Source organism: Lactuca serriola, chromosome 1 (assembly GCF_051521515.1).
Source record: "Lactuca serriola cultivar US96UC23 chromosome 1, Lser_US96UC23_V15, whole genome shotgun sequence".
NCBI classification, from domain to species: Eukaryota; Viridiplantae; Streptophyta; class Magnoliopsida; order Asterales; family Asteraceae; genus Lactuca; species Lactuca serriola.
This window is the reverse complement of record NC_136408.1, coordinates 181394579-181466667: the sequence shown is the minus strand read 5'-3', so window position 1 is coordinate 181466667 and position 72089 is coordinate 181394579. Positions and strand designations below refer to the sequence as shown.

Here is a 72089-nt window from a genome sequence, read left to right as displayed (position 1 = left end):
CCTCTTCTCTTTCACCACCTTGAAATGGCACTTTGAAGCTTAGACACTCACACCCAAGCTAAAAACGAAGGGAATACTCTCTTAGGGTTCCTTTCTGTAAGATGGTGGCTGAGGGACAAGACCATCTCATTCCTTTTATAGCCCTCAAGTCATATTAGGGTTTTGCATCTAGGCCGGTTACGCCCGGCGTAACCTTAGGTATGCCAAGCGTACCCGGATGAATCCGCATACAACATAAGTGCGCGAGTACTTGCAATGTACTCCTTAGTACGCCCAGCGTACTCACAAGCTTAGCTTTTACACCCAGGGACCTAACATGACAACTTGGAAAATAAGAAGGGTTAAATGGTTGAACCTGAATTTCGGGATGTTACAATTCTCCCCCACTAGAACCAGACTTCGCCCTTGAAGTCTTATACCGAAAACAACTTTGGATGCTGCTCCCACATCTCTGACTCTGACTCCCAAGTCAGCTCGGACCCCTTCCGATGCTGCCACTGAACCTGCACCAACGGTACCTCCTTTTTCCTCAGAACCTTGAGCTTCCGATCCCGAATCGCAATTGGTCTCTCGGCATAATTCAAGCCCGCATCCACCTGAATATCCTCCAGTGGCACTACCGTCGACTCGTTGGCTATACACTTCCTCAACTGAGACACGTGGAAGGTATCGTGAATCTGGATCAACTTTGTAGCTAGCTCCAATCGATATGCTACTCCGCCTACCCTCGCAATCACTCTAAACGGCCCAATATACTGGGGCCCCAACTTGCCTCTCCTCCTGAATCGAATCACTCCTTTCCAAGGAGACACCTTCAGGAGTACAAAATCCCCAATTTGAAACTCAAGCTCGGATCGTCGCCTATTTGCATAACTTTTATGGCGACTCTGAGTGGTCAACAACCTCTGTCTGACCTGTTGTATCTGCTCTATTGTCCGAAGTACTATCTCCGTACTACCCATCACACATTGCCCTACTTCACCCCAATAAATGGGGGTCCGACACCTCCTCCCATATAATAGCTCAAAGGGTGACATACCAATGCTCGAGCGATGGCTATTGTTATAGGAAAATTCAGCCAAGGGCAAATATGTGTCCCAACTCCCTCCAAAGTCCAATACGCATGCCCGAAGCATGTCCTTGAGCGTCTGAATCGTCCGCTCACTCTGTCCGACCGTCTGTGGGTGGTATGCGGTACTGAAATGCAGCCTCATACCCAACTCCTCGTGAAACTTCTTCCAAAATCTGGAAGTAAATCGCACATCTCAGTCTGAAACAATCGAGATCGGAACTCCATGCCACGATACCACCTCCCTCACATACAACTCTACCAGCCTCTCAGCAGAAGAGCTCTCACTAATAGCAATAAAGTGAGCGCTCTTCGTCAACCTGTCCACAATCACCCAAATCGTATCGACACCTCTTGCAGTCCTTGGCAATTTGGTGATAAAATCCATGGTAACCTGCTCCCACTTCCACTCGGGAATCTCCAATGGCTGTAACTTACCATGTGGACGCTGGTGCTCGGCCTTAACCTTGCGACAGGTCAAGCACCTCTCCACGAACCATGCGACATCTCTCTTCATATAAGGCCACCAATATTCCCTTTTTAGGTCCAAAAACATCTTAGTGGCCCCAGGATGGATCGAGAACCTCGACCTATGGGCCCCCTCCATCAAGATGGTATGCGCTCCACCCACAAATGGTACCCAAATTCGGCCCTGAAACGTCATAATTCCTCGACTATTGGTAACAAACTCCAATACCTGCTCGATCACCGCTCCCTTTTGCGGTTCTCCGGTCTTACGGCCTCCGTCTGAGCTCCTCGAATGGTATCCAACACCAAATTCATCACTGTTAACCTCATACAAACGTCTCGTATCGGGGTGCTCTCCACCCTACAGCTCAAAGCATCGGCTACAACATTTGCCTTGCCCGGATGGAACAGGATCTCACAATCATAATCCTTTACCACATCCAACCATCTCCTCTGGTGCATATTCAGGTTGGGCTGATCCGTCAAGTACTTCAGACTCTTGTGGTCCGTGTATATGGTACACCGAACCCCATACAGATAGTGACGCCAGATCTTGAGGGCGAACACCACAGCCCCCAGCTCCAGGTCGTGGGTGGGATACCTTGACTCACGAGGCTTCAGCTGCCTCGATGCATATGCTATCACATGCCTCCTCTGCATAAGCACTGCTCCCAATCCGGATATCGATGCATCACAGTACACTAAAAAATCCTCCATCCCTTCCGGGAGTGCGAGCACCGGGGCTTCGCACAACTTCCGGCGAAGTGTCTCAAATGAGTTCTGTTGCTCCGGACCCTGGGAAAAAGCGACACCCTTCCGGGTCATCTTGGTAAGTGGCACGACGATCTTGGAGAAATCCTTAATAAATCTCCGATAATAGCCGGCCAATCCCAGAAAGCTCCTGATCTCGGTGGGCGATCTCGGCACCTCCCACCTCATGACCGCCTCAATCTTGGCCAGATCGACCAATATCCCATTCTAGTTGACGAGATGTCCCAAGAATTGGACCTCTCATAACCAGAACTCACACTTGGAGAATTTGTCATAAAGCCTCTCCGCTCTCAAAACTCCAAGGATCTCCCTTAAATGCTCCTCATGCTGCTCTCTAGACCTCGAATACACCAAAATATCATCTATGAATACAATCACCGGCCGATCCACCATCGGTTTGCACACCCTGTTCATGAGATCCATGAACACAGCTGGTGCATTGGTGAGCCCAAAAGGCATCACCACGAACTTGTAATGCCCATAACGAGTTCTGAACGCTGTCATCTGGATATCTTCACCCCTAACCCTCATCTGATGATAACCCGACCTCAAGTCTATCTTGGAGAACCAAGACGCCCCCTGCAACTGATCGAACATATCATCGATCCTCGGCAACGGATAACAGTTCTTGACCGTCAACTTGTTCAACTCCCGGTAATCAATGCACATCCGGTGTGAACCATCCTTTTTCTTGACAAAAAGGATCGGTGCTCCCCAAGGCGAGCTACTCGGTTGAATAAACCCCTTCCCTAGCAGCTCCTGAAGTTGCAAGGATAACTCCTGCATCTATGGCAGCGCAAGGCGATAAGGCACCTTGGCGATAGGTGCTGCTCCGGGAACCAAATCGATATGAAGCTCCACTTTCCTCTCGGGAGGCACACCCGGAAATTCCTCGGGAAAAACATCTGGGAACTCGCACACTATCGGAACCTCATCAATCAAACCTAGCCTCCCAACAACCATTCGTGTGTCCATCACATAGGCTACAAATCTACTGCAGCCCTGCTGCAAACTCTATCTCACCTTGGCAGCCAAGCAAAACGCTGACCCACATTGGGTTCCCTCGCCATACACCATAAGTACTCCCCTACTAGGGTCTCATCATCACCAACTGACACTCGCAGTCTATAACAACTCCAAATCGGCTCAACCAATCCATGCCCACTATAACACACACATCCCCCATCGCAATCGGGACAAGATCTATCGGGAACTCCACACCAAAGATCTCAAGGATACACCCTTGAATCACATCATTAGCATACACTACTCGCTCATCAGCTATGGAACTTGCAAAGGTCGACTCAACACCTCTCGTCGGATACTAATGTGCTGACTAAATTCCAAGGAAACAAATGACCGACTCGCACCCGAGTCAAATAACACCAAAGCAGGTACTGAACTCACAAGAAAAGTAGCTACGCATATCATCATATAAGCATAATATCTCAACAAAAAGATAAATACAGAATACATACCAGCCACAACATCGGGCGTTGCGCGGACCACCTCTGCAGCCAACTGGAAAGCTCTCCCACGAGCCTTCGGAGCCTCGACCTTCACTGATCGAACCTCGGTAACCCTAGCAGCAGGTGCAGATCCCTGTGCTGACCCCTGATGCAACTGTGGACACTCGGCTTTTCGATGGCCAGTCTGGTTGCAATGAAAGCAAACCATAAATCCCTTGGGGCAATCCTTGGCGATATGCCCCTCCTTGCTACATTTGTAGCAAGCACCCGATCGACAGGCCCCCTCGTGACCCTTGCCACACTTCCCGCAAGTGCGGCCCTTCTGGCCTCCAGTCCTCGAATCAGCGGACTTGGTCTGCTTGGCTGCCGGCTGAGACTGAGCCGGCCGCCGATCCATCCTCTGAGACTCGGCCTCCTCCCTGGCCCGAGTCTCCAACTCAATCTCCCTCTTCCGGGCATTTTCCTGGAGCTCAGCAAATGTCCGGTACATCGATTTCGACACGAACTCCCGAATGTCTCTCCTCATCATGCCCAAATACCGGCTCATCCATGCCTGATTAGAAGACACCTGCTCAGGGCAGAACATCGCCCTCTCATGAAACTTCCGGGTGACCACAGTAACCGAATCATTACCCTACTTGAGGGTCAAGAACTCCTTAACCAACCGTTCCCTCTCCACCGAGGGAACATACTTGTCTCTGAACATGGTGGTGAACCTCTCCTAGGTCACCGCTGAAATCTCTGCAAGAGTGAAGCTCGTTGTCACGAACTTCCACCAATCCTTCGCTCCCAAGCGAAGCTGGTTCAAAGCGAACCGTACCCTCATATGCTCCAGACATGAACACGTATAGAAGCATCCCTCAATATCAGCAATACATCTCATTGCAGCGATTGGATCCTATGTTCCATCAAACTCAGGTGGCTTCGTGTTGCTGAACTCCCAGAACAACAACGAGTCACCTCCCTGAGGCCTGGCAGCAGCCACAACTGCTGTAGCTGCAGCGGCTGCAGCCTCAGTCACCACGGCGTACCGCTCATCGAAAGTCTCAATCAGTGTGGTCTTGATAGACCCAAACATCTCCGGAATCTCGGCCCTGATCGCCGCAGCCACCTCATCGTGGATCATCTGACGAAGCTCCTCGTCACTCACACCGCTCGCCTCAGGTCTGTGGCATATCCCAACCATGATGTCTCTGAAATATAACATAATAATATCAAAGACTCATTCGAGTATGATCGTTCTCGATATCTCGACCCTACTTGTTCCTTAGTACCCAATGATTATTACTTAGAGTGTGTACTGCTTCGGTGTCTTCGGTAGTACGGGCCCTTATACTACCACCAACACCGCATCAGTATTCACCCTAAGTCTTCTGTCACACCCCGCTAAAGCGGAAACACGAGGCGTGGCAGTATAAAGGGTTTCATAGCAAAAGTTAAAAGACAACACCATCCATATTATTAAAATCATTACAAATTTACAATGGGTTTGAGCAACTTTTAAAAGAAATTACAATGAAAATTGGAATACAACACATGTGAATGCTCCTAACAGTGAAGTGTCCCTAAGTGCCACTTACTCGATGATTCCTGAAAAAGCATGTAAAATGAGCATCAACTATAAGAATAGTTTGTGAGTACTCACAAGTTTAAAAAAATAATATTGGTTCATGAATTGAAATCAAAGTTTTGATAGAAGTTTCCAATAATAAACGTATATTGTTAAAAGAAGTAAATAAGTTTGTAAAAACGAAGTTCTTTGTCATCATGAGAGATAAAGTATGTTGCCCGAATAAGATGCAACATACATATTCTCATGGAAGATAAAGTTCGTTACTCAAACGAGTAAACAAGTTTCATTGCTAAAATGAGCAATCAATTTTTTTGCTACAACGAGGAAACAATTTCATTGCTAAAACATGTATATAAGTTTTCAATAATGAAAGTTCGTTGTTATAATGAGAAACAAAGTTCATTGCTATAATTAATAAACAAGTTTATTGCTATAATGAGTAACGAGTTTCGTTGCTAAAATAAGTATTCAAGTTTCATTGCTAAAATAAGTATACAAGTGTCATTGCTAACATGGGAATACAAGTTTCGTATGTGCATAAAGAATAGTATATGCATCAAGTTTCCATTCATGAGTTCACAACCCAAGCCTAATGACCGAATTGTGTCCTATTGACTACTATGTGTATCGCAAACATAGTGTATAAAATGGTAAAATGCACTCAAGCGAATCGTGCAAGTGAGGAGTTGTCTACCTCCTGATAGTGCTATCCATAATAACCATATGCTCAAAAGAGTTAATGAGTTGTGTCTAGAGATTCCAGGGACTTATCCGCGATACAGTCCTCATGAATTAAAGTAACATACACATACATACGAAATACAACAACCAAGTTTCATACAAGTTAAAATGAAAGGAAATCGTGTTCTACCTTAATGAACACCACTAGATGATGGATATTTTGAGTTTGAGGTGTGTTCTTGGACTTATTCTCTGGAAAATTTCGTGGGTATAGAGAAATGAAGAGAGAAATGCAATGGTGGTGATGAAGAGTGTGAGAGAGAATGAAAAGGTGAAGAGTGTGGAGAAGAGAGAAAGGATTATGTGTTTTGGGAAGAGGAGGAGGGTCTTGGGAGAGGGGAGGCCGAGATTTTGGGGGAGAGAGGCTCCCTCTCTCTTATTTCTTTTATAAAAATTTAAATCTTTTATAAAAATATCAAACTTTTTATAAAATATACACTAACATCAAGTTTTTATTCATAAAACCTTTATTTTGCTTTATAAATTAAGGATAACGTTAATGAGTTAAATTTTATTTTCCTTGAATATATTATACTAATTTAATTATTATAAGATAATATTACAAGGTTCATAATTATTTTTATAAAATTTTTAAGGTTAAAGTTTGTAAATATGAGATTTTAGGGCATTTAGGGTTTTTGAGAGTTTGTAAATCTTTGGATATCAAAATTACTTGAGTTTTGAAACTTCAAACTATTTTAGAGTTTCATAACTCTTATTCAAATTATAAATATCGTTTGGAATTTATTTTTTTATCGATTTATTGGCATTCTATGTAGTGATTTTGAGATTCAAGTGAAATTGAGGAATCGAGTATACTAGTCCTTGTTTTCAACTTTCACTTAAGTTTCTATGAGACTTTGACCTAATTTCTACTTCTATGCCATGTGCATGATGTGTGTATATGATTCGTGAAAAGGTGTTCGAGTCAAAGAGTGACCCGAATATGGATAGTCTCTACAGTTAAGTAGTTATAAAATTCACATATCAATGTGAAATCTATACACACTATCCATTGATTCTAATTGTTTCCAAGTTTCTAGTAGGTTATAACTTAGCTTCTAGTTACTAAGTCTATTATGTGTAGTGCCTATATGTTTAACTAAGTTTATTCAAATCTAGAACTAACTCGAATTTTGACGGTTGTCACAGTTTCCCCCGGTTGAAAGAATTTCGTCCCGAAATTCAATTCGTGACACATTCTAGTAGAACTCAGCCGAATCCAATTGTATAATTGGAGAGGTGGTGACTCGAAGAGCTCTTTGATTATTTTGGGTTTATTTCCTCAAAGGAAGAGCCCAATTCTTTAGCTATAATCAAGTTAGTGTTTCCTTAATTCGAGTTCTTTCGTCTAGATTATGAAAAATTTGGGTCATGGAATCGCGATCCAACCATAGCGATCTATTCGAAAAAGATCATCTAGTTAGATATTATCTGAATTAAGAGAGCAGTAGATGTTTTGCAAAAGCACCAACTACACTGAGTGTTAAATCCGCATTGATGCTTAAGTCGCATTCTAAATTAGCACTAAGTGTAAATTCGCTACCTAATAAAGAAGAGATTAGGAACAATTTGGTCACTTTCGGGTTGGCTACTATATATGGAAAATATATATAATCTAAAATAAGAAGGTGTAGCACGAATGAAAAAGAAGTGATCAAGAGTAAGTTCCTAAAGATACGCACTAAGGGTAAGCAACGAGGTTTTGGTACATCTCAAATGTAAAGACTATTTAAGTGTCATCGACAAAATAAATCACGAAATGATTGATGATCTCCGAGGCTATAATTACTACTACAGTTACTCTTACAATAATAAAACATTATCCGAAGAATAATATATTTAAAGAGTCATTTTTGCAAATGGAGGCGATGAATGTTTATGATAAATTAAATCACATTGTGTAGATAGCATTTTAAGTGTTTAGAAGTGATAAAAATCTCACTGTTATCAAAATGTGTGTTTAGAAATGATAATTAATCTCACTATCATCAAAATGTGTAGTAATTCCAAGATAACAAAAATACATGTGTGACGATCCAACGAAGTGGTAAAATAATATAAAGATTAATTAGGGTTACAGGTTTAAGTCATCAATAAGGGAATTTATACATAAATATTTTGATTACTCTTTTGAAAAAAAAAATTGTCTGATTGTTTAAGTCAGGACAAATTCAAGCATATGAGTTAGAACATATATGGAAACAAGGTTGACAGTTTAGGAAATCACTGAAAATTACAAAGTAGAATGCTATTTTAAGAAAGGTGTAAAAATATCGATCATTAAAAATAGTGCATTCTTAATTTAGTGTTTCTAGAAAATCAATCATTTAGAGAATAGATAATCGTAAAATTCAAAACTTTTGTTGTATTTAAAGAAAAGAAGAGACATAAGAAAACATCTCCCTCACGTATAATTTTCCAGATATAGAAAAATGATAAGAACGCGGGCATTCACCTTGTGTATTAATTATAAGGAAAAATACAATGAAACTTGCATTTTAAATCAAGTTTTCGAATTTAGAATGAAAGCACAAATGTAAGTAAGGATAACTTGTTTATAGTAGATTTCAAAATAAAAACAAGATGTATATGATAAAAGGCGTAATTGAATATATCAAAATTGACTAAATCAAAGGTATGCCTCATGACTATACACGTATTAATCACTCAAAATGAACGAGTAGACTTCTAGTCTTTATATATACGAATATGATACTAGGAGAAGCAAAATAGACAGAAACAAAGTTAGACAATGTATTATGTTAATATTACGGCGTGCGAGATCCAAAATCAGAAGGAGAGTGAGAAATCAAGTTCGGAGGAAAGTAAAAGGAAGGTAGCGGCAATGATTGTTATTGTTAAAATTATAAGAACAATACCTATAGGTAGATTTAAAACCAGGTTGAGATATATTTCAAACTTTAATATTTGATGTATATTGATGACTAAATAAACATATGGGAGTTTTAAAGCGTTTGCTAAGGATTGCTAAAAATTCACGAGTTATCTATTAAGTTCAACTCCATTTGTGAAAAAGAAGAAACACTAAAACTTGTAATTCAAAATCTGAGAATTTTGACCTTTTTTATTGGGGTCCAATAATGCTTAAAACGGATAAAGTAAAAACTTAACATATTTAGACGAATAACTATGCATTGTCAAAAGTACGTCGCTGCAAGTTTAAAAGTGAACACTAAGTTTTGCAATGTTGTAAGTTTTATTAACACAAATTATAAAACTAATTTGAAATAAAATAAACAAAAAAGGTGTGTTTTGAAATGTAGGCATCAATGATGTCTTTTAAACACATTTGGATTGGAAAGTTGTAAAAATACCATGTTAGGTTACTAGAAAACACATTTAAGTTAAGTACAATGCCTAAATGAGAAAGTAGTCAAAAGACTTAAAACAAAAGTTGTTTGAAGATCCGATGAAGCTTTTACACATACTATGAATTTTGATGTCATATGTTTAAGTTTTATAGCATAGGGTTTAAACACTTTTATAAAAGAAAATGTTTCTAAGTTTTTTGAAAACGTGCCAAAATGGTAAGCAAGGTTTAAAATGGTCTATATGCCCTTAAAAGCACATCTATCCATTGAAATGGATTTGAAATGAAATTGAAATAGCAAGGTTAAAACCAATATTGGTTAAATTGAGTTTTGAAGAGGAGTGTTAAGTTAAAGCAAGTTGTCAAAAGATTTGTTTTTTAGCAAGAATATGGCTTACATTGTTAGGAAATGTCTACTAAGTTGAATGAAGTGGTTATAAAATATTTTATCGATGATAAATAAAACCGATGAAGCGAAATAACTTTTCGATGGAAGATAAATAAGCAACGAATAAGTATGTTAGTGTAGTTAATCGTACTAAAATACTAAGGCGAGTACAAGACGAATACCGATGTCTTTTCCCCAAGATAAAGGACAAGAAAAATTGTTAGTAAAACATTTTATGGTTTCAATGCAATTTATGACCTTTTATAGAGGTCAAAGGGATATCCTATGTTAAGTTTTAAGCTCAAGGTGGAAACAACGTAGGGCTAAATCGTAGCGTAGTAATAAGGTCTCACGTATGCGTTAAACCTCCGTGTCTCCTCGTGAGTCGAATTGGGAATGCTCTCCAATGATATCCAAGTGGCTACTTAGAAACGACTCATCTACCTCCTTACGCGATGCTCCAATTATCATTCGTGTCGATATCGAAACGCTTTTTACTAGTTGTAACTCTAATACGAAGACGATGAAGAGGTATTAAGGAATAATTGGTATAGGTTTCGACTTAAGATTATTACTAGTGTATATCTAGCTACTAACCTTACATCTAAAGTCAATAGCTACAAAGGAATACTCATTCTCTGTACTAAGTGCATTGCTCCTAGAGTGGCTAGTGATATAACTTAAGTGGTTAACCTAGCACTTGATAAGGGACAAGAATATTTCTAAATAAGACATTGTGGTAAAAGTGCACTTAGTTTCTAAGTGTACCTAGATGAATGCCTATAATATGCAATGCCCGTACGCACACCAAAAAACTTTGTTTTTCAAAAGTTTAAGTTGAAAATTGTTTTGAACATAATTCTAGTATAACCGTTTCCATCCTCACATTAACTTTCCTTAATTAAGCATAGTTGTCCAGGCTATACTTAATTAGAGTCCAATAATGCGAACTCAAATTAGTTATACTAGTAGTATGTTCAGTACTTTAAAAACGTTTAGAAAATTTTTGGCTATAGTTGTGGTTTTCCAAAGGAAAACCGGTATTCTCTATATCCTTCGGCTCTGATACCATTTTCTGTCACACCCCGCTAAAGCGGAAATACGAGGTGTGGCAGTATAAATGGTTTCATAGCAAAAATTAAAAGACAACACCAACCATATTATTAAAATCATTACAAATTCATAATGGGTTTGAACAACTTTTAAAAGAAATTACAATGAAAATTGGAATACAACACATGCGAATGCTCCTAACAGTGAAGTGTCCCTAAGTGCCACTTACTCGATGATTCCTGAAAAAGCATGTAAAACGAGCGTCAACTATAAAAATAGTTGGTGAGTACTCACAAGTTTAACAAAATAATATGGGGTCATGAATTGAAATCAAAGCTTTGATAGAAGTTTCCAATAATAAAAAGTATATTGTTAAAGGAAGTAAATAAGTTTGTAAAAACGAAGTTCTTTGTCATCATGAGAGATAAAGTATGTTGCCCGAATAAGATGCAACATACATATTCTCATGGAAGATAAAGTTCGTTACTCAAACGAGTAAATAAGTTTCATTGCTTAAATGAGCAATCAATTTCATTGCTACAATGAGGAAACAATTTCATTGCTAAAACATGTATATAAGTTTTCAGTAATGAAAGTTCGTTGTTGTAATGAGAAACAAAGTTCATTGCTATAATTAATAAACAAGTTTATTGCTATCATGAGTAACGAGTTTCATTGCTAAAATAAATATTCAAGTTTGATTGCTAAAATAAGTATACAAGTGTCGTTGCTAACATGGGAATACAAGTATCGTATGTGCATAAAGAATAGTATGTGCATCAAGTTTCCATTCATCAGTTCACAACCCAAGCGTAATGACCGGATCGTGCCCTATTGACTACTATGTGTATCGCAAACATAGTGTATAAAATGGTAAAATGCACTCAAGCGAATCGTGCGAGTGAGGAGTTGTCTACCTCCTGATAGCGCTATCCATAATAACCATAGGCTCAAAAGAGTTAATGAGTTGTGTCTAGAGATTCCAGGGACTTAACCGCGATACAGTCCTCATGAATTAAAGTAACATACACATACATACGAAATGCAACAACCAAGTTTCATACAAGTTAAAATAAATACAACGAACATAAAAATAGTTTAGGACATGCTTTTCCACCCCAAAACATTTAAAAACCGAAAATAGGGGAGTGCGTGAACACTTACAATATGCAAAATATAGCAACCAAGTTTATACGAGTTAAATAAATACAACGGATATAAATAGTTTAGGACATGCTTTTCCACCCCAAAACATTTAAAAATCAAAAATAGGAGATTGGTGAATACTCACCATATGCATTGAGATGATGCAAATGGTGCCTTGACTACGCTCCACTCGTACCACTATCGATTCCTACAATAATGGTATTCGCTATTGAGTCTCTAATCGAAATCTAACACTAGTATACTTACTACTATAATAGAATTATGCCAATAGTGTGTCAAAACTTAATATTGATAAGTTACAAACATTTTTCTGTGAAACTTTAATTTCAATGAATCAATTGTTATATAGCAATTTAAGTGGAAATTTCTCAGTATTGAAATGTTAATATTTAACATTTTAAGAGGTGTTCCAATGATTCAATATTCAAAACTAAAGCAATTAAGCTCTAAAATTTCCCAAACTTTGGATTTCAGTTTTAATTGGAGTCAAAGACCACAAGATAAATTTTCTTGAATTTTTGATTTGTCTAACTATTTTTCACCATATTAGTTTCTTGAATAACCAGAAAATCATGAAAAATACGAAACAGTTAATAAAAATTTCCAAACTTCTGATTTTGGTTCTAAATGTGTTAAAAGACTTCTAGATAAAATTTCATGGATTATGGATATGCATAACCATTTTTCATATATTTACTTCTCTAACTATATATAAACTCATGAAAAATATAAATCAGTTAAGAAAATGCCCCAAAATTTTTATAGTATTGTCATTACACATAATTAAGCTGGAAAAAATACACAAATCGGTTTCTAAACTGTTTAACCTAATTTTATGATTTTTATGCATTTATTCTAATAAAAATGGGGATAAATAGAAAAAAGTTTCCAAAATTACCCAAACTTTTTATAATATTGTTGCTACACATTCTTATCCTGGAAAAAATATAAAAATAGATTTTCAAACGATTTAACCCAATTTTATGATTTTTGAGCATTTATTCTAATAAAAATTGAAATAAATAGAAAACAGTTTCCAAAATTGCCCAAAATTTTTGTAACATTGTTATTAGTCATTATTAAGCTATTAAAAATATGAAAATGAATTTCTAAACTGTTTATTCCAATTTTATGATTTTTGTGTATTTATTCTAATAAAAATTGAGTTTAAGTGTATTTAACCATGGGAAAATAGAAGACAAATAGTATACAGAAGCGAAAAATTAATAACATTTTTATGTAGCATCATAATATACTACATGGTGTTCTGGTAAATTTTCATAATTTTTGGATGAGTAAAACTATTTTTTTTGTTTTTAGTCCATTATAAATACAAAAATCGGAGAAAAATAGGAATACATTATGAACAATTCTGCAAATATTTTACTGAGTCCTAAACAGACATTATAAGCTGAGAAAATTGTTATGTTTCCCTTTGACCTTCTCTAAAGTGGTTTTATGATTTATTGAAGCCAAACAAAAAGAAAATTCAAAAACATGTTAAACGGTAACAAAAATCGATTAAACTTAATTTCAAGTCATAATCCTGGCAAAGGGGTCATCCACGAATTTACCTAGGATTTATAGACCTCATAAAGTATCTTATATGATTTATTGCCCTATTTTGTTGCAATAATTATAATAATTCGAGAAAAATGAATTATTTTCTGGAAATTTATAGAGCATCTTATTTTGTTGATGGGAATCTGGGAAAAATCGGATTTTGTCAGAAAAGGAGTTTTAGATATTTATTTGGAAATAAATCCTTCATGAACATATTTGAAAGCTTTTAACAACATACTTTGATGATCTAGCATCTAAGCTTGAAGATCATCACATGCATGTTGGTTTAAAGATCATTCATGTGTTTGAAATGTCCAAAAATCGTTTTTGAAAGAAAACTTAGAGTGCATGTGGTGATTTTCCACCAAAACTTGTAGCAAAATGCATTTTCATGATCTTGACTTAGGTTTAGGTCATTGGATTTCACCATTTACAACATGCATGTTGTTTTTGGGTGAAATCCTACCACCATCATCATCAAAACTGAAGTGAATGAACATGCACACATATTTTCTAAGAGAAAGGCGTATAAAAAGAAGGAAATGCAAGAAAAACCATGAAAACATGGAGGAAAATGAAAGGAAATCGTGTTCTACCTTAATGAACACCACTAGATGATGGAGATTTTGAGTTTGAGGTGTGTTCTTGGACTTATTCTCTGGAAAATTTCATGGGTATAGAGAAATGAAGAGAGAAATGGAGTGGTGGTGATGAAGAGTGTGAGAGAGAGTGAAAAGGTGAAGAGTGTGGAGAAGAGAGAAATGATTATGTGTTTTCGGAAGAGGAGGAGGGTCTTGGGAGAGGGGAGGCCAATATTTTGGGTGAGAGAGGCTCCCTCTCTCTTGTTTCTTTTATAAAAATTTAAATCTTTTATAAAAATATCAAACTTTTTATAAAATATACACTAAAATCAAGTTTTTATTCATAACACCTTTGTTTTGCTTTATAAATTAAGGACAATGTTAATGAGTTAAATTTTATTTGCCTTGAATATATTATACTAATTTAATTATTATAAGACAATATTACAAGGTTTATAATTATTTTTATAGAATTTTTAAGGTTAAAGTTTGTAAATATGAGTTTTTAGGGCATTTAGGGTTTTTGAGAGTTTGTAAATCTTTGGATATCAAAATTACTTGAATTTTGAGACTTCAAACTATTTTAGAGTTTCATAACTCTTATTCAAATTAGAAATATCGTTTGTAATTTATTTTTTTATCGATTTATTGGCATTCTATGTAGTGGTTTTGAGATTCAAGTGAAATTGAGGAATCGAGTATACTAGTCCTAGTTTTCAACTTTCACTTAAGTTTCTATGAGACTTTGACTTAATTTCTACTTCTATGTCATGTGTATGATGTGTGTATATGATTTGTGAAAAGGTGTTTGAGTCAAAGAGTGACCCACATATGGATAGTCTCTACAGTTAAGTAGTTATAGAATTCACATATCAATGTGAAATCTATACACACTATCCATTGATTCTAATTGTTTCCAAGTTTCTAGTAGGTTATAACTTAGCTTCTAGTTACTAAGTCTAGTATGTGTAGTGCCTATATATGTAACTAGGTTTATTCAAATCTAGAACTAACTCGAATTTTGACGGTTGTCACATCCTCCTCCTTGGATCCTAGTTCACAAGTACTCTATATCTCACTGGCATCGGCTACCCTTCGGTAGACCTCTTATCAGCCCCTCACTGTTATCTACTCGCGCTCAAGCATCACATAGCAGCACATTCCTTCCTAGGCTAAGGCATCACAAAATCAGGCTACTCTAGTCCTAATATGAATACCTAGCCAGCTCTAGCATTCATAATATAACATATCATATCTCATAACACATAAGGTAGGGGCATTTTGGGGGTTCACTGTTCGGGCGTTGGCCGACCGTACACACTGCTCCGCTCTAGTTGTCTCAAAATCTCTTACTTTTTAGAAAAATTAGTTTTTATCGTTTGAGAATTTTCTCAAATCCTTAGTTTGAGTTCAATTACGCCCGAAGGTGCATCTGATTACCTCAAACCAAGGCTCTGATACCAACTTGTAACAATATAAATTTTCAAAACAATTTTTCATTTCTTAAAACACAATTCCATTCGAAACAAACCATAAAAATCCAATGTAACATGGTCATAATACAAAACATATCAATCCCAAGATCAAACATATCCAAAGCCGCCTGTGTGTGTACAAGTCATGCCGACGCCTTCCCACGGTCCTCGCTAGAACCTGAAACACATTACACATAAACACTATAAGCAAGAAGCTTAGTGAGTTCCCCAAAATACCGCTTACACACATACGCCTTTCCAAGCCATACTCCACACGACCTTCCAGTCAATGTGTCTCAGGGGACATCCGTCCTGACCCGGTAAACCTTTCGGTCCTACCCGTGTTGACCTTCCGGTCCATAAATCCCTGACCTTCCGGTCCACATCATAATGCCTTCCGGCCCATATCATAATGCCTTTTGGCCCATATCAAGCACATCATACATATCACATACATAGCGCATACGAAACAGCCAACTCATAGCATACAGTGCATATATCTCATAGCATACCAGACCTTCCGGTCACACATAGGTACCCTTCCAAGTACAGTATAGTGAGAAGACTCACCTCGTATGATGTCTAGAATCTCACGTGCTCGTTATCTCTGAATCTCAAAACAACGACCTAGCCTCGCCTAATCACAACAAATAATCAATCCAAATCATTAACGGCTCTCGAGGCTATACTGCACCCTTTTCTTCAATCCCATAGAAGGGTAAAATACCATTTTACCCCTCCCTAACTCAAAAGTCCACATGTTGACCAAAAACTTAAAAGTCAACAAAAGTCAACAGCAAGCAGTACGCGGGGCGTACCCTTGCACTCCAGAAACGGGGAACGCGACCCTCTACGCGGCGCGTATTGGGATTACGCCCAGCGTAAATCCCAGTTTCTCACTTTCCTCATTTTAGTGTCTTAAACAGTTAAGACACAATCCCACATTCCAGATCTGGCCATTCTAATACCTCTTAAACCATAAAGTCGAAACCTTTAAGCCTTTGCATGGCTATAAAGGTTCCCCACACCTTCTAACACCTTTCCTTTCTCCTCCAAAAGTCTAGATCTCATGCATGGCTCAACATTCACGTCCAAGATTGCATTTTTATGAACATACAACTCATATAGTCCTGGAATATGATAGATCTAGGCCAATGGTGACTATTTGCTCATAAAGTCTCCATCTTGGGACCAAAAACCCTAGAATTTGGGCGAAGAAGCACACAACACAAACAACAAGGCAAGATCTGAACTTTTTACCTCAGGAAGAAGCTCCACCCTTTGTAGTCCTCAGATCTACACTTGTCCACCAACTTCTAGCTTCTACAATGGCCTCCTCTTTTCTTTCACCACCTTGATATGGCACTTTGAAGCTTAGAACACTCACACCCAAGCTAAAAACGAAGGGAATACTCTCTTAGGGTTCCTTTCTGTAAGATGGTGGCTGAGGGACAAGACCATCTCATTCGTTTTATAGCCCTCAAGTCATATTAGGGTTTTGCATCTGGGCCGGTTACGCCCGGCGTAACCTTAGGTACGCCCAGCGTGCCCGGATGAATCCGCGTACAAAATAAGCGCGCGAGTACGCGCAGCGTACTCCTTAGTACGCCCAGCATACTTACAAGCTTAGCTTTTACACCCAGGGACCTAACATGACAAATTGGAAAAGAAGAAAGGTTAAATGGTTGAACCTGAATTTCGGGATGTTAGATTAAAGGGTGTAATCTAGTATACGTATAGTCTGATCCTAATCATTAAGATTACATATCATATATTTATTCTATAAATATAGATCTATCTATAATTACAAAGTGTCTAACTGACCAATATACAAAAAGTCATGTTGTACTATGTCGATAGTGATGTTGGTGGACAACGTGTGAATGATGTTTGACTCATCAGATCATAAGGTGTGACCTTACATAAATGATTTTTACCATTTATGCGAACACTTTGTGTTTATGAATAACTATTATTCATGTTCAACAATTCTGGTTGAAACTAGTGCCAACTTTTATTGAAATTGTATAGTTATTGAGATACTTCAAGTTCCATGTGCCTTCAACTTTGATTTGTCATTAGAAGCATGCTTTTTGATAACTCAGCTTACAAAGGGATTATTGAACTTATTCTTGATGGGTTTGTATAAAATAATCTAAACAACCTTTCACTACTAGAATATAGACCTTTAATGACACGTGAACCATGACACGCATTGATTTATGATATGCAAAAGTGTTTGTCCTAAAAACAGTGCCATCTCTCATAAAATTCAAAGGAACCAGGACACACATATTTGTGTACCCTAAAATTAGTGTCTCAACAAAAAAAATTAAAAACAAGGAGGATGCTTGTCTTAAACGTGTGTCCTTTACAAATTTCGTTTTATAATTTCAATCAAACGCGCATCTCTTATCACAAAATTGTAGGGACCTATATTAATTCTTTGACTCTTTTCAAGAACATTCGACACAATTGCTCACTCAGTGCTCTCTAAAATCGATCCGTTCACCAACCTCAACTCGCCTTCGCCTAGTTTTGGTGGCAACCTTAGGCTCCATTTCCCACCGACGACCTCTGTTTCACTTCTCCTTGCCAATGACCTCATGCTCACCTGACCTCGTTGGAGACTACGAATGCTCCAATTTACATGCCCTAGGTCCGATGAAGGTATAATTTGTTTCTTCACAATGTTTCATTTCTTATATCCTCACTCTACCATAATTTTTGGAACATAAAATTCCCTTGATTTGATCTACAAATCCAGTGCATTGAAAATGAAAGCCGCCAAACTACAATTGTGATGGGTTTTAGACATATGAACATTCTAATGTGCACATACAAACCCTAATGCTTGAATCTAGGTTTCTCTAATTGAACATGCATTAAATCCAAGACTTCTAATGGCTAATAGAGTATAATAACAATAAGAAATCAGAATTAGAAGATTACCTTGAATCACTTGCTTGATCTTCTTGTCCTTAGAGCTTTAGAGTCACAATTGTAACTCCTCTAATGGCTTACAAACACCAACTAGCAAGAGGATGATTTGAGAGAGAGGAGAGAGGATCAAGAATTGGCCAGGGTTTCTTCTAGAGCATAGGTGCCGATTTCCCTTGACTCTTAGGGTCTATTTATACTAGTAAGGCTCCTAGGGTTTCACCCTTAAACCCTAATTGGATAACTTAGGCCCTAAGCAATCCAATACCCTAATTGATAAGCCTTTTGGACGAATTCTAAGCTTATCCTAAGCCCTAGAAATCGTCCACCCCTTATCCATAAGGGATTATAGCCCAAAGTACAACTATCATACAATTGACAGTTTATGCCCCTTTATTCAATTAATCTCTTTAAGTCACCAAATTAATTCCTAATTAATTTATGACTTATATTAATCAAATAATAATATTATTATTCCTTATATTATTCTCATAATATATTAATAATATTTCTTCTCTCATAATAAATCATCCTGTCAAGTTGCTATGGTGAAGGCAACCCAAAAGGACCATGCACAACCGGGTCAAATACTTGCATAATATAGTTGCAGCCTTAGACACTATTCCAACAAATTGAAGGCGGCAATTCAACCAGCACAAAAAAATTTGCACACTTAATTATTATAGAAAAGGATACGGGGAGAAACATATGACGATATATATATATATATATATATATATATATATATATATATATATATATATATATATATATATATATATATATCTTCCTATTCTAATGAATGAATATATTTATTCTCCTATTGACAAGTGTTATACTATTTCAACTCCTCATTAATATTAGGTGCTACCTACCATGCCACTTGTCAACCTATTAATTATCAATTTCAAATTTATCACTTTAATTACATTAAATTAATAATTGATTCTCCATTTTAAATTTTAAAATTGTTCACTAAAATTATATTAAACTAATAACATTAGATTAAAAATTAAAATAAACTTAATACAAATTATAAGGTGATATAACTTCACGTATTTATTTAAATCAACGATTATTATTTTATATAACTAAAAAAATAACTCTTAAATAATACTTTATTTAAAATAACTGATTAATCTTTTTGTATTTTTAATATGAAAGTTTAATTAATTTTATAACCGTGGTTCTCACGGGTTATAAACTAGTATATATATACTATTATATAAAGCATTTTAGATATATTTCTTGAAATTTAAGAGGTACCAAACCTACTATATCATGTACAATCAACTTATGCTTACCATTCAATACACATATTACATTTATATATTTAGTAGGTTGAAAATCTTAATTGGTATCAAATCTATAACCATTATATCATGGTGTTTGTATATTTAGTAGGTTGAAAATATTAAATAAAGGTGAGATATGTTCCGGTGGTTTTCTTCACACCATAAGATTTTTTGGAGAGGTAATGATAAAAAAATTGGAAAATACATTTTTAAAAATAAAAGTAAAATGCTATAATAAACAAATAAATAGATAAATATTTGCGTTAAATTTATAAACTAAAATGGTTTCAGGACTACAAAAAATAACCTAAAATAGATTGAAAAAAAAAACGGAATGAATTTACAACCCAACAAACCGGTTAAAGTTGTGAAACTAGTTAAGATGTTACGGTTATTAAAAGTTAACATTATGAATGAATGATTAATTGCAATTTACAAAGAAGTGACATAAACGGATTTTTCAATGTTAGAGGATTGTAAAAATGAAAAAATTATCAATATTGTAACTTGGTTATACTTACAGGTTTTTATGGTTTGATCTGATAGCCGGAATGAAACTATTCACTGAAATAAATAAATCTCCATTCGGACACTATTTGTCGCCGCCGCTTTGCACGGGCACTCGTCTAGTATATATATATATGTGTGTATATATATATATATATATATATATATATATATATATATATATACATACATATTGTTACACATAGTATAGTAAGATAACCCACATGATCACTCTCGAAATAGCTAAGTAGGTAGTTTTGTAGATAGCTCCTCCAGTACATAATAACCTATAAAATATATTATACTTGTTGCTAATTATTGAACATAATGTCACACCCCCAAACCTGAACGGCGGAAACATTCAGGGGCGGAGGACGTCATCTACAATATCATAACAAATGAATAGTAAAGAAAGTACACACCACCATATTATATATTTTGTAAAGTTTACATGATTGTATCTATTACATGTTCAAAAGTTTAATACAATATCATGTTCCAAAAGATGTTATTAACGCCAGCGCGTAAATCCCAAAAAGTTGTCCCTAACCTGGCTTAGCGGTTCCCTGAGAATACATGTTACTTCAAAGAAAAAGTGTCAATTAAGTTGGTAAGTTCATAAGTAGTGTTTTGATAAAATGGATGCTATTCGAAAGTTCGTGTATGTTTTCCAGAAAATCCGATATTTTCTTAAGAATGATGTTGTAAATCGTTTTTGTACAAAATGAATATATTTGAACCAGGAAAATCCTATATTTTCCTAAAATGAGATGTAGTCTTAAATGACCAAGACTGTAACCCGTAAGCAAATATGCCATGTTTAGAAATGAAGATGTATAGTTTTATTATTAATTAAAACTAGTTGTGGAAGTGTTTATCTTGAATTCTGATTATGCTGATAATACCCTATAATATAGTTATTACCCCCCGAGCATGATTGAGTTATGTATTACTACGCGCATGAGTCATTGTTTCCGCATTTTGTGAGTTCCGCATAACCATACTAGACGCAGTACCTAATGTTGACATTTGTCACCTCGGGGACTGTAGCTAACAGTTAGGGTGCGGAGTCGTCAGCCCCATATAGCTCTATACACACTTGTCACGCTCTCCCTCCAAGAGACTCTGGTTATAGGTGGGGACTTTTGTTTGGTACAAACAAAGCCATACGACTCCACATGATTGCTAAAAACGATGTTCACAAGTAATATGATGAAAAATCTTTTGACAATTCGAGATAACAATTAAGTCAAGTATGCAAAAGTGTGTATGTTTATGTCCAAAAATGATTACCCTTTCTACAGTGTTAACAAAGGCATAATAACAAATTGTGATTTGTCGAATACATGATATGTTATAGTTGAAATGGTTACCCTTGATATGATGTAGTATGCAAATCTATAAATAAAATGTATTTCATTTATAAAACATATTGTATCCCCGGAGGGTAAGTTGTTTTGTGAGGTGTTTTGCATGATAATAACTTCATAAGATAGTTAAAACAACAGTATGAAAAGTATAGCAAAAGTTCGATGTTTCACATGATTTTAGCCGTGTGTTTAATTGTATCCCCCGTAAAAGTGTTTAAAAACATTTAAAAAGTATTTGAAAACGTAGTGATAGGGGTATGAACTCACTTGATAAGTGGTGAATCGGGTCGCGTTTCGATAAGGATGATCGTTCTTGACGTAACCGCAGGTTTCTGGTGATAACCGGGTTTCACGCGGGCAGTACTTCAACTGGAAAAGATTTATTTCTCGGGAACTTCGAGGCGTCGGGCCTTGCGTCGTCTGCTAGCAGTGATACTGGAGCTTCGGGGTGGTTCAGAGGGGCTTGCGAGGTGTTTCGGGGTGAAAGAATTTAGAGAAAAGCAAACAATTTTGGAAAGCTCCGCACCCTTTATATAGGGCTGGCTAACTCCTCGTACGCAGTGCGTACCTGCGAGGAGCGTTGGGCGTTCCGTAGCGCAGGGCATTCCCTCGCGTACACAACGCGTTTAGCAGCGTCTTGACGTCGTCTCTTACCTCAGCCTCGGACTGAGTACCATGATGCGATTCAGAGAGAAATGGACGAACCAAGACCCAATGAATCCGAACGCGGGGCATTCCTTCAGAACGCATGGCGTTCATTTCGGACCAGTCTCGATAAATGTGCCCAGAACTTGTAAAGTCTATAACTTTCGCGTACGACCTCCATCTTCGATGTCCTTTATATCCATGCATAGGTGGAAATATACTCTATAACTTTCGTTTAGACTCCATCAGCTAGTTTTGACTTTATTTTTAATATTATATTTTTAACAGGCCTGGACTAGAAAAGTCCGTTAAAAACCCATAACTTCTTCATCTGGTGTCTGTTTTCGTCTGTCTTTTTACCGTTGTACTACTATTGATGAGACCTTCGATTTTCGTTTAGGTTGTGTCGGCTAAAAATCGCTTGAGCTCTATTTCGAGTTTTTGGTTGTCTACCGCTATATCTGAAACTTCGAAAAATCATAATTTCCTCATACGAAGTCAGATTTGGACGTTCTTTTTACGTATGTTCATGGTTTAATGATATCTACGACTTTCATTTAGATATTTAATGCTTAAGAGTAATTTATTGGAATTTCACATTTTATGCTTAACAGTGTTTTACCGGTATTATCACGGATCTTCGATCGGTAATAACTTCTTTGTTATAACTCGGATTTTAGTATTCTGTATATTTTCTGAAAACCTTATTACAATATCTACCACTTGGTATATCCCAATTATGGTTTTATAAAAGTTTAATTTTGACATAAATTTAACTGGTGTTACATTATCCCCCCGTTAGAGAGAATTTCGTCCCGAAATTCGCATTTTGACTATGACTTCAAGAGTTGAGGAAAGATGTGTGTACTTCTATTCCATTTGATCCTCTTGTTCTCGAGTGAATCCAAATCCCAGGGTGGGTGTTCCAGCGAATCTTCATTACTTTGTCTATTGCTTCGACAGATAGAGGTCGTGTGGGTTTAGGTTTATTTGCCTCTATCTATCTAAATGCTAGTATCTTCACTCATAGCTTAGGGCAACTTTGTCTTGAAGTCCATGGTTGAATTCACTCCTAGCTTCTGTGCTTGAAGTTTACTTATTGTACGTGTGTTATTTCTAAATGATCTGTTGGGAATACTTTGGGAAGGTTGCAAAAAGTATAGTACTCCCCACATGAGTGCTACGGGATTTTGAAACTCGAAACGATTTGGGAGTTTTGTCGGGTTTGTCATTATAAATCTATAGAGTTTCATTACCCAACGGTGAAAGTGAAGGGTCTTTTCATAGCACATGAAATTGGCTTGGTGAAGGCCAAGCCAATCCATTTCTAGCAGCTATTTGGGAACTTTTTATCGTAACAGGTGTGAACTCGATTGGGAAGAGTGTTCATTAGTGTGATCATGTGTTCTACATATGTGTTTTCAGTGTTTTGAATCTATCGTTGTTATTGCTACTATGAAGGTTTTGCTTAATGATTGGGGTGCTTGTTTGAATATATATTTTTTTTAAAATTTGTGACTCACGAAACTCCTCTCCGCTCCACTATAAAATAAAATGCATGCTAATGTGCTATCGAGGAAAAACGTACCCGTAACAACAGTGGGATCTGCAACGGCTTCCTCCTGGCCCATTACGAGTAATCGACCACTTCCCCCAGCATTCTTGTTGTTTGCCTTTGGGCAGTCCTTTCGGAAGTGCCCTATTGCTCCGTACTCGTAGCAGGTACGACCTACTCGACATTCGCAGCTAGAGAGGCTAGTTGGGCTGGTTCTTTGCAGAAGCGGACGGTGTGTCCCTTCTTGTTGTACCGAGTGCACTGTAAGTCACAACAAGGCCCGTGATGATGAAAGTTGCACCTGTTGCACTTTGGGAGGTAATCGTATGCATTTGTTGGGGCAGGAGTGGTAAGGACAGTAACAACATAAGCCATCACTATTTGTTGTAGGGTTCTCTTGCAGGGTTTCCCCCTTTCTCTTATTCCAGGGTTTCCTTCGGTCCTCTATATCCTTCGGTGCCTCCGAAACTGCGGTAATAGTACCCGGTTTAACACCGTAATCAATCAATCGTTGAGCCAAGCGCTTCGTGCTGTCAAACGTGATTGGGTTAGAGGCCAGGACATGCCCCTAGATCTGGGGTGATAATCCCCAAATGCACCTCTCCACCTTCTTTGATTCTGGGTTTACCATACCTGGGTATAAGGTTGACAAATCACTAAACCTGGCCGTGTAAGCGACTAGGTCCGATCCGGTCATCCTTAGGTTCCATAGCTCATGCTCTAACTTTTGGATTTCGCCCCTCGGGTAGTATTCTTCCAGCATCAAGACTTTGAGATCTTCCCAACTCATGGCAGTAGCAACTGGAAGGGTTAGGGCTTTTACATAGCCCTTCCACCAGGTGAGGGCTCGATCAGAGAAAGTGCAAGTGGCGAACTTGACTTTTTTGGTCTCTGGGCATGCATATTTGCTTACGGGTTACAGTCTTGGTCATTTAAGACTGCATCTCATTTTAGGAAAATATAGGATTTTCCTGGTTCAAATACATTCATTTTGTACAAACACGATTTACAACATGATTCTTAAGAAAATATCGGATTTTCTGGAAAACATACACGAACTTTCGAATGGCATACATTTTCTCAAAACACTACTTATGAACTCACCAACTTAATTGTTAACACTTTTCCTTTCAAATAACTTGTATTCTCACGGAACCGCTAAGCCAGGTTAGCGACAACTTTTTGGGATTTACGCGCTGGCGTTAATAACATATTTTGGAACATGATATTGTATTTAACTTTTGAACATGTAATAGATACAATCATGTAAACTTTACAAAATATATAATATGGTGGTGTGTACTTTCTTTATTATTCATTTGTTATGATACAGTACATGACGTCCTCCACCCCCGAATGTTTCTGCCATTCAGGTTTGGGGGTGTGACAGATTGGTATCAGAGTATTGTTTATAGTGAACTAAGTATATCAAAACCATTTTTGATATACGACTATAAAGACATCTGGACAAAAACACTATGAATAAGAGTTATACTTTTTAAAACAAATCTTTTACAAAAGTATACGTGCATGCATTATATAACATGGTCAGTATCATAATGAAAACAATATAGAAGTATTATAAACGAGTTGTGCAATACAGGTATGCCTTGGATTATGTAATCGGGACTGGATGAATATAGCATCATCAACTATATTTGTCCAAGAGCCGACCAGCACATGTCAGGGGATAGCTACAGTGGACAACAAGTCTAAAACTTGCCAAACTTATAAACCTTAGAATCAAACCTAACATTTAGAATACTATATGAGTATTTTATGCATATAATAGTTTAAATTTGATGTTCAACCTTATGTGCCTTAGTTCTAGACAATTCTTATATCCCTATTCTCGTACAGACGTAATGGTCGAATTCGATCTACCAGGGTTCCCTACTACCCGAACCAAGATAGTGGAGGAGGGATAGAGAATGATCCGGAAGAAGAATTCAAGGACGATATGCACGAAGACTTTGACCCCGAAACCAATAACTTACCCTTAGTAACTCCAATCCAAAAACCTAATCCTTGATCAGGATTTCAGGGCCCAACACCTTTGTGGGCAGTGAACCTGAATAAGTGGAGCAATGAACAAGGTCAATCCCCTCCGTACCATGGAGATTGGAGCTTCTACAATCTGAGCGAGGGAGGCTCAGCAAGCAGAGTCCTTCCTATATTGGTTCGCCGAATTGCCCGCAATGATGAGCAAGGAATGGCAACTATCCAACGAACCAAGGAGAATGATGCGAACACTGGAGTCAATAAAGTTCACATCCAATAGTTAGGATTAGCTCATGGTAGAGCCATAAATCAAAATGAAGCTTGGAAGAGAGAGCTAACTGCAACTCAAACTGAAGTCAGGGAGATCCGTGCTAACTCTAGAGTCAACACAGTTCGTCTTCATCATCTGACCAAGGACCAGGACTTTGAAAGGTCTCGTATTGACGCCTTACAAATGCCTGTAATTCTGAGACCAAGGATCTTCGTCAGAACCAGGTGGCACTACAAAGACACGTATGGGAAGCGGAACAGCAGTTGGTTGAAGCCAGGGTTGAATCAAATACCAATCACAACAATTCCCCTTGCAAGTAGAGTCTACTCTACTCTGTCTTTTGGATATGACTTAGGTCTTTGTATAGACTCTAGTATTAACTTTTTGTACTGTAAACCTCTACATAAGGTCAAATTTTCCCAACATTTCGATGTATCCACGATATATATATATATATATATATATATGTGTGTGTGTGTGTGTATATATATATATATATATATATATATATATATATATATAACTTACGCATTTGCATTGTGTGTAAAATTTCTTGGTTATCACTCCAATTCATAAGTTTATCTATTAATATATAAACTCTCATTATGAATCAACTCAAAACCTTATTTAGGTCAAATCCAATTCATGAAATGTTTAAAATAGCTAACTCATTAACACGCGACTTTCAATCATTAAAGACTTATTTTCTTCATTGTTATTTCTTTGGCAGCTCGATGCCGCCTCGCAGATCTGCACGCCGCGTTAACAACGCAACACCTATGCCACCGCCACCACCTCCACAATATGATCTCGTCATGGTACAGGCTACTATTACTGCAACAGTAGCAGCTGCTCTTATGCAAATAAACTCTAACAGTGCTGGCGGAACTGGAAGCAGTACCAACCACTTGAATCATGGCGCTGGCTATGGTCATATCATTGAATGCACATACAAGGAATTTTTGAATTCGAATCCAAAGACTTTCAACGGGGTAGGAGGAGTCATTGCACTTATGCATCTTCATTTCTAAACATGGCAGCGCGTTCAGCAGTGTCTTGATGTCATCGCTTACCTCATCCTCGGACAGAGTACCATGATGCGACCTGGAGAGACGTGGACGAACTGAGACACAACGAATCTGAACGCGGGGCGTTCCTTCGGAACGCATGGCGTTCATTCCGGACAAGTCTCGATAATTGTGCCCAGAACTTGTAAAATCCGTAACTTTCGCGTACGAAATATACTCTACAACTTTCGTTTAGACTCCGTCAGCTAGTTTTGACTTTATTTTTAATATTATATTTTTAACAGGCCGGGACTGCAAAAGTTCGTTAAAAATCCATAACTTCTTCATCCGGTGTCCGTTTTCGCCTGTCTGTTTACCGTTGTACTACTATTGATGAGACCTTTGATTCTCGTTTAGGTTGTGTCGGCTAAAAATCGCTCGATCTCTATTTCGAGTTTTTAGCTGTTTACCGTTATATCTGAAACTTCGAAAAATCATAACTTTCTCATACGAAGTCAGATTTGGACGTTCTTTTTATGTGTGTTCATGGTTTAATGATATTCACGACTTACATTTTGATACTTAAGGGTTAAAAGTATTTTATTGGAATTTCGCATTTTATGTTTAACAGTGTGTTACCAGTATTGTTCTGGATCTTCGATCGGTAATAACTTCTTCGTTATAACTCGGATTTTAGTGTTCTGTATATTTCTGAAAACCTTGTTACGATATCTACCACTTGGTATATCCCAATTACGGTTTTATAGAAGTTTAATTTTGACCTAAATTTGACCGGTGTTACACATAACAACTAATAATTTAGACCCTTCACTAATCCCAAAATATACTTTCATGGCTATCAAATAAGGATCATCCCTTTAAGTTAGTATTTTGGCGTATTGTTTTTCTAAAATCCAACAACCAAGCCAACGCTTCTATCATAGACACCTCTCCCATAAGTAGACCAATAAATACATTTAATTAGAATCAATGAATAATCTAGTATTTATAGGTTCATAACAACGACTAATGGTATAACCATTTATAGATAGAAGTAAGTAAACTTACTTGATCTTAACAAAGTTTGAATAGCCACGAGCAGAAATTCGACCCCTTCTTTCTTATCTCTTTTCGAAAGTTCTAGAACTATGCTAATCAGACTACAGATTGATAAGTCAAATAACAAGGGATAGAAATGTTTGAGGGTGATAGAGAGATTCTCATTTGAAGAGAGAGAGAATGGTGTAACTAATGAGCAGGCCTAAGCCTTCTAATTATAGGAAGTTTTGAAGGGCATGCCACGCCCTTACCTAAGTGTGCCACACTTTTAGTAGGTGGAATGTGTGGCTTCTGGTTGTGCCACATCACTCGTGGTAGTTGGGATGAGGGCTCTCCAACTGCTACATGGCTACTTGGTAGCATAAAGTTGTCAGTTGCCAAGTAAATTCTCATTTTCTTTCGATAATTATAACTTTCGTATACGAGCTCTGTTTTTGTTGTTCTTTATATCTATGGCTTCATAGTTTTGTGTGCTTCAACTTTCCTTTAGATCTGAATAGCTAATTCACAATCTATTTTCATTTTGTATTTTATATACAAGATTGACATGTTGTATCCTGAAAAATCATAACTTCTTCATATAATGTCAAATTTTGGTAGTCTTTATACTTATGGGTCCGTATTGATGTCTACTACAACTTTCATGACGATTACTCAGGCTAAAAAATAATATATTTATATTTTTAATTTCATAAACAACGTTTCTATTATAAATATAATGCAAATTGAAAATAGGGTGTTACAGTATAGTTTCTTGATTTCTTGAAGCATTTTTTTATTGTTGGTTTATGTTCTTATAGGTGGTGTGGCACATAGAGATGCCAATCAGCTAAAAAAGTGTCATCAACCTGAAAATTCTTGTGGCCTTTTCTAATTTTTTTTAATTATAATGTGCTCCTATAACCATAAGTTTGTTGGATAGGGAATGTCAATTCAATTCATATAGACGTGGTATAATTAACAATTATCCATATATATCAAACTTGCTAAAAAAGATGAGTACCAACTACTTTAGAAGTGAGATACGTGCTCAAGTCTATCGACTATTCCATCAACGCACACGTTTATGAATTACATCATGCATGACAATAAACTCATGCATGATGGAGAATCAACTCATGCACACTTTTATGAATTAGATATTTTGGATTTTGAACTACTTAGTAATTGTAGAAGGAGGATTGGGATCAACGTTACTCAGCCTCAGTTTTTGTGTATATTTTTTACCTCGGAACAAAAACCATTATCTATAGATAAATTAGGTTTCCAAATTAACCACTAGTTTTGTATTTCCCAGTTTATTTTTTTTATTATGAACTTCTTATGTCCTTTTTCCATTTTCTCATTGGTAATTCCGGTTACCCAAGTCCACATGGATGTGGTAGATATTCAAAGCATATATTACCTTAAGTTGCATCAAGAATTATGGAGTTCAATCTCTAATCATGGTGAGTTAATGAATCCAAATATACTTATGAATTCCATCTTTATTATAATATAACAAGTGTTGAAGCTTATATAATTTCCTAAAATGGGATAAAACACACATCTATGTTTTTTAGACGGCTATTGTAGCCAAGGAATAATTAGAAGGAAATTGTATATATGATGGAAGTTTTTGCAAGCTTCAAATCTATAATTTTTTTTCTTTTTTCTCATTAAGTCCATTATTGGTAAAGTGATGCTTATCTAAATAAAGTACATTATTGGTAAAGCTTCATATATGTTAGTTGTTTTATTTTTTTCCAGTTAAGTCTATTATGTTTTCTTTTTTCCCATTAAGTACATTATGGATAAAGCTTCACATAAGTTAGTTGTATTGTTTTTTAGCATTAAGTATTGATGCTTATCTAGATAAAGTTCAATAAGTCAAAAGTATCAGCCCTTACTATATTAAGTGATGGCTCTTTTTACAGGTGAATTGTAACTATAGTAGAGATTAAATAATGCAAGCTGGTGCACATATGATGAATTCAAAACCATCAGATCTTCATGAAACAACCACCCTCAGGGGCATCCCAATATGGTGGTGCATAGTACATCGATACACCATAAGGGTACGTAGGACTACCTCGACAATCATCAGGATAATAGGGCTTGGATTCACCATCAACGCTATAGTCTATGCCAATGCATATACAACGTCATCAACATCAACAACAAAAAATGTGTAACCCGTATGTAACAACCCAAAAACAGTGATAAATATTTTCATTCAAATACTGTCAATTTCATTCATTAGTTGTTCTAAAACCCACCATCAATGTAATATTCAAAACATCATAGTATAATTATTCAATATGCGGAAATCATGAGGGGAGGATGTTGTGCCATCACGTCGGGCCCTTCCCTCTCGAACTAGAAGTATCTGAAACCATAAACATAAACTGTAAGCACAAAGATTAGCGAGTTCCCTTAAGTACTACATACCAAAACATACAATTGGGCTTAACCTTAGGGTATAAACCAACCTGATACACATATATGGTCCCCGCCTTGGGGCCTTTCCTCGAGGTGTATTTCAATCCGATCAATAAACTTGGGCCCCACCCTGGGGTATCTTTCAACCCAAACATACAATAACGGGCCCCACCATGAGGTTTATTTCAACCCATTATAGAAACTCATATAAGACACATAATAACTATCATCCTAGACAATACAATAATAGGCCGACGTTGGTGCCTTCGACCCATGGATACAGTATGAAGACTCACCTCACAGACATATGAAAAACTGAAACAACACGCTACTACGGAATCGATTCAACCGGTCATCTTTATAAATGTAGTGACCAAAACTCATAATACATATCACAATACCCTAAATACCCCTAGATCAAACGTTGATCAAAATACCAGTAAAACATCAAAAGTCAAAAGTCAACCCAACTAGCCACCATGTCATGGCCTCCTTGGCCACATCGTGGTCGCAAACCGCCAAAACAGACGGGTATGGACCAAGTCACCACGCCATGATGACCTCAATCACGCCGTGGTGATGCGTCTGGACAACTTAATATTGGATTACGTGTCTAAGGCCATAAATATAATTGGTATGAACTTGATTTGATAGTAGCATGGTACTTTTGGGTTGTCTTCCCTTTAGCAACTTGACATGATGACTTATGGAGAAAGAGGTTAATAATTGATTTATTAATATATTATGAGAATAATATATTAATTAGAAATCATATTATTTAATTAGTATTTGATCATAAATTAATTTGAAATTAATTTTAGGATTAAAGGAACTGATTAAAAGAATGGGGATTGTTTTGCAAATCATTGCTAGTTGCAAAACTGGGCTGCTGGACTCCTTTGGAATGGAGTTGACGAAATCTATAGGGAGGCCCTATAGAATTAGTCCAAGGCTTCCTAGTGGGAGGCCCATGGGTTTCTTAAGCCCTAAGCAAAAACCCTAGCAACCCACCAACTATTTAAGGACCCCGTGTCTTGTGATTTTAGGCCAATGCTTCCTTGAAGAAACCCTAGCCGAAATTCTAAGAGTATCCTATCTCCTTCTCATCCTCTTGCTACAAGTGTTTGTTATTGCAATATAACAAACAAGGTAATCTTCTTAACCCTTTTATATATGAATTTTGAATTATATATGCTAGACTTAGGGTTATTGCTTTGGAATTTCTTTTGCATGTTCAATTAGTGAAAAACTTAGATCTAAAGCAATTAGGGTTGCATGATCACATAGGATGCTGTTATGCTCAAAACTCATTAGTGGTATTAGATCCTAGGATGTTTTTTAATTAAATTTGATTATTTTGTGAATTGTCCAAAGCTGAAGCAAAAAAAATTCGCAATCTATCTGCTGAACTCGACGAGTTCAATGAGGAACTTGACATGTTCATGGCTTGACTCAACGAGTCGACACGTCAGATGCCTGATTTTTCGATTTTCAAATCTTGTTTGGATTAGGATAATTACCATAATTCGTTTTTAATGCCTTAAATTGAGTTTTCTGAATGGTAATCTGATTTCCTTATCAAATAAGATTGATTTGGTCAAATTTTATAATAATGAAAAATTATTTGATTAGTTTAATTATATAAAATTTGATCTAGTAATTTGAAAAAGTTTCATATTACACCCTTTAGTTTTGTAATTTAAAATTTAATTAAAAGTTTAATTTTGAAATATTAAAGTTTAAAACTCTAGTATTTTAAATGTTTAAAATACACCCTTATACTATATAAAATTAAAAGTATAATATTATATATGTATAATAACAGTCAGTCTTATAGTTAGTAGGCCTCATTCACGAAGCCGGTCTATAAGGGGGTATAAGGAAACTGCCTATAAAATGGCAGTTAAATGTGTATCCACTCTCACCCACCGCTTCCTTGATTAATGAAGGGTCGTTAGCCGAACGGGTAGGATAGGACAATAATTTCTCATTAATAAGTATAATGATAAATATAAAGTAACTAAATGCTTTTATAAATTCCCAATCTTAGTTACTTTGGGAAAATGTGAATTTGATGTTAATCCATGAAACTGCACATTGTACTTTGTTAAGTCATTAGTAGAGCGTGTGTGGTTAACTGGCACACTAACTTGGACTAACAAAAGGTTGCAATGGGTAGCTCGTAAATTATCGTTGACCAATGGAGTGTGTATTGTTAATCGGCACATTAGTTAGGTGGTAAATGACAACTAGAGTACCAAGCTAATTTGCATTATTATTCACACCTTGTTTGTGATCCTCGGTATCACAGTCACAAACTTGAAAGGCATAAGCGAGATTAAACATGCCATTGAATAGTTCAATGAATCTCAAAGAATCTAAGAATTTCATTTCATTTAAAACCTAATTCACTTAAAATTTCGTTTACATGGTGGAATTGTTAATTGTCATTTACCTACCTGCAATTAGTTTACAATTGGATTACGGCGTCCCTCTTCTGAATTGTGAATTATTGTGTTGGATCCTAGCCTTAATATTTCATTTTGGGTGTTATATTAAGGATTCCTTATCTAATGAAAACTTGTCTTTCTTCTTTTGTAGATGTCAACCTCAAACAACGCTTCTGGCTCCTCCTCTAACAACAACAACTCTGCTAACTCTTTCTTGCTCTTGAACATTTACGCGTGGGTCACATTCGATGATTCCAATTTCAATGAGTGCATCTGCAATATCCGAATGGCCTTACGTTACGAGGAAAAGGAATACGTCCACGACAAGCAGTTGAATGAGATAGACGAAACCAAAGCTACTCTAGAAGAAACGGCTGATTATAGGGCCCGATGCAAGGATGCTACTAAAGTGTCTTGCATTATGGTGGACACTATAACCCCTGAGTTGCAGCGGTTCTATGAGGAATATTGGCATTATGAGATGTGCCAAGACTTGATAGAGAAGTACCATCTAATTGCGCGTCAAGAAAGGTATAAGATAGTCAGGTCACTAATTACAACGAAGATGAAGGACGGAGAGTCTGTCACGACCCACCCGCAACGCATGCAGAGATATGTCAATCGTCTGCTCAAACTGAATGTAAGATTCGATGAGGATTTGGCTATTGACATACCCTTGCACTCATTACCTCCTTGTTATAACCACTTCAAGATTACTTATCATTTGAGCAAAGAGGAAGTCACATTGAGTAAGCTTCAAGGTTGGCGAATGTTTGATGTATTATCCGAAGATACAAAATGAAGAAATACTAGTATGATTCAATGTAAATTAAATCACTCAAGGTGTAGTGTTGTAAATCTATATATAGTAATGAGTTTCTTACATTTAAGTCCTTAAAAAGTAGGAGTTATGTACATAACTCTTACAATCTTTGGCTTACCCAACATATATGTAACATCCAAATTCCCAGGTATTTTATTTTAATCTTTTATTTTGAGTTAAAGAGAGGGACTCGACGAGTTGTCGCCTAGACTCGTCGAGTAGGACTGCGATTTGCTGACTGGATTAATGAATGGACTCGACGAGTCGGCTAGGTGAGTCGACGAGTCTGTGCTGGCGGCAGAAACCCTAAATCTTTGGGCATATGCCCTATTTAAAGGCTTTTATGGCCTTCATTTGCGGCCACTACACCCCTGAGAAACCCTAGAGAGTAGAGAGAAAGCTTGTAAAGAAAGAGGAGGGCTAATTCATCATTCTTCGGTGTGTTTTAGCAAAGGGAAGGAAGGACTTCGAGCTAGGCTGACTTGTGGGTCTCAAATCTTCCATCATTTCGTTCAGATCTATTGTGGGAGGTAAAGATTCATGTCTATCTTCATTTGAGTTATAGATCTCATGAATTTAGGGTTTCTTCTCTTCACTTTTGGTAAGAGATCTAGTGTGTGTGATGTCCCCTTGTGACAATATTATTAGATCTGGACCTTGAGAGGTCCAGAGAGTCCCTATTCTTCAGCTTTATGGAATCCTTTATGATTTTGGGGCCTAGGTTATCATATTAAGAGTAAGTTTGGCATATAAAGATGATAGTGTGATGCATGGGCCTAAAGTTCGAACATTTATGTGACTTTTGAGTGCTAAAAGGTTAGATCTACTAGTTGGTGAAGCAAATGTGACCTCAGAAGGTCGCTTGATTGTTCCCATGGAAGGAACTCGCCGAGTCCATAAGGGGACTCGACGAGTCGAGTGAGGTTTAGATAGACCCAGAGGAAATGCTTGGACTCGCCGAGTCACCTATGTGCACTCGACGAGTCTGGTCAAGTTGACCGTTGATTTTCGTTGACTTTTAGGGTCTAGTCAATGTTGGGACTTTTGAGCCATTGGAGGGGTAAAATGGACTTTTAACTTCCCGAGAGAACTTAGAGAGGGAATAGCCTAGACTTTGAGAGTCGTATTGATTAGAGTAATTATTTTATGTGATTAGGCGGAGGTTAGATCTGTATTTTCAAGTTCGAGATTTACCGAGTTATCCGAGGTGAGTCTTCTCACTATACTGTACCTAGAGTGGTACCCATGTGTGACTGGAAGGTCTTATATGATGTGAGATGTATGTGTTGTATGTTGTTATATGATATATGTGTTATGTATGTTATGAATGATAAGGATGCGGAGGTTAGATCTGTATTTTCAAGAGGTTACGGACTGAAAGGTCTACCAGGATTTCGGGACGGAAGTTCCCTGAGACACTTGGATAAGAGGGTCCCACAGAGTTATTGCCTTGAGAGGCGTATGTGTTGTATGTGGTATTTTGGGGAACTCACTAAGCATTTATGCTGACAGTGGTTGTGTTATGTGTTTCAGGTACTATCGAGGATCGTGGGAAGGCGCCGACATGATCCGTACACACTTGTGGAGTTTTATGCTTTGAGATTATGGGATATGTTTTGTTATGATAACATTGGATACATTATGTTTTGATATTATCTTGTGAATAAAATTATGTTTTAAAAACGAAAAATTGTTTTGGAAATTACGTCGTTACAAGTTGGTATCAGAGCGACTCGGAGAGTCGAGTCGGGTTGCCCCGTGATTCATGACCAGTGGTAACCCGTCGAGTGGAAAGTTCGCTTGACGAGTCGAGTGAGGTTTAGATAGACCCAGAGGACATGCTTGGACTCATAGAGTCACCTATGTGCACTCGACGAGTCTGGTCAAGTTGACCGTTCACTTTTGTTGACTTTTAGGGTCTAGTCAATGTTAGGGCTTTTGAGCCATTGGAGGGGTTAAATGGTCTTTTAACCTCCTGAGAGAAGTTAGAGAGGGAATAGCCTAGCCTTTGAGAGTTGTATTGATTAGAGTAATTATTTTATGTGATTAGGCGGAGGCTAGATCAGTATTTCCGAGTTCGAGATTTACCGAGTTATCCGAGGTGAGTCTTCTCACTATACTGTACCTAGAGTAGTACCTATGTGTGATCGGAAGGTCTTATATGCTATGAGATGTATGTGTTGTATGCTGTTATATGATATATGTCTTATGTATGTTATGGATGATAAGGACGGGAAGGTCAAGTTGGTATGGACCGGAAGGTCGATACGGGTAGGACCGGAAGGTCTACCAGGATTTCGGGACGAAAGTTCCTTGAGACACTTGGACAGGAAGGTCCCACAGAGTTATGGCCTTGAGAGGCGTATGTGTTGTATGTGGTATTTTGGGGAACTCACTAAGCATTTATGCTGACAGTGGTTGTGTTATGTGTTTCAGGTACCATCGAGGATCGTGGGAAGGCGCCGACATGATCCGTACATACTTGTGGAGTTTTATGCTTTGAGATTCTGGGATATGTTTTGTTATGATGAGATTAGATACATTATGTTTTGATATTATCTTGTGAATAAAATTATGTTTTAAAGACGAAAAATTGTTTTGCAAGTTACGTCGTTACAAGTTGGTATCAGAGCGACTCGGCGAGTCGAGTCGGGTTGCCCCATGATTCTTGACCAGTGGTAACCCGTCGAGTGGAAGGTTCGCTCGACGAGTCGAGTGAGGTTTAGATAGACCCAGAGGTCATTCTTGGACTCGCCGAGTCACCTATGTGCACTCGACGAGTCTGGTCAAGTTGACCGTTCACTTTCGTTGACTTTTAGGGTCTAGTCAATGTTAGGGCTTTTGAGCCATTGGAGGGGTAAAATGGTCTTTTAACCTCCTAAGAGAAGTTAGAGAGGGAATAGCCTAGCCTTTGAGAGTCGTATTGATTAGAGTAAATATTTTATGTGATTAGGCGGAGGCTAGATCAGTATTTCCAAGTTCGAGATTTACCGAGTTATCCGAGGTGAGTCTTCTCACTATACTGTACCTAGAGTAGTACCTATGTGTGACCGGAAGGTCTTATATGCTATGAGATGTATGTGTTGTATGCTGTTATATGATATATGTGTTATGTATGTTATGAATGATAAGGATCGGAAGGTCAAGTTGGTATGGACCGGAAGGTCAGGAGGTTACGGACCGGAAGGTCGATACGGGTAGGACTGGAAGGTCTACCAGGATTTCGGGACGGAAGTTCCCTGAGACACTTGGACCGGAAGGTCCCACAGAGTTATGGCCTTGAGAGGCGTATGTGTTGTATATGGTATTTTGGGGAACTCACTAAGCATTTATGCTGACAGTGGTTGTGTTATGTGTTTCAAGTACTAGCGAGGATCACGAGAAGGCGTCGGCATGATCCGGACACACTTGTGGAGTTTTATGTTTTGAGATTCTGGGATATGTTTTGTTATGATAACGTTGGATACATTATATTTTGATATTATCTTGTGAATAAAAGTATGTTTTAAAAACAAAAAATTGTTTTGGAAATTACGTCGTTACATGTTGGTATTTGAGTGACTCGGCCAGTCGAGTCGGGTTGCCCCACGATTCATGACCAGTGGTAACCCGTCAAGTGGAAGGTTCACTCGATGAGTCGAGTGAGGTTTAGATAGACCTAGAGGACACCCTTGGACTCGCCGAGTCACCTATGTGCACTCGACGAGTCTGGTCAAGTTGACCGTTGGTTTTCGTTGACTTTTAGGGTCTAGTCAATGTTGGGACTTTTGAGCCATTGGAGGGGTAAAATGGACTTTTAACCTCCTGAGAGAACTTAGAAAGGGAAGGTCTACCAGGATTTCGGGATTAGGCGGAGGTTAGATCAGTATTTGCAAGTTCGAGATTTACCGAGTTATCCGAGTTGAGTCTTCTCACTATACTGTACCTTGAGTGGTACCTATGTGTGACTAGAAGGTCTTATATGATATGAGATGTACGTGTTGTATGTTGTTATATGATATATGTGTTATGTATGTTATGAATGATAAGGACGGGAAGGTCAAGTTGGTATGGACCGGAAGGTCAGGAGGTTACGGATCGGAAGGTCGATACGGGTAGAACCGGAAGGTCTACCAGGATTTCGGGACGGAAGTTCCCTGAGACACATGGACCGGAAGGTCCCACAGAGTTATGGCCTTGAGAGGTGTATCTGTTGTATATGGTATTTTGGGGAACTCACTAAGCATTTATGCTGACAGTGGTTGTGTTATGTGTTTCAGGTACTATCGAGGATCGTGGGAAGGCGCCGGCATGATCCGTACACACTTGTGGAGTTTTATGCTTTGAGATTCTGGGATATGTTTTGTTATGATAGGATTGGATACATTATGTTTTGATATTATCTTGTGAATAAAAGTATGTTTTAAAAATGAAAAATTGTTTTGGAAATTACGTCGTTACAAGTTGGTATCAGAGCGACTCGGCGAGTCGAGTCGGGTTGCCCCGTGATTCATGACCAGTGGTAACCCGTCGAGTGGAAGGTTCGCTCGACAAGTCGAGCGAGGTTTAGATAGACCCATAGGGCACGATTGGACTCACCGAGACACCTATGTGCACTCTACGAGTCCGGTTAAGTTGACTGTTGACTTTCGTTGACTTTTAGGGTCTAGTTAATGTTGGGAATTTTGAGCCATTGGAGGGGTAAAATGGTCTTGTACCCTCCTGAGAGAACTTAGAGTGGGAATAGCCTAGCCTTTGAGATTCGTACTGATTAGAGTAATTATTTTATGTGATTAGGCGGAGGCTAGATCAGTATTTCCGAGTTCGAGATTTACCGAGTTATTCGAGGTGAGTCTTCTCACTATACTGTACCTAGAGTGGTACCTATGTGTGATCGGAAGGTCTTATATGCTATGATATGTATGTATTGTATGTTGTTATATGATATATGTGTTATGTATGTTATGAATGGTAAGGACCGGAAGCTCAATTTGGTACGGAGCGGAAGGTCGATACGGGTAGCATCAGAAGGTCTACCAGGATTTCGGGACGGAAGTTCCCTGAGACACTTAGACCAGAAGGTCCCACATAATTATGACCTTGAGTGGCGTATGTGTTTAATGTGGTATTTTGGGGAACTCACTAAGCATTTATGCTTCCAATGGTTGTGTTATGTGTTTCAGGTACTAGCGAGGATCGCGGGAAGGCGCCGACATGATCCGTACACACTTGTGGAGTTTTATGTTTTGAGATTCTGGGATCTGTTTTGTTATGATAACATTGGATACATTATTTTTTGATATTATCTTGTGAATAAAAGTATTTTTTAAAAATGAATAATTTGTTTGGATATTACGTCGTTACAAGTTGGTATCAGAGCGACTCGGCGAGTCAAGTCGGGTTGCCCTGTGATTCATGACCAGTGGTAACCCGTTGAGTGGAAGGTTCACTCGATGAGTTGAGTGAGGTTTAGATAGACCTAGAGGACACTCTTGGACTCGCCGAGTCACCTATGTGCACTCGACGAGTTTGGTCATGTTGACCGATGACTTTCGTTGACTTTTAGGGTCTAGTCAATGTTGGGACTTTTGAGCCATTAGAGGGGTAAAATGGACTTTTACCCTCCTATGAGAACTTAGAGAGGGCATAGCCTAGCCTTTTAGAGTCGTATTGATTAGAGTAATTATTTTATGTGATTAGGCGGAGGCTAGATCAGTATTTCCGAGTTTGAGATTTACCGAGTTATCCGAGGTGAGTCTTCTCACTATACTGTACCTAGAGTGGTACCTATGTGTGACTGGAAGGTCTTATATGCTATGAGATGTATGTTTTGTATGCTTTTAAATGATATATGTGTTATGTATGTTACGAATGATAAGGACCGGAAGGTCAAGTTGGTATGGACCGGAAGGTCAGGAGGTTACGGACCGGAAGGTCGATACGCGTAGGACCGGAAGGTCTACCAGGATTTTGGGACGGAAGTTCCCTGAGACACTTGGACCGGAAGGTCCCACAAACTTATGGCCTTGAGTGGCGTATGTGTTGTATATGGTATTTTGGGGAACTCACTAAGCATTTATGCTTACAGTGGTTCTGTTATGTGTTTCAGATACTAGCGAGGATCGCGGGAAGGCGCCGACATGATCCGTACACACTTGTGGAGTTTATGTTTTAAGATTCTGGGATAAGTTTTGTTATGATAACATTGGATACATTATGTTTTGATATTATCTTGTGAATAAAAGTATGTTTTAAAAGTGAAAATTTGTTTTGGAAATTACATCGTTACAAGTTGGTATCATAGCCTTGGTTTGAGGGATTCGGATGCACCTTCGGGTGTATTTGAACTCAAACTGAGGATTTGAGAAAGTTTTCGTAAAATAAGCAGTTTTTCTAAAAAGTAAAAGAATTTGAGAAAAGCATAAGGAAGCAGTGTGTACGATCAGCCAGCGCCCGAACTGTGATTTCCCAAAATACCCTTACATTATGTGTAATGAGATACATTATGAAATCTTATGCATGCTAGAGTAGGCTAGGTTTTCATATTAGGACTAGAGTGGCCTTATTTGTGATGCCTTAGCCTAGGAAGATTTCTGCTGCTATGGGTTGCTTGAGAGTGAGTAGGTAGCAGTGAGGAGCGTATGTGGGGTCTACTGAAGGGTAGCCTATGCTAGCGAGATTTAGAGTACTTGTCATCTGGGATCCTAGTAGGAGAACTTTTGGGTGAATACTTATGCGGTGTGGACGGTAGTATATGATGGCTTTTAGGCATAAGAACAATCCTATGTGCTCATACAAACCCTAATGCTTGGATCTAGGTTTCTCTATTGTACATGCTTTGAATCCAAGACTAACAAACATAGATCTAACATATTATAAACTGAATTAGGGTTTATAGAATTACCTTTGATTGTTATATAGCAATAACAATCAATTCCTTGCTTGGATTGGCCTTAGAAAGCTTAGTGCCTCAAGTGCTGTACCTCTAATGGAGTCACAAACACTACTAAGCAACTTGGATGAAGAGGAGAAGAGAGGGGAGGCACCAAAAACAGCTGGAAACCCTAATGGAAGTGTTGTCCCTTTTTTTGGAGCCTAAGGGGTCCTTTATATACTTGTGTGGCCTGCTAGGGTTTCAGTCAAAACCCTAATGGACAGCTTAAACTCTAAGCAGCCCATGGAACCTTCTGGATAAGGCTATGGACGAAAATATGATGGGCTTCCATCATAATTTCGTTCACCCCTTGTTCCTTTAGCATTCCTTAGCCCAATAACTCAATTATCCAATAATTGTAGTCCAGCCCCCTAAATTTAATTAATCTCTTTTAGCCACAAAATTAATTATCAATTAATACTTGACTAATATTAATTAAACAATATGATTTCTCCTTTAATATATTATTCTCATAATATATTAATAAATCATATTTAAACCTTTCTCTCCTTAAATCATCCTACATATTGCTATGGTGAAGGCAACCCAAAAGGACCATGCTCATAATCGGGTCAAGTACATACCAAAATAGTTATGGACTTAGACACTAATCCAACAGTCTCCCACTTGGATAAGTCTAATAACTATTTTCTGTATGACTTCAGAACCTGATCAGCAATCGTAGCTTTCAAAAGCCGCTGTCAACTCTGATCTTATCAAATAGCGTGTCCTCTAGATAAGGGATTATATATTCCTCCATTCTCAAGATATCGTATAGACAAAAGACATGAATTTCAATCATTCTCTCTATACTGTTTCCCGACTTCCGATTTATGACGACTGACAACAAACTACAATTGAACACATCAACTTAGTCCCGGCTTGGCCAAGCGCTTAGGTGTCATCATTAAATCATCGAGAGGCCCACATATATCGCTTTTATCCCACTTTGAGTAAAAGGAATGGATAAACTTCGACTCAAATGCTCGCTTGCATTTATTAATTGAATCACACACAACAATAAGTTTTATAACACCAAGTTACTGGTGCGTTTACTTATTATCAATGTGTAACCGACCAACAAATAACAACTCACACGTCTCGGTTTCAAGAATATACAATATTATCGTCTCACTAATCACTCGTGATAAAACCATGAAGTGATCCAAGTGAGCGTGGGTTTAATCCAATACTTTAATCTTATCAAAGGACTCATGAACTCTGCAGCAAACTTGTGCTATGTCTAAACACTTCGGACAATCTACAGACAGATTCATGACAGTCTTCCTTCATACTTACTTCCAACGTATGACCGACTGTGGATGTTTGAATAACCTAGTTATTATGGAAGTCAAAACATGCAAATTGAAACATAAAATTAATATTTAATCCTATATGGTCTCAAACTTGTGAGAGTAAATAAAACATTTCTATTTAACCACCATATTGATTACTCATTATTATCGTTTACTGTTTCAGAAAATCAACTTATTACTTAAATTACAACAACAGCTGTCCCATGCATAAAGCATGCACACTATCTTTCCTATGGTCCTTACTTTGTGAAATAGAACAATTGAAAACTTTTCCAATGATTCTCATTTCACAATTCCTCAATCCCCATTATTAGTGTAAGAACACAAGGTTCTTCCACTACTAGAATATGCTAGATTCTAACATTTTACGCAACAATCCTTTCGTAAAGTCATAGCACAAAAGTCACCAAGACTTGGCTAATGAAATTACAAAGTGCTTTCTTAGAAATTGTTACATGACAATTCCATAGACGTGAAGTCTCACATTCAAAGTACATTCCTTTGAACATCCTTCTTGCATAAAAGTTTCTAATCTAGACATAGATTCTTAATATCCAACTCCCAATATGGAAACATTTCCACATTTGCCATATGACAACTCATTCTTAATAGAATCTTATCTATTCATAATAATTTCGATATGGTCCATCCAATACCATACTTCCAACTACTCACAAGCAACCAATCCTTAGCGAACTTTGGATCGTCCTTTGATAGTTGTTTAATAATTTTAGTCAAAATCCATTCTAGTCCCTTTTCCCTCTTAATGCGCTAGACATTTGAAAAAATTTAGAATGGTAAATATTATAGCATTTGCAATCGATCCTATACCTGAAGCGTATGGGACACGATGCATAATGTCTTACATAAAGATATGATACTTTACCAATCTTTTGCCATAATATTTTATGTGTCATGTTCTCACAATTTGAACTATGAAGAGGGATGCCGTAATCATAATCGAAATTTGAGAACACAAAATGTATCCTTTGACTGAAGATATTAAAATTTCTTAATCTAAGCTTTAGATTTTGAAACGAAGTATAATATTCTCTCCCTTAATTATATCAAAACAACGTTTCAACCCATGCAACTTTGCAAATTGAATCTTTGTTTTTCTATAATTAATATTGCTAACTTGCAATACTCGCCATAATAATCATACAATCATAACACTTATGCTCCCACTATCATGATGATTATTATCATATAAGCATAACACTTATGCTCCCACTAGCTTTGACATGTATTCAGAAAGCGAATGAACTTCCAGAAAAACAATGCCTGTTGAATTTCTGAAATTCATATTTTTAATACTAGATGCTTCGATAAGCCTTTATCTAAGCTTCTTGAACTTATGCACCTTTACCTTAGATAGCTCATATGTGTGCTTAAACAATTTAGAATTTATGTTACTAAGTTCCAAATGTTCAAACTAATTGCCAAATCTCACAATTCGAACTATGGAAAGGGATGCCGTAACCATAATCGAATGTGAGAATACAATTTTCATAATTGCTATCTTCTTAAAACCTCTCTTAGTGAAAGTATTTCCTCACAGTCATTTTCATGAAGGATGGAATCTTATGACACTTAGATTTTATGGTGTATGAGTTCCTATCCATGTGAATTTTCCAAAACCAAGGTTTGCGACAAATCCAAACTCATATGGACCGAACTTTCTTAATCTTGATTTCTTGCCCTATGGTAACATGAGTGCCCACCATGTCTTCCAAGTAGTTTAGTAACTTGTCCTTACATATCAATGTACTTTCCATCGACTAAGGCTCTAGTATGCATTCAAATGAGTACTCATAGACCTCACATACACAATTAACTCAATTGGAATGGAAAAGAAACAAAATAATGTCAGCACGATAGGTTGTAAACCTCAAGTCGTGTGCTAGTGATGATCGATAAGGTTTATTCTTGATTTGTTCTTGAAATTTTTCAAGACCATTAAGACTCCCACTGACTCCTTGTCATATAAGATTCTCTTGTCAAGAAACATTTCTTGACAAACCAAATATTCAAGAGTTAGTGTAGTTCTTATCAAGACAAAACACTTCACACAATTGGTCCTAGTTGGTCTTTGTCTTATCCAAGACAGCGCAACTTACCAATTTCAAATGTGCAAGAATAAGAAAACTTTTTCCAAATTCCACATTTGATGAGTGTTATAAACCTACTTAAGACTTTTCACTCAATGTCACAATCTTGACTCTAAGACTTGATATTGGAACGAAGTATGATTGACTTATTGATTTAACCATTTCTACAATACTTGATTCCTCTTCTTAGACATGCAAATGCACTAAGACTCACTTAGAGGATCAATTGAGATATGGTTCTTAATCATTAAGACTTCATCATAAAACACAATAAAAGGTACTCTCCCTTCTTCTTAGAATGGAGAAACTTTTATCTTTCTGCCTTCTTGATTCTTCTTATTCATTCTGCTATTGATTGAAACTATTTCAGTTAACTAAAAATTATACTCAATCTTATAAGTATAACCATATTTACTAAACTTTAGTAAATCATGAAGAATATCTTTGTCACTCTTGTGGTAGACTTGATCAACGTACGGCCTAGTGTACTCGATCTCCTAGTCCTTCAATTGACACTTTGCCAAAGAATTAGTCTAAGTTTCCCAAATGTGAAAGTTTTTTTCATTCATTATGCAATACACATTGCATGATTCCAAGTTTCTGTCCAATTGAAACTTGGGCGATGAGAAACTCTCCCTATTTTGTAAACTTTTGACATTTCCATAAATAACATAATTAAGAATCAAATCCATTTTGCTAATAATAGAAGTACACAAACATCAATTTTCCATAAATTTTATTACAAGGATAAACAAATAAGATAAAAACCAAAATTTATTTTATTCATAAAAACAGCGGAAAACATGTCCTTACAATGCAAAATTCAAATGAAAACTATGTAATCATATACTCCTAACAAATCTATCATAACTTCCTAAGCTCAAAATCTGATCTTCGAATTCATGCGATCGAAATCCATTTCTTTGTGATCAGACTCATCTTGCTCTTCCATCAAACTTCCTCTCTTTTCTCTAAACCTGCAAAACATGCAAATGTAATCTTATCACATTATGAATAAAGAATAGGAATTTAAATGGAGTTAGATAGTGGATTTTATACCTGAAGTAGAGTCACACTTATCGACTCTCCCATCTCTTAGATTCTTTAGGTCCTTCGGGCAGCTTCGTATCCATTTCCCCTTTCCTTGGCAGAAGGAACAGGTGGATTCTCCTACATTGTCCACGGAAGCATGGTTGGTTGATTTATCAGACAAATATGCTCCATTACTTCGCCAAATCATTTCTGATTCGGCAGCAATAAGCATGTAAGTCAAATCAATGAGGGTTGCGTCAAGTTTCATCATATGATACTCTCTAATGAACTTATCATATGATTCAGGGAGTGACTGAACAACCCAGTCCACAGCCAACTTATTTGAGATAGACACACCCAACATAATCAACCTATCAATGTGTGATTTCATCCCTAGGATGTGAGCACACACGGGTTTGCCATCTTGATGTTCCATTTCCAACAGGGATTCGGTGATCTTGAACCTTTCAAGTCTTCGATCATTTGGGCTAGGGAGAACAACAGGAGGAAGAGGAGGAAGTGAAATTAAGCTAGTCCACATTGATCTCTCACTTTGAATCAAGCTTTCACTTTCATTAGGAACACTTTTTCCTTGGGATTCGGGAATACACCGGTTAGACATCTACAAAACGGGAGAAAATTCAAGTTAAGTTGATTAGAGTCCTTAATAAAACACCCAAATGAGTCATTAAGGCTAGGATCCAACACAATATTCTACAACCTAGAAAAGGGATGCCGTAATCTAGTTGCAAAATATTTGAAGGTAGGTAAATGACGATTTACCAATTTCCACCATGAAAAACGAAAAAGAAGTTTAAGTTTTAAATGAATTGAAACTCCTAGATCTTTTGAGATTCATTGAACTTTTCAATGGCATGTTTAATCTCGATTATGCACTACTATTTGTGACTGGGATGCCGAGGATCACAAACAAGGTGTGAATAACCATACAAATCACGTGGTGCACCCAATGCTACAATCACCTAATCAATGTGGCGGTTAGCTACACACGCTCCATTGATCTATGACAAACATCGAGTCACCCTTCGCTACCAATGTCATCCCCAAATTAGTGTGCCGGTTAACCACACACGCTCCACTAACGTTTGACAAGGGTACGAAGTGTAATTCCATAGGTTAGCATACAATTTCACATTTTCCTAAAGTAACTATGATTTGGGAATTTGAAAAAAGCATTTAGTTACTTTGTACTTCATTATACTTATAATGGAAGGTTTCTGTCCTATCCTACCCGTTCGGCTAACGACCCTCCACTAGTCAAGAGTGCGTGGGTAAGAGTGGATACCCATTCAATCGCCATTTTATAGGCAATTTCCTTAAACACCCCTTATAGACCAGCTTCGTGAATGAGGCCTACTAACGGTAAGACTGACTGTTTACTCATACATATATATAATATTAGACTTTTAATGTTATATATAGTATAGGGTGTATTTTACACTTTTAAAATACTAGGTGGTTTAATTTAGTAAAATTATACTTTTAATTTAATTAAATGTAAACCAAAACTTAATGGGTTTATTAAATCACTTTTAATTATACACTTTAATTAATTAATAAATCATAAGGGTGTGATTTGAACTTTTTCAAATTACTAGGGTTTTAGAATTTAACATTTCAAAAATTAAACTTTTAATCAAATTTTAAATTCCAAAACTTGAGGGCAAGTTTTGAAACATTTCAAAACATTAGGGATCAAACAACAAATAATTCAAATTAAACAATTAATTTTACAATTATCTATATTTGACCTAATCTTATTTTAGTCATTAGATAATTACCAAATAATTTGAAATAATCCATATTTATCATATAAACAACCAATATTTAAAAGATTTGAAATTATCTATTGTTTTGGCAAGGATAATCACTAATTTAAGATAAAAATCGGATTTTAACTTCAAAAAACGAATTAGGTATCAAATCCAAGTCAAAACAGCAGCAAAAACCCGGAATTCCCTCTGTCTGACCCCTGGACTCGCCGAGTCAGGGACTGGACTCGCCGAGTTCTCCACTGACTCGCCGAGTCAGGTCGGGCAGAGGCCAAAAATCGATTTTCCAGCAAATAAAGTAGTTAAGCATCACATACAACTGAAACCAATCAAGGCTCTGATACCACTGATGGGTTTTAGGCATAAGAACAATCCTATGTGCTCATACAAACCCTAATGCTTGGATCTAGGTTTCTCTATTGTACATGCTTTGAATCCAAGACTAACAAACATAGATCTAACATATTATAAACTGAATTAGGGTTTATAGAATTACCTTTGATTGTTATATAGCAATAACAATCAATTCCTTGCTTGGATTGGCCTTAGAAAGCTTAGTGCCTCAAGTGCTGCACCTCTAATGGAGTCACAAACACCACTAAGCAACTTGGATGAAGAGGAGAAGAGAGGGGAGGCACCAAAAACGGCTAGAAACCCTAATGGAAGTGTTGTCCCTTTTTTGGAGCCTAAGGGGTCCTTTATATACTTGTGTGGCCTGCTAGGGTTTCAGTCAAAACCCTAATGGACAACTTAAACTCTAAGCAGCCCATGGAACCTTCTGGATAAGGCTATGGACGAAAATATGATGGGCTTCCATCATAATTTCGTTCACCCCTTGTTCCTTTAGCATTCCTTAGCCCAATAACTCAATTATCCAATAATTGTAGTCCAGCCCCCTAAATTTAATTAATCTCTTTTAGCCACAAAATTAATTATCAATTAATACTTGACTAATATTAATTAAACAATATGATTTCTCCTTTAATATATTATTCTCATAATATATTAATAAATCATATTTAAACCTTTCTCTCCTTAAATCATCCTACATATTGCTATGGTGAAGGCAACCCAAAAGGACCATGCTCATAATCGGGTCAAGTACATACCAAAATAGTTATGGACTTAGACACTAATCCAACAGTATAAGGGCCCATACTACTGGAAACATCGGATCAGTGTGCAGTGCAAGTAAGAATCCTTAGGGTACTAGGGAACAAGTAGGGTTGAGTTAACGAGTGCGAGTATGCTCAAGCGAGTCTCTGATATTTTATGTTGTATTTCAGAGACATCATGGTTGGGACACGCCACAGGCCTGAGACGAGCGGCGTGAGTGACGAGGAGCTTCGTCAGATGATCCACAATGAGGTGGCTGCGGCGATCCGAGCTGAGATTTCGGAGATGTTTGGGTCTATCAAGACCACCTTGATTGAGACCTTTGATGAGCGATATGCAGCGGTTACTGAGGCTGCGGCTGCTGCAGCTACTGCAGTTGTTGCTGCTGCAGCTAGACCTCAAGGGGGTGACTCGAAGTTGTTTCGGGATTTCAACAACACGTAGCCACCAGAGTTTGAAACGACGCAGGATCCGATTGCTGCTATGAGATGGATTTCTGATATCGAGGGATGCTTCTACACCTGTTCGTGTCCGTAGCATTTGAGGCTTCGGTTTGTAATGAACCAGCTTCGCTTGGGAGCGAAGGACTGGTGGAAGTTTGTGATGGTAGACTTCACTACAGCAGAGCTTACTGCGGTGACCTGGGAGAGGTTCACCATGGTGTTTCGAGATGAGTATGTTCCCCCTGTGGAGAGGGAACATTTAGCCTAAGAGTTTTTGTCCCTCAAGCAGGGGACGGAGTCAGTGACTGTGATTACACGGATGTTCCATGAGAGGGCGTTTTTTTTGCCTTGAGCACGTGTCGTCTGAGCACGCACGCATGAGTCGGTACTTGAGCAATTTGAGGAGGGATATCAGGGAGTTCGTGGCGAACTCGTCATACCGGACATTCGTTGAGCTCCAGGAAAATTCCCGTAAGAGGGAGATCGAGCTGGACACTCAGGCCTGGGAGGAGGCCGAGTCTCAGGGGAAGGATCGGTGCCGGCACAGTCTCAGCCAGCATCCAAGAGGGCAAAGCCCGCCGATTCGAGATCTGGAGGCCAGAAGGGCCGCACTTGTGGGAAGTACGGCAAGGGATATGATGGGGTTTGTCGATCAGGTGCTTGTTGTTGGGTTTTGAACATTCTAACACCCCTAAGTGTACTTGTAACCCTAAATACCTTGGATCTATGTTTTCTCTATTATACATGCAAATATGAACTTTCCAAGGTATTCATCCTAACTAGCATAATAACATTGATTCATATGAATATCTCAAGTTAGAATTACATACCTCTTTGATGTAGAATGTCTTCATGAAGCTTGAGTGCCTAGTGCCCCAAGTGTGACACCTCAAATGGTTCACACAACACCAAATACACTTGGAATAGATTAGAGAGAAATCCACACTTCATGAAAATCGGCTAGCCCTTTCTATAACTGTCACACCCCCAAAACCGTTGAACGGCGGAAACGTTCTGGGGTGGAGGACGTCATGTACAGTATCACAACAATGCAAAGTAGTAAACAAGCAACAACATCATCCATTGCGTTAATAGTATAATTTCATACAAGTGTGTTCTGTCACGTTATATAGACACCAAAAATTATATACATCAAAATAAAAGAGGAGTCTTGAACGAGCTCCTTCTTCTCAAAACCTGGCACCTGTACCTGTCTACTGGCGACCTGAGAATACAAGTTACTTTGAAAGCGAGTATCAGCTTTAAAGCTGGTGAGATCATAAGTATATTAGTGTCCGTGTTTGTATGAATGCATTTGTAAGATGTTTTGTAAATGTACTGTGTATGTTTGTAAAAGTTTTGTATTTGATTGAACTCTCCTAGAAAACCCTATGTTTTCTACTAAAAGTAGCCTTCTACCAAGGCATCTAGTATTTGTGTGTGTGTCACTTGTAAAAGTGTGTATTTTCCCAAATCCGACTATCATTAACCAAAAATATAGTTTTTGCATTATTGTCTATTGTGTGAACATCACAAAGTAAAAAGTAAAGGGAAATGTTATAGCACTGCAATGTAGTAAATTGTAACTACTGTTGTACTAACTACCTTAAACCAAATGTAAATTTTAAGGTGACATGTGATCGGCCTGTATCTTGCTACCGACTTAGCTGAAAGACGACAATGTAAGATGCTGTGAAAATGACGTTTGGCACCCGTAGACTTGCAAGTCCCACTGTAGCGAGCAGCAAGGTGTAGGATAGTCAATCCAGTATAGATCTATACGCAAACTCAATACGCTCTCCAATGAAGGAGATTTTGATACAAAAACAGTCATGGCAGGTAGTGCCATGCCCTGCTTAATGGCTCACATAAACGTGGTTAATGTATATGAAATGTGATTTGTGTGCTAGTTGTATTGTGTATTCTTCCTCTGTCTAGCCTGTATGTTTGTTTCTTATCATAGTGTCTATTATTTGTTTCTCATCACACTGTTTCATGTTTGATCCTCATCATAGTATGTATTGACTCATGTATGAAATGAATCATTGTATGTTTCATTGTTCTAGTAATAGTATCTTCCTAAACTACCCCTATGGTAGCTTACTAGTTAAGTATGAACATGTTTGTATACCCTTGCTACCCAAGGGCATGGAATTGAATGAAAGAAATAACCTTTTATATCTATATACATATACATAATATATAACTAGGATTCAAACGACCTTCGGACAACTAACCTTGATACCCTAAGACCACATCAAACAAGAACAGGAAGCAGGGTAGACTAGCTAGCAGTCCTAAGTCCTTTCAATCCTACTTATATAACTATATTTATACAGATACATAGAATATAAGTTTAAAAGAGTTTAAGTAAAAGTATTTGACAATTAAAGGAGTTTGTAAGACAGTTTGAGGTAAAATAGTTTGATAAATAGTTTAGAAAGTAAGAAAACCATTTGCTTGGTAGTCATTAATCACATGTGATTGATATAATAACTATAGTTCAACTTGTATTCCCCCCCCCCCCATAAAAGCATTTAAAAACATTTCAAAGGTTAATTTAGGGGTATGAACTCACCTGTGGTGAGTGGTTCTGATGACAATGTTGGATCTGTTGCTAAGTGCCAAGTGGTGACTTGAGTACACACGCGAATCCTATTTAGCATATATTGGCACATATATGAATATAATTAGTGTTATGAACAACTAATTAATGAATTGGGACCACCTTAAGGACTAGTAAAACTTTATATTGAAATGTTACAACCATATATGATTGTATGAAGGGTTATAAGGCTATACAAGAGAGTGTATGGCCAAAATACACACTATATGTGTGTGTGCGGCCAGGTGTGCTGCCAGCACGTGTGTGCGGCCCTGTGTGCGGCCAGGAGACGTGTGCTACCAGAAAACTTGGTGTTCTTGGTGTTCTTGGTGAAAGATGTTACCTTTCCGGATGATACTTGAGAGGATTTTCGGGTCCTTGCTTTGTAAACATGTAAGAAATGATCAAAAGACCAAGGATAGTATATATAGGAGGGTGAGTGTGGCTGGAGGTGTGTATGGTTCGCCTGTGTGCGGCTGGCTGTTCGCACACACTAGTGTGCGGCTGCACACACCAGGTTTGGTGTTTTTGGCCCGTTTTCCAATGCTACAACCAATCTAATCCATCCTCCGACACGTAACTCAAATATACTAAGCTTTAAGCACTCTTTTAGATGCAAAATGTCACACCCCAAAACCAAGAACGACGGAAACGTTCTGGGGCGGAGGACGTCATGTACAGTATCACAACAATGAAAAGTAGTAAACAAGCAACAACATTATCCATTGCATTAATAATATAATTATTATACAAGTGTGTTCTGTCAAATTTTGATAAACACTAAAGCATAAATCAAAATGAAAGATGAGTCTTGAACGAGCTCCATCTTCTCTAAACCTTGCATCGGTACCTGCCTATGTTTGACCTGAGGATACAAGTTATTTTGAAAGAGAGTATCAGCTTTAAAGCTGGTGAGATCATAAGTATTTTAGTGTCTTAATTTGTATGTAAGAATTTGTACGTATATGAACTGTAAGTATTGAAAATGAATATGAACTGTAAGTATAACAATGTTTTGTAAATCAACAGTAAATGTTTGAGAAACCCTAGAAATCCCTATGATTCCTACTATTATATAATGGTGTCTTCTACTAAGACCTAACTGCTCTGAATGTAGTCTTCTACCAAGACCTAACTGCTCTGAATGTAGTCATCTACCAAGACCTAACTGCTCTGAATGTCGTCTTCTACCAAGACCTAACTTCTCTAAATATTCGTTTCATGTAAAAGTGTGTAATTTTCCAAGTGTAACTATCGTTAACAAAATATAGTTTTTATATTTAATGTTTAAGTGAAAAGATCACTAAATATATGTAAAGGGAAAATTAATATAGTACTATAGTGTAGTGCTATAAGAACTACTGCTGTACTAACTACCTTAAACCGGATTTATATTAAGGCATCATGTGATTAATTGTACCACACTATCGATTGGATAACAACGAGAAGGGTAGGTCGTAAAAAGAAATGACGTATGATATCGCGTTCTAGTAATAGTTCTAGTATCTTCCTAAACTACCCATCTGGTAGTTTACTAGTAATCTAACTGGTACGTATGGACATGGATGTATACCCTTGCTACCCAAGGGCATTGGATGTACTGGAAGGACCTTTATGGCTATATATGTACACATGATATATAACTAATATTTAAACGACCTTCGGACGGGTACCCGATATCCCACCAGACCACATCCAAATCGAGGAAAAGGAAATAGGGTGGATAGCCTTCCTAAGTCCTTTCAACATTTCTTATATAACTATACATATATAGGCATGCAATTTATAATATAAAAGCATAAAATAAGTTTTGTAAAACCTTTGAACATAATTATTATCTAAGAAAAGATCGACTCGATGTCAATCTATAAAACGGTGTGAAGGCATGGGTTTGAATAAACAGTTTAAGTATCAGGAAACATTTGTTTGAAACACAATTGTAAATGAGTTTGAATGGAAATATACAAAGTAAAATGTACAGTATAATAAGGAGTTTTAAACACAAAAAGTGTTTATGAAAAACATTTGAAGGAAACTGTTTGGTAAAACGGCAAATGAGTAGCCAATCGTTTGAATGTTGCTTATTAATCACATGTGATTGATATAATAATTAGCATAATTCTACTTGTATCCCCCCATAAAACATTTAAAAACAGTTAAAACATTGATTAAAGGGTATGAACTCACTTGTTGTGGGTGATACGGATGAACTGATGAGGTAGGACTGCTAGGTGTCAAGTGAAGACTTTAGACACACACAATGGTCCTAATTTCATATGAAGACATATGTATACAAACAATTAGTGATTATAAAACTAATTAAACATGTATAAACATCCTAATGCGAGGAAAACACTTTGGTCAATTGCTAGGAGGCTAATGGGTTGCAACAAAGGAGTGCAAGACCTCATACTGAAGTTTATGGTCAATAGACCATGTGTGCTGGAGTTTACAGCCTTGGGACCACACCCCCATGAGTTTACGGCTGTAAAATCATGTTAAGGAGTACCATTTGATGTTTTGAGGTTCCTAACTCATTGGTGATTTGTTCTATGATAAGTTCTAGCCATGTGGAAGCATTAGGGGCACAATATCACCCCTTTATTGAGTTTACGACCTAAGGTTCAATCCTTATGAGATTACGACCGTAAACTCTATGTGAACATGGTTTCTTGGATGTTTAAGGTCCTTAACACTTCAAGGATATGATCTAAGCTGGGTTCTAGGCATAAGGAAGGAGTTAGGGTGTCATTTGCCCCATTTATAGGGGTTTACGGCCCAAGAACTTGTCTTGGCCACAAACTCCTTTATCCTTGTGTCTCCTTATGATTTCTAGACTATAAAAACATTAGGGTACATGTCTAAATTAGTCTCTTGGCTTAAGGAAGGCTTTTAAGGCATTTTGGCACATCAAAATGGAGTTCACGGCCCAAGAACTTCCTTGGCCGTGAACTCACTTCTAGCCTTGATTCTAAATTGTTTTGTGGTCTAAACATGTAATGGTAGCTTCTAGGTTCATTTCCAAGGCTTTGACGGACATTGGGCACACTTTGGCCCTTATAAAGGAGTTTACTCTCCAAGTGTTCTTGGGTGGTAAACTCCCAAATCTTGGGGTTTTGATCCGATTTTGATGTTATAAAACACAATCTAAGCTATATAATATAACTAGATAGAACTACTCACGATTTGGGATAAAAACCCAAAGATCCGTGAGAGAGAATTTGACTTTTCTCTAGTTGGAAATGTAACTAATGAATGAATATGGTTCAGATTTCTATATATAGTCCTGGGATTTTTGGCAGAAAATATTTTATTCCCGGAATGAACTCTAGTATCCTAGAATATTGGAATAACAGTGTTGCACAAAACCCTAGTGCATCCACTCTCCTGATATCTCCTTAAGTGCTAATCCTGAAATACTCAAACTTATACCCAAAGTCTGGAATTTACTGTAACTGTTCTAACTTCTATTGGCTTGATATGGTTTGTTCAGAATGAAAATTTCGGGTTGTCACATCATCCCCCTATTAAAGGGAATTTCATTCCGAAATTAGAATTTAGATAAGGAAGTAGGAATGAATGATCGAGTTGTGAGGTGGAAACTTCCTAATCGATTGGTTCTAGCGCTCCTAAGTGAAATCGGGTTCTCGGTTTGTATTCCGATGAACCTTCACTAATGGGCAACGGCGTTGCTTTGTCCTCTTGACCTCTCGGTCGAGGGTCACTACGGTTCTAATACGAAGGCGAGGATCTCGACGAGTGGACTTACAAGAATCCTATCAGAAAGGTATGGTTTCACGATCGAGACGCGAAGAGTAGAATGAACGTTACTGAGTTCGCGGAGTAGATCTAGTCTGCGAGATACAGGACCGATTCTGGTAAGAATCTTGGAGGTACTATCTATCTTGGATTTAGCTTTCCACGCTTTACGAAGCGTATTAAGCCGTTACCAGATTGAGACTTCCTAAAGAACTTGGTCTCTCACTTGGAGTCTCCAAGGTTTCATTTTCTTGTTTAACTTCCCAGTCAAGGGCCACTCCTTGCTGGGTCAAGGTCGTACGGTTTCCTGTGATTTGCGAGGGTTTCTAGATGAACTATGGCAGTAGGTCTATAAGACCTAGAATTTGGAGAATGACTGTCGGCGTCTCTGGTGTCGACAAATTCTCAACTGTTTTGACAAATTGTAAGAGTACTCAAAATTTCCCAGATAACTAACAGTGTGTCATAGAAATTTGACTCTTCAATTTCAAAACTCGTGCCTAGAGAACTTCGTGAAAAGTACCTCTGAAGGTAATGTTTCCATGGGTTTCTTCTTACTACGAGGGTAGATAAGTCATTACATGGAGAAATGACGAACTAATCCAAGTAAGAAAGACGTACCCTACTCATTTAGCTCATGAAAACTATGGGCGTATTGGTCCTATCCGAAGGGTATCACTACGGACTCGAAGTGTTCGCATCGAGTTCGGAAGATAGTCTTCCGGACATCCTTCCCTAACACTCGAACTGGTGATATTCGGATCTCAGATCCATTTCTGAAAGTAATTCTTTCCTTGCGTTTGCTCAACCATTTCATCTATGCGAGGCAGAGATAACGATTTCTAATGAAAAATCTTGACGGGGTCCTCGATATCCGAGGTACATACGATGCAATCCGTCGATCTCTGGAAGTATAAGACCGGAGTTCTCCAGGGTGAGAAGCCTAGTCTTCTAATTCTATTTCTGTGTAGTTCATTAAGTTGTACGGGCTGTTCTTGTATCTCCGTAGGTGTTTAGACTGTAGGGCGATCGGTTTACAGGAGTCGTATTGGGTTCTAAGTTTGTTCACATGACGATGCGATTACTCGCAGGCTTGGGCAGTTCTCCGTTCTGAAGTTCATATTAGAATTCATACATGGTTTCACAATCACAATATCGTGTATAAGAGTCGTATATAATTAAGATTGAAAAGGTAGTCGAATAACTGATTCTTCTTTAAGATCACCTCCCATCGAGGAAAAAGAAGTTAAAGTGGAATCATCAATTCTAAACCTGTAGAACCTTGATTATATATCACTCTTATGTATACATTCCTCAGTGATAGGTCAACCGCATGAATCCCTGGATTAAACTTGACGTACTGTACGAGTGGTACTTCGGGGATTTCTTCAGAAAAGAGAAGAACTGAGAGGTACTCCACGCATGAGTACTTCGGTGTTCTGATATGACGGCTTCGCTAAAATGACGTTTACTGGTAAAGAGATGTACTTAAGAAGCTGTTATGGTGTGGGTCAAATTGAATCTAGTTGTATGATAATGTCGGAATCATACGAAAACTTAAAGACATTAGATTTGAACATAAGACGTTTACAGACAAAACACAACCGTGCAACCATCAACAGAGTTACAATACTTTAGTCTTATAACAAGACCATTGCTGCGAATAAGGTATACTACAAAAGACAAGTATACGCAGCATGAGCATCCTTATACAGACAGGATCTCGCAAAAGGTAAGACTCTAGTTGCACTAGTTTTGGATAGTTTATAAGTATGTTACAACAACACGCCTAAATTACATTAACGAGGGGTCCGAAGTAGTTTCTCCTGCAGCTGTGATCCTGAGAATCTTCCCATTAGCACCCGAGTTCTTCGCTATCGGGCAATCCTTCTTGAGGTGTCCAATTTCACCGCATTGGTGACATATCTGGACAGCACCAACATTAGTGGTGGAAGTGAGGTGTTTAGCCAGTGTTATGTGGACACGAGTGCCTTCCTCATTACTCCACCTTGGAAATTGCTTCCTAAAGCGTTCGACTTTATCACTACTTTTGTTTGTAGGGTTGGTCCCGATGAAAGGGACTTGAGTGATGGGTCGTGCCGGTGCTCTATAGCTATGAGCATGGTGCCCTAATTTTAGGCAATTGCAACATTTCATCTCATGGCAAGCCCCATGATGATGGAAACTACACTTATCACACTTCGGGAGTTTTCCCTCGTATGGCCTGCTCGGTACGGGGATGGCAGGGGTTTCCACTTGCTGTTGTTGCATGGAAAGTTTTTGGGATTTCTTGCGTTCTTTCTGGGCTTGAAGCCTTCGTTTCTTGTTCTCTATCTTTTGGCTTTGCGAGCCTGTGACTGTTACTGTTTGGCGACTTCCTGGATGGATACCACGATTGGAAACTTCAATCCCATCATTAGCATTGATTGTGCTGATAGCGCTACGGTGCGCAAGGACAGCTATCACGGCAGCCATCACGACAGTTGTAACTGTGGTTTGAAAGGTAGCGGTGTCCATAGGAAAGGCGGAGGTTTCGTTGTTCGACTGATTGCTTCCGGATGACGACATGATTTTGTAACACGAAAGATATGGATTTTGTGAGCGACTCTGGTTAACCCTAGATGTACTTAGATTGCTCAAGAAAAGAGTAAGAGTATGTTCTCGAAAGTTTGACCTACATCCCTATGATGCAATCCTAGTACTGAGTGGAGGTGTGTTCATGAAGGGTTGACCTACATCCCTATGATGCACTCCTAGTAATGGAATGGAAGTAAGTTCGTAGAATGGTCTCAAGACGTTTGTCGTTCAAGCCGAGGTATCGTTGGTTGGTGAATAACATGATCCAACCACTGAAAGAGACTTGGAAATGTCTCCGGAGCTAAATTACTATAGTCCAATGACTTGACTAAAGCAGGTTTCTGATAGACTCCGATGAAAGTATGATGAGAGTACTTGAATAAAGAAGGACACAAAAGTTAGCTGACTATCAAAATCTTTGATATTCATGACGTAAAAGTTTGGGAAAATGACCTTGTAAAGGTCTTACATCATATCCAGAGAAGATAGTTCTTGATAGCATAAAGACCTCACCAAAAGTACTTACAGTACAGGATAATTTCATAGAAAATGCCACATCGGGCATAGACAGAAAAAAACAATTCCTTTTAATAAGGAAAATAAAGTAAAGCGTCTACTACTGGCGACGGTCATCCCTCTGGTGAACTCTCAGTTCAGCCAGTTGACGTTCCACATCAAGTAGGCATCTTTCGTACACCCTCTGACGTATGCGGAGTTCTATGACTTCGGCTCGTGATTCAGCCAGTGCTTGTAGTAGGGTTTCATGGTTTCTCTCAGATCTCTCGCAAGCATCTTCTAGACGAATGGTGCGGAGGGTATGCATTCTCGCATCGGCGACAACTTCGGTAATCTGATGTAGGGTTGTCCTGCCTTGAATCTCATTTCGGGCCACTCCGCGGACCAAGATTGGCAAGGTTCTGTCTGCTGAGCCCCCAATGCTTAGGTCATAAAAGCTTCGGTCACCATCAAATGGCATGGGCTGATCTTGTCCTTGGCACCATGTTTCCAAGCATTCCACCCACTCAGCCGTCGGGCCATGAAAAGCCGGACGAGGGTTAGGAATTTGAAAGGGAGTTGCTCGGGGTAGGTTCTCAACCTCTGGTTCGGAGTTAGCATCGTCCGAAAGGTTTTCATCATGGCGATCATTCACAGGGATAGGATGATCATTCTCTGGTTCTTCTTCAAACCATCCAGCAATGACCTCATTCGGAAGGTACTAGTTGTCGTGGGGATGGAGTCCAGCCATGTTATCTACGCGAGAATTGGGGTAAGAAAATAATTATTAGACGAACTATCTAGATAATTATTTAGAAAATCTTCATTAGTTACATCGCTATTTGTGAAGTGCATACCAGTTATATGTAATCGAAACAGGATAGGCCTTCGAATAAGTGACCTTAACTCCAAATTCACACAGAATAGGGGTAAAGTAAAATTTTCACATATTCTAAGTTTATAACATCCTAATTACATATAGGCTTTGTGTATCCACTTAGCAACTATCAACTTCGTAATGAAATCCCGTTTTAGTTCTCAAGTATAACGTACTTATAGTAACACCAAATACTCCTATTGTATTTTAAGTTTAATGTTATGTTCTACTGATCTCATTGTGGTAGGCTTGGTAAGATTTTAGACTTCTTAAAACCAAACAATTAAACTTAGGCACATGCTAGTCAACCCTCGGATAATATAGGCGATCTGGCTATATCTTCCCAGTTTTGACCATATGCCTCTAAGCCCACCTGTGTTTTTCAACAATCATAATTTTTTGTACTGTCCTAGTGACACTGATTTTAGTATGAATGCAGGCATGTATACTTTATTAAATATTTTATTATTTAAAGTATAAACTCTTGCTCAGAGTATTTTTAATCCACTATGTATTTTAGTTAGTATATCTTTTATGGGTTGATATACTTAATTCACTATAAACAATGCTCTGATACCAATCTGTCACACCCCAAAACCAAGAACGGCGGAAACGTTCTGGGGCGGAGGACGTCATGTACAGTATCACAACAATGAAAAGTAGTAAACAAGCAACAACATCATCCATTGCATTAATAATATAATTATTATACAAGTGTGTTCTATCAAATTTTGATAAACACTAAAGCATAAATCAAAATGAAATATGAGTCTTGAATGAGCTCCATCTTCTCTAAACCTTGCATCGGTACCTGTCTATGTTTGAACTGAGGATACAAGTTATTTTGAAAGAGAGTATCAACTTTAAAGATGGTGAGATCATAAGTATTTTAGTCTCTTAATTTGTATGTAAGAATTTGTATGTGTATGAACTGTAAGTATTGAGAATGTATATGAACTGTAAGTATAACAATGCTTTGTAAATCAACTGTAAATGTTTGAGAAACCCTAGAAATCCCTATGATTCCTACTATTATATAAGGGTGTCTTCTACCAATACCCAACTGCTCTGAATGTAGTCTTCTACCAAGACCTAACTGCTCTGAATGTAGTCTTCTACCAAGACCTAACCACTCTGAATGTTCGTTTCTTGTAAAAGTGTGTAATTTTCCAAGTGTAACTATCATTAACAAAATATAGTTTTTACATTTCATGTTTAAGTGAAAAGATCACTAAATATATGTAAAGGGAAAATTAATATAGTACTGTAGTGTAGTGCTATAACAACTACTGTTGTACTAACTACCTTAAACCGGATTTATATTAAGGCATCATGTGATTAATTGTACCATACTATCGACTAGATAACAACGACAAGGGTAGGTCGTAAAAAGAAATGACGTTTGGCACCCGCAGACCTGCAGGACCGGCTGTAGGTAGCAGCAAGGTGTAGGATAGTCAATCCAGTATAGATCTGTACGCAAACTCACGCTCTCCCTCCAAGAGACTCTGGCTACAACTCGGGCCATGACATTGAAGGCATGCTCCGATACAGTGGATCATAATTATGTCAACGTATTTATGTATATGCATTGTTCTGAAATGTTCTACGTGTGCTAGCTGTAATGTGTGTTCTCTCTCTATCTACCAATTATAGTAATATATTGTAATGTTCTAGCTGTAATGTATGCTCTCTCTATCTAGAAAGTATAGTAATGTACTGTAATGTTCTAGAAAATATTGACTCATGAATTAACTGACTCATTGTATGATATTGCTACCCAAGGGCATTGGATGTACTGGAAGGACCTTTATGACTATATATGTACACATGATATATAACTAATATTTAAACGACCTTCGGACAGGTACCCGATATCCCACCAGACCACATCCAAATCGAGGAAAAGGAAATAGGGTGGATAGCCTTCCTAAGTCCTTTCAACATTTCTTATATAACAATATATATAGGCATGCAATTTATAATATAAAAGCATAAAATAAGTTTTGTAAAACCTTTGAACATAATTATTATCAAAGAAAAGATTGACTTGATGTCAATCTATAAAATGGTGTGAAGGCATGGGTTTGAATAAACAGTTTAAGTATAAGGAAACATTTGTTTGAAACACAATTGTAAATGAGTTTGAATCGAAATATACAGAGTAAAATGTATAGTTTAATAAGGAGTTTTAAACATAAAAAGTGTTTATGAAAAACATTTGAAGGAAACTGTTTGGTAAAACGGCTAATGAGTAGCCAATCATTTGAATGTTGCTTATTAATCACATGTGATTGATATAATAATTAGCATAATTCTACTTGTATCCCCCCATAAAACATTTAAAAACAATTAAAACATTGATTAAGGGGTATAAACTCACTTGTTGTGGGTGATACGGATGAACTGATGAGGTAGGACTGCTAGGTGTCAAGTGAAGACTTTAGACACACACAATGGTCCTAATTTCATATGAAGACATATGTATACAAACAATTAGTGATTATAACACTAATTAAACATGTATAAACATCCTAATGCGAGGAAAACACTTTGGTCAAGTGCTAGGAGGGTAATGGGTTGCAACAAAGGAGTGCAAGACCTCATACGGAAGTTTATGGTCAATAGACCATGTGTGTTGGAGTTTACGGCCTTGGGACCACTCCCCCATGAGTTTACGGCCGTAAAATCATGTTAAGGAGTACCATTTGATGTTTTGAGGTTCCTAACTCATTGGTGATTTGTTCTATGATAAGTTCTATCCATGTGGAAGCATTAGGGGCACAATATCACCCCTTTATAGAGTTTACGGCCTAAGGTTCAATCCTTATGAGCTTACAACCGTAAACTCTATGTGAACATCGTTTCTTGGATGTTTAAGGTCCTTAACACTTCAAGGATATGATCTAAGCTGGGTTCTAGGCATAAGGAAGGAGTTAGGGTGTCATTTGCCCCATTTATAGGGGTTTACGGCCCAAGAACTTGTCTTGGCCATAAACTCCTTTATCTTTGTGTTTCCTTATGATTTCTAGACTATAAACACATTAGGGTACATGTCTAAATTAGTCTATTGGCTTAAGGAAGGCTTTTAGGGCATTTTGGCACATAAAAATGGAGTTCACGGCCCAAGAACTTCTTTGGCCATGAACTCACTTCTGGCCTTGATTCTAAATTGTTTTGTAGTCTAAACATGTAATGGTAGCTTCTAGGTTCATTTCCAAGGCTTTGAGGGACAGTGGGCACACTTTGGCCCTTATAAAGGAGTTTACTCTCTAAGTGTTCTTGGGCGGTAAACTCCCAAATCTTGGGGTTTTGATCCGATTTTGATGTTATAAAACACAATCTAAGCTATACAATATAACTCGATAGAACTACTCACGATTTTGGATAAAAACCCGAAGATCCGTGAGAGAGAATTTGACTTTTCTCTAGTTGGAAATGTAACTAATGAATGAATATGGTTCAGATTTCTATATATAGTCCTGGGATTTATGGCATAAAATATTTTATTCCCGAAATGAACTCTAATATCCTAGAGTATTGGAATAACAGTGTTGCACAAAACCCTAGTGCATCCACTCTCCTGATATCTCCTTAAGTGCTAATCCTGAAATACTCAAACTTATACCCAAAGTCTGGAATTTCACTGTAACTGTTCTAACTTCTATTGGCTTGATATGGTTTGTTCAAAATGGAAATTTCGGGTTGTCACACAAAACTTCATTATAAAATAGCAAAACGAGGCTAACTTTAATTACAATGAAGAATTAAAGCTAAAAATTTCGGGTTGTCACAATAACTCATAGTGGCCGATTTTGTCAACAATAAGATGCTTATATAGTTAGTGACAATTAAGGTAAACCCTAATTGTCATGGCTTTCCATTTCCTTGGATCCATGGGTTCACATACACCCTGGAGCATCCTTTGGATTTTAGCCCAACTTGACAATCCATGGAATCTTAGCCCACTATACAAGTATGGATGATTTACATAATCAACCCATATATTTGATTAGTCTTCTTTTAATCACTTAATTAGTCCTAGATTAATTCTTGATCAATACTAATTAAATAATATTATTAATATATTAGAACTTATAATATATTAACAAACCTTAAGTGTTATTTCTCTAATTTTAGTCTATCCAAATGCATGATGCCATGCAACCCAAATGGACCATTCCAGTTTGGGTCAAGTCTTACCAATTATAGTTATGGACTTAGACATTCATCCAATAGTCTCACACTTGGATAAGTCTAAAACTATTATTGCAAGTATGACTTCAAGAACTGACTGGAAATCGTAGCTCTCAAAAGCTTCTGTCGAACTCTGACCTTGCCGATGATCTCTGACCTTTGTCAATGACTTGTCCATTAGATAAGGGATGATATATTCCTCCATTCAAGATATCATATGGACTAATGTGACATCCCCAAAATCTCGGCCAGAAAAGACCGATTTTCATTTATGCTTTTAAATATTTTCAGAGTAAATCCTTTTGATTTGAAAGAGTTGCGGAATTTGTTCCCAAAAACAAAACATGATAAAACCATATTTACCGAAGCATTTCATAAAAGAAATGTATTTTCATTATAATCAAAACTCGGGGTGTCATGTTCCGATACAGACCAATAAGCATAAACGAATACATTACAAGTCATATAACAAATATAATGTAACACCGTAAATTTCAAAACAATTTTTCATTTAAAATAATCATTAAATTCTTAGAAACACTTGTTTAAAATCTCATTTATAAACGAATTACAAAACATAACTCCTTTTTCACTTGCATAGAAAACCAGGATCCTCCAAAACATGACTCTTTCTCTGGTGTGTACAATCAAGCCGGTGCCGTCCCATGAACCTGAGAAACCTGAAACACATAACACAAAACACTGTAAGCACGAAGCTTGGTGAGTTCCCCAAAATACCACACATAACACATATTAGCCACTCGAGGCTATAACTCTGTGGGTCCGTGGACCCTGCTCTGTGAACCCTCTGGTTCTAGCTCTGTGAACCTTCCGGTTCTAACTCTGGGAACCCTCCGGTTCCAACTCTGTAAACATGCACAGCATAAATCACATAGAAATAATGCAGTACAACACATAACATACATAGCATACAAATACTCTGTCACATAACTCTGGTTACCTACTCAAGGTAAAGTATAGTGAGAATACTCACCTGGCAAGCAGAAAGCAGATATCTCCACACTTGAATCTCGAACTTGCCACTGCCTAACACGTAAGGCAAACACTCTCATGAATATAACTCTCGAGACTAGAATCAACCCTCTCATGGCACCCTCTTAAGGGTAAAAGACTATTTTACCCCTCACTCAGCCCAAAGGCCACATTGCTGACCAAACTCTAAGCCAGCGATCAACCCTTGGTCAAGGACAAGGTCAAAGCCAACCCCTGACTGGCCCTACTCGCCGAGTCAACCCTATGAATCGCCGAGTTCCCATACTCAGAACTTCACTCAATCCACGACTCAACTCGCCGAGTCACCCCGAGACTCGCCGAGTCCTACAACTCTGAGTCCTCTCGCACACAACTCACCGAGTCATCCCTTGACTCGCCGATTCTCGACTCAACCAGAAAATATTGGGACTCTTCGACAAGACTCGCCGAGTCCAAGAACAGACTCGCCGAGTCTTGGGCTTCCTTCATCCTACTCGCCGAGTTGTTCATACAACTCGCCGAGTTCCAGGCCATCTTCATCCAACTCGCCGAGTTGTTCTTCCAACTCGTCGAGTCCCAGCTCATCTTCAAGCAACTCGTCGAGTCCACTCATGTGACTCGCCGAGTACCACCGGTCTGAATCCATTCAGAAACACTCCAGGCCATGCAATTGATCCAAAACATAGATCTAGCCTCCTACAACTCATCCATCACGTAAAGTGGCAAACTTTACGTGAATCCAAAGAGATCTAGGCCTTATTCACTTTAGAGCTAGGGTTTGGGACATGATAGCTTCACTAAACACTCCAACACAGGGACTTTCATGCTCTCTGATTCTTCTTCATTCCAGATCTGAGGTAGCAACCTCAGATCTAACCTCTAGACTTCCAATTACAACCATAGACAAGTTCCCATAAACCCCAAAATGAATAAACAAGATATTACCTCCAATGGACGCCCCAACTACAATGTAATTCGAATCCAAGCAAAGCCCCTTGCTCCAAGCCTTTAATATCTCAAGATTCCTTCAATAATCATCTCCTTCAAGCTCCCAGTTGAGATATAATCACTCCCACACGAAGGCTAAGGGTTTCTGGGTTTGGGGATGAATAATGAGGCTGAGAGTGGGCTGATATGTTCCTTATATAGGGCTCAACCCCGGGAATTAGGGTTTTCTCCACTCAGCGCCTACTCGCCGAGTCCTCCTTACTGACTCGCCGAGTCGGCTACTTAACACGCGACCCAGTCGCGACCCTACTCGTGGAGTCCATCCTTGGACTCGCCGAGTCACTACTTCACAACTTACCCCTATTTGCCCTTCAACTCTACTCCTGAGATTTCGGGATGTTACAATTCTCCCCCACTTATATTAGGCTTCGCCCTCGAAGCCTACAGCAACTGAACTCCAAGGATACTCCCACAACGCTCCACCTGGCCTTTACCGGCCCAGGTCTCTCAAGGCATACATATCGAAACTCGAACATACTTTCCCCTCCTTCACGGTGTCTTGATCACCGTCTCGAACCGGGCATCGACTGTATCCCTGATCATCACTCTCAATAACCGAGAATTGCCCAAAATGCAACTCTGCTCTAAATCTCAACGATCACTCGACCCATAAGGGTTAGTAAACCATGAACCACCGGATCCCCGATCCAATCCCACTCTATCCAATCCGGAACGACTGAGAGACCCATTCTCACTCTCAGAGCAACTCTCACGAGTTCTCCTCTTGCAATCACATACACATGCTGAACTAGCTCCAACACCCTCAGGTTGGAAAACCCGATACACTGATGATATCCTCAAACATCCCCCAAGGATGAACCACTGATACATACCCAATACCCTGATCAGAATCACACTGAGAGTCTAGGATTCTCTCCCTGGATCCCTTCCGAGCCTCCTGGATCTACACCTGCGGAATCCCTTCCGCGTCCTCAACAGACATCCCATCATGATGTCATTCCATACCACTGTAACAGACACCGCGTTCAACCCTCATACTCTAAATCATCCATTCGCACTACTACCTTCACTTCCGTGAACCAACACTTCCCCCCCGGGGGTTACATACCTTTCTCTTCCCTTACCTAGGGAAATCCACTTGACAACCTTGCCACTACTCCGTGTATCACACATGCTCTGGATCTGCTCGCAAGGACTCTCGGGTCCATGCGTTACCTCTCCTCAGCAAATGAGGGTCCGACACCTCCTCCTATACAACAGCTCAAAGGGCGGCATACCAATGCACTAATGATGGCTGTTAATATAGGACAACTCGACCAAGGATAATTACGTGCCGCAGCTTCCTCCGAAATCTAATACACATGCCCGAAGCATGACTTCGAGCGTCTGAATCGCTCATTCGCTCTGAAGTGTCCTCAGACAACCTCCTGATAAGCTCTAGCTCATTTCTCATATCCCTCTTCGAGACTGAGCACCAAGTCAGCTTTTGACTCCACAGTTGAGCCTCCAAAGGTCTCCCATAACATGATCCAAACATCTCACTAACCTTTTCCCCGTGACCACTATCACTGCCCAGTGACACGCAAGTCACGAAATCCTCTTTTCCTCATGCGAGAAAATACGATCCAACCAAGGATCGTCTCAACTCTGATCTCTGGTTTCTGCTGCGCATATCCCTTGCGCATCTCACCGCATCTCCCGACAGAGACGGAGACCCCAGTCTCGCCCCCGATTCAACATCCAGGCTCCAAAAAGTCAATACTAGGGCTACTCAAACCCAAAACTCTTCCACATCATACATTGTTCGGAAAACATTCCATCATCACATTCTTTTGCCATCTAGTGAGTACTGCGGCTCCCCGCAGTATCACAACACCCTCTGGCTAGTGAGTACTACGGCTCCATGCAGTATCACAACACCCTTAGAATTGTGAGTACTACGGCTCCCCGCAGTATCACAACACCCTCTGACTAGTGAGTACTACGGCTCCCCGCAGTATCACAACACCCTCTGACTAGTGAGTACTACGACTCCCCGCAGTATCACAACACCCTCTGACTAGTGAGTACTACGGCTCCCCGCAGTATCACAACACCCTCTGACTCCACTAGCTCGCGCTCCAAAGACTATCATCAACGACTACCCATACTCGACTCGAATATCCATCACAGACTCTGGAGGCAATCAACATAACAAATGCCCACCCTTGCGAAAATCCACTCTCTCAAATAATCTCCCTGGATGCCCATACTCGAAGGGCTCCCACTAGATCCATAGATACCTGATATACCACAAGTCGATTCAATTCAAGATTCACGAGTAACTCCGAAATAAAGATATCATACCCAGATATCTCGGAACACCCCAACAGAACATCACAAGATCCTGCCACAACCACTGATCTCCTGCCCCAAGCATCATATAGACACAATAATACATTTCCTCTGAACCCCATAATTAGATCTGCATTTTTTTTCCAAATTGCAACCTCGGTGTATCCAATTTCTCAATTGGAATACAAGAAAACGCTAACGCTACTAAATACGCTGATAATTCTCCGAACCCATTTTCTACCGCTCAAAATCCAAACAAGGATACACATACTGACCCGGGAGTTGGCTGCCCAATCATTCTCTATCTACTTGCAACAACACTGACCACCAAACACCTGCCGTGGAGACATTCATCATTCTCAACAAGTACTTCCCGCATTAACTCACTCTGACCCCTTTCCTCGATCACTGACATCTCTGGTCTCATGATTTCTTACAGCAGATCTCTATACTCCACTTATAACTGCTCTTGACAAATCTCTGCTTTCTTACATACTGTACCCGGTTCTCCCCCACTTAGGGTTCGAACCATCACCAATTAGCACGCAACCAACCCACAACTATTTTTCACCAGCGAAATTGCACCTGCCCCAGGAAAGTGCTACACAACGCCCGATAATTCCTTCTTAAGGAAATCAATCGACCTCATATACTGTGAACCTCTGATGAACTCCTCAAGAACTTCTCATCACGACTGCCTCTAGTCGTTCCAAATCTCATACCAATCTAGCACTAAGCATCTCAACTGCTCAATAACATCCCTGGCTCATAGACTGAACCGCAAAATCATCGTACCTCTCACCTCAACTCATCAACCAATGATCCAACACCGGGATCGTCCCAAGAACAGGGACCCACTCCCATATTCAACACCCAACATAGATAGAAAACTCTTTGCACTGCTAAACTCGACTGAACTCCCCACTGATACCACCACAACATATCCTACTATACTCAAATAGGTGTAGTGTGGTCCTCGACTACCTCAGTCCCAACTGACTGTCTGCTCATGATAAGTCACCGCCTCGCGGCACACATGCTACTTGATACACTAGGGGAAAATGATCATCAATGACGACCTGCAGGGTTTACCCCCAACCCAAAACTCAACATCATGCTTCTCATATTTGCACACGAACATAATCAGAACCACCCAGATCATAGAAGGTGACATCTCCTTTATCGACTGATCGCTCAACTCAGATCGAAATTTTCCCTTCTCACTGACTCCTTACTAAAATACTCTGAGAGGCTCTCGATCTTCCTCTCAAGGGATGCCTCTCCGAACTCAATCATAACCAGATAGCCGGAGAACCACAAACATCTTTCCCTATGAACCATGGTATTCATTCCATGACATCTCTTCTCAATATGCTCCAGCATATGGTACTCGAACCATAACACCACTCCTCAATCCGCTTCGATGTATGGTACTCGAACCATAACATCACTCCTCAATCTGCTCCGATGTATGGTACTCGAACCATAACATCTCTCCTCAATCCGCTCCGATGTATGGTACTCGAACCATAACATCACTCTTTAATCCGCTCTGATGTATGGTACTCAAACCATAACATCACTCTTCAATCCGCTCCGATGTATGGTACTCGAACCATAACATCACTCCTCAATCCGCTCCGATGTATGGTACTCGAACCATAACATCACTCTTCACTCCGCTCCGATGTATGGTACTCGAACCATAACATCACTCCTCAATCCGCTTCTTAGGACCTTCAGAATACTCCCTGTTTCAAGTATGGGTCCTCTGCTTTCAGTAGTACGGGCCCATACTACCTGCCACATCTACCCATACTTTCCACACGGACCATCCCAGAGCTCCTAAGTAGCTGCTCGACCTGATTTGTCACCAATCCCATCGCGCGTGCTCGCTCCCCAGCGAAATTCTCTACTCTACCAGCGCACTCATCTGGCTAGGGTTACTCCCTAGTCTCTTCCGTTGTCCTCCCACTTCTTTGCTATCAGCTGCTGAAGAGCTCCCTGTGATGCCAGCCATCTACCTCCTGAATATCGTCATATTCACTTGGTAGCTGACTCCCATCATCGAGAGTTCCACAAAGCACAAAGCAAGCAGCATTCGAGCATCGAAGAATACATAGGTCTCCCTCTCTGTGATAACTCCACTTTCTCGGCTCATCCTCGGAAGTACCACTGAACTCTGCAACTCTACCCCTCATGGGTTCTAACTGGGTACTCTCACTCATCACATACTCAAAAGCATAACACATATAACAACAAGTCCTAGGCTAAGGCATCACAGATCAGGCTACTCTAGTCCTAAGATGTGAAATACCTAGCCTGCCTCTAGCATGCAATAATATCTCATAAAGTGCATCATAAATATCTCATAACACAAAAATAAGGGTATTTTGGGAAATCACCGTTCGGGCTCTGGCTGATTGTACACACTGCTCTTTCTTGCTTTCTTTTTGAACTCTTATTCACTTTTTAGAAAATTATTTCTTTGAAATTTTTTCTTACTTCCTCAGTTTGAGTCCAGATTTACCCGAAGGCGCATCCGAATCCCTAAAACCAAGGCTCTGATACCAAATTGTAACACCGTATATTTCAAAACAATTTTTCATTTAAAATAATCGTTAAATTCTTAGAAACACTTGTTTAAAATCTCATTTATAAACGAATTACAAAACATAACTCCTTTTTCACTTGCATAGAAAACCAGGATCCTCCAAAACATGACTCTTTCTCTGGTGTGTACAATCAAGCCGGTGCCGTCCCATGAACCTGAGAAACCTGAAACACATAACACAAAACACTGTAAGCACGAAGCTTAGTGAGTTCCCCAAAATACCACACATAACACATATTAGCCACTCGAGGCTATAACTCTATGGGTCCGTGGACCCTGCTCTGTGAACCCTCTGGTTCTAGCTCTGTGAACCTTCCGGTTCTAACTCTGGGAACCCTCCGGTTCCAACTCTGTAAACATGCACAGCATAAATCACATAGAAATAATGCAGTACAACACATAACATACATAGCATACAAATACTCTGTCACATAACTCTGGTTACCTACTCAAGGTAAAGTATAGTGAGAATACTCACCTGGCAAGCAGAAAGCAGATATCTCCACACTTGAATCTCGAACTCGCCACTGCCTAACACGTAAGGCAAACACTCTCATGAATATAACTCTCGAGACTAGAATCAACCCTCTCATGGCACCCTCTTAAGGGTAAAAGACTATTTTACCCCTCACTCAGCCCAAAGGCCACATTGCTGACCAAACTCTAAGCCAGCGATCAACCCTTGGTCAAGGACAAGGTCAAAGCCAACCCCTGACTGGCCCTACTCGCCGAGTCAACCCTATGAATCGCCGAGTTCCCATACTCAGAACTTCACTCAATCCACGACTCAACTCGCCGAGTCACCCCGAGACTCGCCGAGTCCCACAACTCTGAGTCCTCTCGCACACAACTCACCGAGTCATCCCTTGACTCGCCGATTCTCGACTCAACTAGAAAATATTGGGACTCTTCGACAAGACTCGCCGAGTCCAAGAACAGACTTGCCGAGTCTTAGGCTTCCTTCATCCTACTCGCCGAGTTGTTCATACAACTCGCCGAGTTCCAGGCCATCTTCATCCAACTCGCCGAGTTGTTCTTCCAACTCGTCGAGTCCCAGCTCATCTTCAAGCAACTCGTCGAGTCCACTCATGTGACTCGCCGAGTACCACCGGTCTGAATCCATTCAGAAACACTCCAGGCCATGCAATTGATCCAAAACATAGATCTAGCCTCCTACAACTCATCCATCACGTAAAGTGGCAAACTTTACGTGAATCCAAAAAGATCTAGGCCTTATTCACTTTAGAGCTAGGGTTTGGGACATGATAGCTTCACTAAACACTCCAACACAGGGACTTTCATGCTCTCTGATTCTTCTTCATTCCAGATCTGAGGTAGCAACCTCAGATCTAACCTCTAGACTTCCAATTACAACCATAGACAAGTTCCCATAAACCCCAAAATGAATAAACAACATACAATCAGTCCAAGAACGAGATATTACCTCCAATGGACGCCCCAACTACAATGTAATTCGAATCCAAGCAAAGCCCCTTGCTCCAAGCCTTTAATCTCTCAAGATTCCTTCAATAATCATCTCCTTCAAGCTCCCAGTTGAGATATAATCACTCCCACACGAAGGCTAAGGGTTTCTGGGTCTGGGGATGAATAATGAGGCTGAGAGTGGGCTGATATGTTCCTTATATAGGGCTCAACCCCGGGAATTAGGGTTTTCTCCACTCAGCGCCTACTCGCCGAGTCCTCCTTACTGACTCGCCGAGTCGGCTACTTAACACGCGACCCAGTCGCGACCCTACTCGTCGAGTCCATCCTTGGACTCGCCGAGTCACTACTTCACAACTTACCCCTATTTGCCCTTCAACTCTACTCCTGATATTTCGGGATGTTACATATAAACATATGCAGACTTGTAAACCAAACAACTTGATGGTTCATCCATCTCATGCCCTTCCGCCACTTCCTGTAATACAATTTAAAACTGAGTGGGT

General features: G+C 38.6%; 1 protein-coding gene across 1 annotated transcript; it reads left to right on the top strand.

Annotated features, from left to right (window-relative positions):
• The first annotated feature begins 33459 nt into the window (after positions 1-33459).
• LOC145064374 (uncharacterized) lies at positions 33460-33975 on the top strand. Its single transcript, XM_079011840.1, has one exon. It carries the CDS (start codon positions 33460-33462, stop codon positions 33973-33975), a length of 516 nt encoding a protein of 171 aa, XP_078867966.1.
• Positions 33976-72089: the final 38114 nt, after the last annotated feature.

Bases quoted from the DNA above. Each gene is read 5' to 3' on its own strand.
- LOC145064374 (XM_079011840.1), top strand. From the start codon at position 33,460: ATGGCCTTACGTTACGAGGAAAAGGAATACGTCCACGACAAGCAGTTG.